Genomic DNA, 72089 nt, shown 5'->3' with positions numbered 1-72089 from the left:
AAATGGGAGTTCATGCTTGACTAATCTCACTGCATTTATTGATGAACTAACAGAGAAGGTTTATGAAGGGAATGCAGTGGATGTTGTTTATATGGATTTTAAGAAATGACACATAAAAGGGTGATTAACAACATTGAGGTTCATGGAATAGGAGGGTCAGTGTCCAATTGGATAGAAAATTGGCTTAAGGACAGAAAACAGCAAGTCGTAATAAATGATTCATTCTCAGACTGGAAGGTTGTCGACAGTGCTGTTCCCCAAGGGTCACTGCTGGAACCACTGCTTTTTACTTGCGACAGATAAATGACTTGGATCTTGGAATATAGAGTAGAATCTCAAAATATGCCGATAACACCAAACTTGGAGAAGTGGCAAACAGTGAGGATGAAATGAACCACCTGCAACAAGACAGTGATAGGCTAGCAGAATGGGCAGACAGGTGCAGATGGATTTTAATAGTGACTAGTGCGAGGTGATGCATTTTAGCAGAAGGAATAGGGAGAGGCAATATATACTTAATGGCACAGTTCTAAAGAGTGTGCAGGAATAGAGGGACCTGTTCACTCAACAATGAACAACGTGAACAATTACTTCTTGTTGTGTGCTCTCAGATTTGTCACCTTCACTGCACTGGAGTGAGGTGACATCTACTGGCAGGAAGCAAGAACTGCAATCAAGCAGCAGAAATTCCATCGTCTGTCAGGGTGAAAGAAACATTGCAATGTGAGGAAATAGTGAATGGGTTTGATTGGGTTGGTGGAGACATGTATCCACTTGTGGTGGAGTCCAAAGCAAAGGCCAGAAATATAAAATTGTCATTATTAAAAGATATGGGGAATTCATGATAAATGTATTTAGGTAGTGAGTGGGTGGAATCTAGATAAAATAGAAAGTGAGATTGGGTGGACAGAAGCAGTGTGAAAGGATGGCTCAAACAAAAGGTAAACGCCCTGAAAGGTGAACTCTGTTTCTCTCTCCACAGATGCTGCCAGAGTTTCTGAACATTTACAACACTTTCTGTTTTTATTTCAGAATTTGCAAGATGTTGCTTTGCTCTGAAAAAAAATGGATGGTCGGCTTTGGCTGCCAGTGAAATTCCACAGGAGCTAAAAGGAAGTTCTGATATCAGTGGCATGTTCATCTAGGGGTATGATCTTTGCTTCGGGTGAGTGATTAATTAATGTGTGAGAGATCCTGGGTTCAAATCCTGGACAAGTCCTTCTTCTTTGGCATTTTTAGTTTAAGGTCATTGATTGGTTTCAGCCTTGCAGAATGCGGAATTGATTTCCATATGGAGCCTGATTGAGGACCAGAGAGCTGGATTCAAAGAGCTTGATTAACTAAATGTACAGATAGCCAAGTGGGAATATAAAGTTGTTGCAGTAATTGTGACCTGACTCCAAAAACAACAGGACTGGGTTCTGGACTGGAATGGAATGGAATTCTTCAGTGTTTCTGTTGTTTGGCTTGCATTGACTCATCGATTTTCTTGTTTTTCACTTTGTCGATGCCTTTGAATAATTGTGGATCCTTCTTCAGATTGTCATCTTTCACCAGGTAGTTCTGACCTCTGATGATGATGATCGTAATGAGCTTCAACTCACTGATAGTTTTGGAACTGAACAGATTTCCTTTGCTTGAGTCTACAACATGGAACTCAGTCTGACATGTGGACCCATGGGAGGATTTGAATGCCACCCCTGCGTTGGAGAATACAGTTGCATCCATCCAATAAGAGACCGAGTAGAAGTGACAGTTCAGTCAGTCAAACATTAAACTTTTAATTTCAGGGTGGTGAGTTTGAGTGCCATTTTGTTTTTCCCTTTTTTAAGGCTTCATTAGCAGAGAGTACAAGGAGTGTTTGAAATGAAATTCAGCAAAAGTATGAGAAAGCCTCACTTTGATTCGGGACTCATCTCTCTGCAGCATCTCGCTGTGAAAGATTGAACTTCATCTCATTTCATTCCCAGCTCGGGGTCAGTGCGGCTCAGTGGGACTTCTGCCTGTCTCCTGCTTCACAATCCATCAGTGCTGAGAAAGCAATGGGGAATATTATTCACGGCTCTGTAACCTGAGGACACCGATTTAAGGTGAATGGCAAAAGAACCAAAGGCAACATGAGGAAAAACTTCTTTTGCACAGCGAGTGGTTAAGATCTGATATGCACTGCTTGAGAGTGTGATGGAGGCTGATTCAACCATGGCTTTCAAAATGGTACAAGATAATTAACTGAAGTGGAAAAATTGCATGTTTTCATGGAATACATGAGTCTGTGGCATGAGATGAGTTGCTCGTGCATAGAAGCAGCACAAGCACAATGAGCTGAATGGCTTCCTTTTGTTCTGTAACTATTCTCTGATCTATGATTCTTTTCAGAGTGAAATCAACACTCACATACAAGAAACTGACAGGTACACTGTAAACTTCGCATTACCAGACAAGAAATTGACAGATACAGTGTGAAACCCACAGTCACGCAGCAGCAGTTGGCAGGTAACGTGTAAAAATCTTTCTTTCATATCCCAACTTCAAGGTACAAAGAAAATTAGGTACAAACCCAGGCTCACACTTCAAAGACTGAGAGATACAAAGCAAAACACATATTCACCTACAAGTACAGAGACGAAGACACACTCAGAGGAGGTGCAGATTAAAGACACATGCATGTAACAGAAACTGATAGGGATAGAATCAAACCCTTTCTCACTTCTCAGAAACTGATAGATAAGGACAAAAGCTGATGCTCACATACAAGTTGTTGAAAGATATGTGGTGAAACTCACAGAGCAATAGCAGAAACAAACAAGTACTGAATAATACCCACAGTCACAGACCAAAAACGGAAATATAGTGAGTTAAACACCACTTTCTCACACCAGAAACTCATGGCTACAAAGTGAAGCTGACTCTATCCTCCCAGGCACTGACAGGTGCAAAAGAAAACACTCACGACGATTCCAGGTCATGAAATGTACGTAATAAAACCTTTCAGCTGAAAGAATAGCATTAATGACAGGTGTGATACCCAGAATGCTCAGCGGCCTAGAATCCGCCCTATCTGTGACAGGAGCAGGGGGCGCAGGCGCGGTAGAGAGCTTTGTCAGCAGCAAGAGCTGCGGGTTCGGAGTTGGAGCGGGATATTCACAAAGTGCGAGAAGACTTTGCGGGCTCACACAGCTGGAGCAGGGCCTCAGGGCCACAATAAGATGGAACAATCCCATCTGTATCCCTGCGGATGGCGGTGGTGAAGCTTTTCCCGGTGAGGCTCCCGAAACGGCGTCTATAAATGGATAAGAATTGGGGACTGGGCAGGGAGCGTCTCTAAATGAATAAAATTTGGGTACTGGTCAGGGAGCGTCTGTAAATGGATAAGAATTGGGGACTGGGCAGGGAGCGTCTGCAAATGGATAAGAATTGGGGGACTGGGCAGGGAGCGTCTCTAAATGAATAAGATTTGGGTACTGGTCAGGAAGCGTCTGTAAATGGATAAGAATTGGGGACTGGGCAGGGAGTGTCGATAATTGAATAAGAGTTGGAGACTGGGCAGGGAGCGTTTCTAAATGAATAAGATTTGGGGACTGGGCAGGGAGAGTCGATAAATGCTTAAGAATTGGGGACTGGTTCGGGAGCGTTTTTTTATTCGTTCGTGGGATGTGGGCGTCGCTGGCTCGATCTCAGCTCGAGTAATGTGTCCCGTTCTGGGCACCAGGCTTTAGAAAGGACATCAAAGCTTCTGAGACAGTTCAGAGGAGATTTACTAGAATGATACCAGAGATGAGGGGTGTCAGTTCTCTGGACAGGCTGGTGAAGCTGGGATTGTTCTCCTCAGAGTAGAGAAGGTTAAGGGAAGATTTAATAGAGGTGTTCAGAATCATGAAGGATTTTCATAGGGTAGAGAGGGAGAAACTATTTCCACTATCCTGGGGGTCAGTAACCAGAGGACACAGATTTAAAATAATTGGCCAAAAATGTCAAGGGGAGGTGAGGAGAGATCTTTTTACCCAGTAACTGATTCGGATTTGGAATGAATTGTCTGACAGGGTGGTGGAAACAGATTCAATTATAACTTTCATAAAGGAATTGGACAAATATTTCAAAGTGAAATTCTCCAGGATTATGGGGAAATAGGCAGGGGGTTGGACTAATTGCATCCTTTTGTCAGAGAGTCAGCAGAGGCACAATGGGGCCGAATGGCCTCCTTCTGTGCTGTATGATTCTGTGAACATAAGAACGAGGAGCCGGAGTCGGCAAGTCAGCCACTCGAGCCTGCTCTGCCATTCAATACAATCATGGCTGATCTCATCACGGCAGTTCTTGTTTCTTGCCAGTAGATGTCACTTCACTCCAATGCAGTGAAGTTTACAAATCTGAGAGAGACACAACAGGAAAGAATTGTTCACATTATCGTGAATGTGTGGGATTTAGAAATACTGGGAGTGGAGACGAGTTATTACTTGTCTACTCGATCCCCATAGCCCTGTAAAATTATTTCCTTCAAGTGCCCATTCAAATTCCTTTTGTAATCCTCGATTGTCTCCATTTCCACCGCCTTCGTGGGCAGCGAGTTACAGATCATCACCAATCAGTGTAAAAAAATTCTTGCGCACATTCCCCCTGTATCTCCTGTCCAAAACCTTCAATCTGTGTCCCCTAGTCCTTGTACCAATAGTTAACGGGAACAATGTTTCCTTGCCAATTTATTTAAAACTGTCATAGCCGAAAACACATCTATCAATTCTCCCCTCACTTTCCTTTGATGCAGGGAGAACTACCCTAGCTTTTCCAAACTAACCTTGTAACTAAAATCCTCCATCCCAGGATCCATTCTGGTGAATTTCCTCTGCATCCTCTCAAGGACGCTCACATTCTTTCTTAAGTGTGGTAAGCAAAACTGGAAGCAACACGCCAACTGGGGCCGAACCAGAGCTTTATAATGGTTCAGCATAACTTCCCTGCTTTGCACTCAATGCCTCTTTTTTTCAAGCACAAGATCCCATATGCTTTGCTAACCACTCTCGCAATATGTCTTGCCACCTTCAAAGATTGATGCACATGAACCCCAAGTCCCTCTATTCCAACACACACTTTAGAACTGTGCCATTAAGTAAATATTGCCTCTCCCTATTCCTTATGCCAAAATACATCACCTCACACTTGTCACTATTAAATTCCATCTGCCACCTGTCTGCCCATTCTGCTAGCCTATCATTGTCCTGTTGCAGGCAGTTCATATCATCCTCACTGTTTGCCACTCCTCCAAGTTTGTTGTCATCGGGATATTTTGAGATTCTACTCAATATTCCAAGATCCAAGTCATTTATCTTTAGCAAAAAAAGCAGTGGTTCTAGCACTGACCCTTGGGGAACACCTCTGTCGACTATCCTCCAGTCTGACAAAGAATCATTTCATAAGACTCCCTGTTTTCTGTCCTTAAACCAATTTTCTATCCAATTGGACACTGACCCTCCTATACCACGAACATCAATTTTGTAAACCCCACTTTTATGTGGTACCTTGTCAAACGCTTCCTTAAAATCCATATAAACAACATCCACTGCATTCCCTTCATCAAGCTGCTCTGTTAGTTCATCAAAAAATGCAGTTAGATTAGTCTAGCATGAACTCCCATTTATAAATCCATTCTCACTCTACTTAATTAACTCAAACCTCTCCAAGTGACTGTTGATTTTTTACCCTGATTATTCTTTCTAAAACCTTACCCACCACTGCTGTTAATCTAACTGGCCTGCAGTTAGCCGGACTGACCTTACACCCTTTCTTGAATAAGGGTGTCGCATTTGCCACTGTTTAATCCTCTGGCACCTCCCCCGTATCCAGGGAAGATTGGAAGATTATGGCAAACTCTTCCATTATCTGCATCCGCATTTCCTTTCGCAACCTGGGATGTGAGCCATCCAGACCAGGTGATTGATCTACCCTAAGCACAGCCAGCCTTTTTAGTACCTCCCTCTCTCAATTTGTACCCTCTCCATTGACTCTACTCTCTTCACTTCGACTGATATTTTGTCAAATTCCACTTCCTTAGTGATCACTGATACAAAGTACTCATTAAGTAGATTAACATTGCCCTGCACCTCTAAGCTTATATTATCCTTTTTGTCCCTAATAGGCCCGACTCAACCTCTTACTACCCACTTATCATTTACATGCTGCTCGAAGATTTTTGGGTTTCCTTTCATGTTGACTGTCAGTCTATTCTCATAGAAATAGAGAATAAGCAAATATAGAAGATGTAAGTATTTCCCATCCTTGATGAGGTGGAACTTTCTTATGTTGTGGGTGGTAATGACTTGGCCCACGAGTGTGGTGGAAGCAGAGACAATCGATGATTTGAAAAGGAAATTAGATGGATACTTGAAGGAAAGAAACTTGCAGGAGGAAAGGGATCGAGCTGGTGAGTGGAACTGACTAGATTGCTCCTGGGAGAGCCAGCATGGACGTGATAGGCCAAACGACCACCTTCTATGCTGTAAATGACTCTGTGTTGTTTCTCAAATTCAATCCACTGGTGCTTGGTAAATAATTTCAAAGTAAATTGTGCAACTGGAAAATCAGAACCAAGGCAAGGGACGCATAATGAAGCAGAATTGCTGAAACCCGGGATTGAACCAGGAACCTTTATATCTTCAGTTCAACGCTCTCCCAACTGAGATATTTCAGCCCTACATTAACAGTGTCTTGTTGTCCTTGTTTTGGAAGAAAATACATACATTCAAGTTTTCCAAAAAATTAAAGAACACAACATGTGAGTAATATTCCCCATTGCTTTCTCAGTCCTGATGGATTGTGAAGCGGGAGACAGCCAGAAGTGCCACTGAGCCGCACAGACCCCGAGCTGAGAATGAAATGAGTTCAAATTCAATCTTTCATAGTGAGATGCTGCTGAGAGGTAAGAGTCCTGAATCAAAGCGAGACTTGCTCATTTCAAACACTCCCTGTACTCTCTGCTCATGAAGCCTTAAAAAAGGGAAAAACAGAATGGCATTCAAACTCACAACCCTGCCATTAAAAGTCTCATATTCGACTGACAGAACTGTCACTTCTACTCGGTCTCTTATTGGATGGATGCAACTCCAACGCAGGGATGGCATTCAAATCCTCCCATGGGTCCACATGTCAGACTGAGTTCCATGTTGCAGACTCAAGCAAAGGAAATCTGCTCAGTTCCAGAACTATCAGCGAATTGAAGCTGATTACGATCAACATCATCAGAGGTCAGAACTACCTGGTGAAAGAAGACACCCTGAAGAAGGATCCACAATTATTCAAAGGGATCGACAAAGTGAAAAACAAGAAAATCGATGAGTCAATGCAAGCCAAACAACAGAAACACTGAAGAATTCCATTCCATTCCAGTCCAGAACCCAGTCCTGTTGTTTTTGGAGTCAGGTCACAATTACAGCAACAACTTTATATTCCCACTTGGCTATCTGTACATTTAGTTAATTACAATTTTGTCGACAAGCTCTTTGAATCCAGTTGTCTGGTCCTCAAGCCAGCTCCGCATGGAAGTCAATTCCACCTTCTGCAAGGCTGAAACCAACAGATAACCTTAATCTAAACATGTCAGCAGGCCAGGGCTCATCTGGGATTAGAAACCTGGATTTCTTACATGTTGATCAACCACATTCCCTAAGCAAGAATCATACCCCTAGTCCAACGAGCCACTGACCAATCAGGTTGCTTTAGCTGCTGTGGAATTTCACTGGAACCCCCCAGCCAATCATCCATTTTTTTTTCATATCAAAGCAACATCCTGCAAATGCTGAAATAAAAACAGAAAGTGCTGGAAATGTTCAGCAGCTCTGGCAGCATCTGTGCTGAGAGAAACACAGTTAACATTTCACGGCACTCACCTTTTGTTTCAGCCATCCTTTCAAACTGCTTCTGTCCATCCAATCTCACTTTCTATTCTATTCACATTCTAACCATTCACTACGTTACTACATTTTTCATGAATTCCTCATTTCTTTTAATAATGGCAATTGTGTATTTCTGGCCTTTGCTTCAGACACCACCACAAGTGGAATCATGTCTCCATCTACCCAATCAAACCACTTCGCTGTATCCTCACATTGCAATGTTTCTTGAACCCTGACAGAGTTTCTGCTGCTTGATTGCAGTTCTTGCTTCCCGCCAGTAGATGTCACCTCACTCCAATACAGTGACGTTTACAAATCTGAGAGAGACACAACAGGAAATAATTGTTCACATTATAGTGAATGTGTGGGATTTAGAAATACTAGGAGTGGAGACGAGTTATTATTGCACTCTGCTATTACATCTTTTATAAAGGACTCCAGCATTTTCCCCACGACTGATGTCAGGCTAACCGGTATATAATTCGCTGTTTTCTTTCTGCCTCTTTTTTTAAATAGTGGAGTTACATTAACTACCGTCCAATCCATTTGAACTGTTCCAGAGTCTACAGAATTTTGAAAAAAGACCAGAAATGCATCTGCTATTTCAAGGGCCACCTCCTTAAGTACTCTGGGATGTAGATTATCAGGCCTTGGGGATTTATCGGCCTTCAATCCCATCAATTTCCCAAACATTCCCTACTAATACAGATTTCATACAGTTCCTCCTTCTCATTAGACCCTATGTTCCCCAACATTTCTGGGAGGTAATTTGTATCCTCCTTTGTGAAGACAGAACCAAAGTATGTATTTAATTGGTCTGCCATTTCTTTGTTCCTCATTATAAATTCCCCCGTTTCTGACTGTAAGGGACCCACATTTGTCTTCACTAATCTTTTTCTCAGCACCTATCTATAGAAGCTTTTACAGTCAGTTTTTATGTTCTCTGCTAGCTTACTCTCATACTCTATTTCCCCCTTCTTAATCAATCCTTTTGTCCGCCTCTGCTAAATTCCAAACTGCTCACAATCTTCAGGTTTGCTGCTTGTTCTGACCATTTTATATTTCTCCTCCTTGTATCTAATTCTTTCCTTAATTTCTTTTGTAAGCCACAGTTGAGCCACCCTTCCTGTTTTACTTTTGCACAGACAGGAATGAACAATTGTTGTAATTCATCCATGCGCTCTTTAAATGCTAGCCATTGCCTATCCACTGTCAACCCTTTAAGTAACGTTCCCCAATCTATCATCGCCAACTCCCGCCTCATACCTTCATAGTTTCCTTTGTTTAGATTCAGGACCCGAGTCTCTGAATCAACTCTCTCACTCTCCATCTTAATGAAGAATTTTATCATATTATGGGCGCACTTCCCCAAGGGACCCCACACAACAAGATTGTTAACTAATCCTTTCTCATTACACAATACCCAGTCCAGGATGGCCTGTTCTCTGGAGGTGTAAAACACCTCTATCAATTCTCCACTCAATCTCCTTTGATATAGGCAGAATAATCCTAGCTTTTCCAACCTAACCTTGTAACTAAAATCTCCCATCCCTGGAACCATTCTGTTAAATCGCCTCTGCATCCTCTCCAGGACCCTCACATTCTTTCTAAAGTCTGCTGAGCAGAACTGGAAGCAACACTCCAATTGGGGCCTAACCAGATTTTTATAATGGTTCAGCATAACTTCCCTGCTTTTGTACTCAATGCCTCTATTTATAAAGCCCAAGATCCCATATGCTTTGCTAACCACTCTCGCAATATGTCTTGCCACCTTCAAAGATTGATGCACATGAACCCCAAGTCCATCTATTCCAGCACACTCTTTATAACTGTGCCATTAAGTATATATTGCCTCTCCCTATTCCTTATGCCAAAATACATCACCTCACACTTGTCACTATTAAATTCCATCTGCCACCTGTCTGCCCATTCTGCTAGCCTATCACTGTCCTGTTGCAGGCAGTTCATATCATCTTCACTGTTGGCCACTTCTCCAAGTTTGGTGTCATCGGCATATTTTGAGATTCTACTCTGTATTCCAAGATCCAAGTCACTTACCTTTACCAAAAAAAGCAGTGGTTCTAGCACTGACCCTTGGGGAACACCACTGTCGACTATCCTCCGGTCTGACCAAGAACCATTTAATATGACTCGCTGTTTTCAGTCTTTAAAACAATTTACTATCCAAATGGACGCTGACCCTCCTAATCCATGAACCCCAATTTTGTAAACCACCCTTTTATGTGGTACTTTATAAAATGCTTTCGTAATATCCATATAAACAACATCCACTGCATTCCCTTCATCAGTATTCTCTGATAGTTTATCAACAAATGCAGTTAGATTCGTCAAGCATGAACTCCCATTGATAAATCCATGCCCACTCTCCTGAATTAACTCAAACCTCTCCAAAGGACTTGATTTTTTTCCCTGACCTGTTGATCTCATGCTGATAGCAAGCTCAGCAAAGAGCATGTATTTGGCAATGTCACGGTCATCCATTTGGCCCAGTCAACAGAGTCACCGCTGACTCAAGAGGGCAAACATGCTGCGGATCCCTGCACGCTGGTGTACTTCCGCATTCGGCACTCTGTCCTGCCAGGAGATGCCCAGTATCCATCTGAGGCAGTGGAGGTGGAAGCTGTTCAGCCGCTTTTTTTGGCTTGTATAAGTTGTTGATGCTTCTCTACTATAAAGGAGGGTGCTGAGAACACAAGCCTGGTACACGTGGAGCTTTGTATTTTCGGTCAGTTTGCTGTCGGTTCACACTTGTCTTCTCAACTTTGACATGACAGCTGCAGCATTGGCAATCCTGGTGCTGATTTCAGCATCAAGGGCCAGATTGCTGGTGATTGTTGATTGAAGGTATGTGAAGCTGTTGACAACCTCCAAAGTGAGGTTGTCGATGTTGATGGAAAGTGGAGTCTCTACGTCCTGGCCCGTAACTTTCATCTTCGTGATGCTGATTGTCAGTCCAAACTCTTTGCAGGCCAGGGAGAACCGATCGACAAGCTGCTGTGACTGAACTTCATTATGGGATGTCAGCACAGCATCATCAGCAAATAGCAACTCACAGACTAGGAATTTACCCACTTTAGTCTTGGCGCACAGTCTTGCCAAGTTGAACAGCTTGTCGTCAGCTCTGATGTGCAGGTGAACACCTATATCTGAGTAATTGAAAGTGTACAATAGCAGCATGGAGAAGAATATGCCAATTATAAAGGATGTGATAACTAGACAGTTCGAAAATGATGACATGATTGGGCAGAGTCAACATAGATTTATGAAAAGGAAAACAGGTTTGAAAAACCTGTTGAGATTTTTGAGGATGTTACCTATAGAACAGATAAAGGAGAACCAGTGGATGTGTGGTATTTGTATTTTCCTTTGGTAAGGTCCCACACAGGAGGTGAGTAAACAAAATTAGAGCACATCGGCTTGGGGATAATATACTGATATGGATTGAGAATTGGTTAACAGACCGAAAACAGAGAGCAGGAATAACGGGTCCTTCTCAGGATGGCAGGCTGTTACTATTGGGGTACTGCAAGGATCAGTGTTGGAGCCACAGCTGTTAACAACCTATATAAATGATTTGGATGTGGGGATTAAATGTAATATTTCCAAGTTTGCAGATGACACAAAGCTCGGTGAAGTGTGAGTTGTGAGGAGGATGCAGAGAGGCTTCCAGGAGACCTGGAGAGGCTAAGTGAATGGGCAAGAACATGGAATATAATGTGAATAAGTGTGAAGGTATTCACTTTGGTAGAATAAACAGAAAGTCAGAGTATTTCTTAAATGGTGAGAGGTTGGGAAGTGTCGATGTCCAAAGGGACCTGGGTGTCCTTGTTCCTGAGACACTAAAAGCTCTTGTGCAGGTGCAGCAATCAATTAGGAAGGCAAATGGTATGTTGTACCCACACGAGGGGTCATGAGTACAGGAGTAAAGATGTCTTGCTGCAATTGTATAGAGCCTTGGTGAATCCGCACTGGAGTATTGTGTACAGTTTAGTCTCCTCATCTTATGAAGGATACACTTGCCATAGAGGGGGTGAAACAGAGGGTCAACAGACTAATCTTTTATTTGCATTTATTTCATTTCATCTCAGTTTGTTCAGTTTGCTTACCTACTGTTTTTTTTCAGGTTTGTACTTCCTGCTGTTCAATATTCAGTCCATTAACACCTAAGCTGTACTAATGCTTTGTCTTTCAACACACCATTAACATATTGTTTGCCTTTGCTGCATGACCTTTTGGTCAGCTATGTGGCCTTGTCCAATCTACACCTTCTCCTTTGTTATCTCTTGCCCCACCCCCACCCCACTTGCTTATAACCTGTGACTTTTCTAATATATGTCAGTTCCGAAGATGGGTCACTGACCTGAAACGTTAACTCTGCTTCTCTTTTCACAGATGCTGCCAGACCTGCTGAGTGGTTCCAGCATTTCTTGTTTTTATGTCACCAGACTAATCCCTGGGATGGTGGGATTGTCTTATGAGGAAACTGGGCCTGTATTCCTTAAAGTTTCGAAGAATGAGAGGTGATCTGATTGAAACTGACAAAATTCTTACAGGGCGTGACAGTGTGGATGGAGACAGGATGTTTGCCCTGGTTGGTGAGTCTAAAACCAAAGGACATCGTCTCAGAATAAGGAGTAGGCCATTTAAAACTGAGATGGGTGGAATTTCTTCACTCAGACGGTGGTGAATCATTGGAATACTGTGCCCCAGAGGGCTGTGGCAGCTCAATCATTGAGCATGTTCAAGACAGAAATTGATAGAAATCTTGATACTCATGACATCAAGGGATATGGGGATAGCATGGGAAAGGGGCTTTGAGGTAGATGATCAGCCATGATCGAATTGAATGACAGAGCAGGCTCGACGGGCTGAATAGCTTACTCCTATGTTCCTCTGTTCCTAAGAGAGTTGGCGCCAGCGCGCAGCCCTGCTTTACCCCACTGCTGATCTTGAAAGCGTCTGATGTTGCTCCATTGTAACTGATGGAACTGTGCATGTTCTCGTAGAAAGAAGAGATGATGCCCAAGAGGTCAGGAGGGCAGCCTATGTTCCATTGCAGTTTGAAGAGGCCGTCTCTGCTGACAAGATCAAAGGCCTTAGTGATGTTACTAAAAATGTGTGAGGCTCTGTGGCGCAATGGATAGCGTGTTGGACTTCTAAATAATGATTGAGACGATATTCAAAGGTTGTGGGTTCAAGTCCCACCAGAGTCAGATTTTTGGACCAGAAACAGAAGATCACAACGGAACAACAAATGAAGAAATGCGCCAAAAGCACAGATTCGGAGACAGAGCGAGAGAGAGAGGAGCAGAGCAGGGGAAAAAAAATCGAGGAGTGACGTCACAATGGAGAGTGAGAGCAGGGAAACGGAGAGCCGCTGGGGTGAGTATACAGGATTTGGTTCTTTCTTCGGTGCAGTGGAAGGAGCTGTTTGGTGAGGATCTGGTAAGCTGTGACATCACAGGCAAGCAGGTAGTTGATTGGTTTGGAAGAACCGACCTGCTTGATGCGCATCTGGTAAGTGATTAAGATCCATTGTGGTCCTCACGTTTAAAATAGTAAACAAACTAGTGGTAAGTTTAATAAAATATGCAATAAAATGAATAATTGAATAAAATATTTAAGTAGTTAATTGAAACACGTTAAGGATGACAGGACAGGTGATGTGTCACAGCTGCAGCATGTGGGAGTTCCTGGATGCCAGTGTGATCCAGGGCAAACAGGTCTGCAGTAAGTGTTTGCGGCTCAAAGAGGGAGAAAAAAGGAATGTAGTGGTAGTAGGGGACAGTATAGTAAGGTGGATTGACTCTGTTCTCTGCAGCAAAAGCAAGAGTCCAGACGGCTGTGTTGCCTGCCGGTGCCAGGATTCAGGACATCTGCTCAGGGCTGGAGCGAAACATACAATGGGAGGGGGAGGATCCAGTCGTCGTGGTCCATGTCGGTACCAAAGACATCGGCAGGACAAGGATAGAGGTTCTGCAAAGTCAGTGTGAGGAACTAGGCACCAAATTAAGAAGCAGAACCTCAAAGTTAATCATCTCTGGGTTATTACCTGAGCCATGTGCAAATTGGCATAGGACAAATACAATTAGAGAAAGTAATGTGCGGCTGAAAGACTGGTGTGGTAGTAGTGGGTTCTGGTTCATGGGGCGTTGGCACCAGTACTGGGAAAAGAGGTGGCTGTACCGTTGGGACGGTCTACACCTGAACCGTGCTGGTGCCGGTGTTCTAGCGAGCCACATAACGAGGGAAGTAGAGACGGTTTTAAACTGAATAGTGGGGGCAAGGGATCAAATTTGGGAAGATATGGTGAATCAAGGAGGAGAGACAAGGCAAGAGAGAAAGGTATAAATATGGGAAATGATAAACAGACTGTGACAGGAAGGGACAGAATGTACAAATCTAAGAGTAAATCGACAGATAAGGCAAGAGGTGACAAAAATAATAAAAGGACAAAACTAAATGCTCTGTATCTGAATGCATGGAGCATTTGAAACAAAACAGATGAACTGGGAGCACAAATAGAATAAATATGTAGGATCTGATAGTCATTACAGAGACATGGCTGCAGGGCGACATAGATTGGGATGTGAATATTGGAGGTGACATGGCATTTTGGAAGGACAGGAAGCTAGGAAAAGGTGACGGGGTAGCTCTGTTAATTAATGATGGTATTAGCGTAATAGAGAGGGATGACCTGAGTTCTGGAGATCAGGATGCAGAAGCAGTTTGAGTACAAATGAGAAATCATAAAGGCAAGAAGTCACTTGTGGGAGTGGTGTACAGCCCACCGAACATTAACCACACTGTCAGATGGGATATAAAGGAAGAAATAATGGCAGCTTGTCAGAAATGTACTGTGATAATTATGGGGGATTTTAATCTACATATAGATTGGAAATTCAGATGGGCAGAGGTAGCCTAGATGAGGAGTACATAGAATGTTTTGGGGATAATTTCTTGGAACAATACATTATGGAGCCAACCAGAGAGCATTCTATACTAGACCTGGCATTGTGCAACGAGATAGGATTAATTAATGACCTCATAGTTAAGGTGCCCCTAGGTAGTAGCGATTATAATATGATTGAATTTTACATTCAGTTTGAGGGAGAGGAGAGTGGGTCCCAGACTAGTATTTTAAATTTAAATAAGGGCAATTATAAGGTCATGAAAGCAGAGCTAGCTAAAGTGAACTGGCAAATTAGGTTAAGGGATAAGTCAATAGAGATGCAGTGGCAGACATTTAAGGGGATATTTCAGAATACACAGAATAGATACATTTCAACGAGAAAGAAAAGTTCCAAAGATGGGACTCACCATCCATGGTTCACGAAAACAGTTAAAGATACTATCAAACTTAAAGAAAAAGCCTATAATTGTGCAAAGGTGGGAGGCAGGTCAGAAGATTGGACAGAATATAAAAAGAACAGCAAAGAATGACTAAAAGATTGATAAGGAAGGTAAAATTAGAGTATGAGAGAAAGCTCGCAAGAAATTTCAAGACAACTAGTAAGAGTTTCGATAGATATTTTGAAAAGAAAAGAGTTAACAAAGCGACTGTTGGTCCAATAGAAAGTGTGTCTGGGGAATTAATAATGGATAATTAAGAGATGGCAGATGAATTGAACAGATACTTTGCATCGGTCTTCACTATTGAGGATACAAATAACATCCCAGTATGAGCCGTATATCAGGAAATTGAAGGGATGGAGGAACTCAAGAAAATTACAATCACCAGGGAAGTGGTACTAAACAAATTGTTGGAGCTGCGGGTTGACAGGTCGCCAGGTCCTGAATTGGCTAGTGAGATAGTTGATGCGCTGGTTTTAATATTCCAAATTTCCCTCGCTTCGGGAAGGTTCTGTTAGATTGGAAAGTAGCGAATGTAATTCATTTATTCAAAAAGGGAGGGAGACAGAAAGCAGGAAACGACAGGCCAGTTAGCTTAACATCTGTCTTAGGGAAAATGTTAGGAGCGATTACTGAAGATGTTATAGCAGGGCATTTAGAAAAAATTAAGGTAGTCAGGCAGAGTCAACATGGTTTTTTGAAAGGGAAATCATGTTTAACCAATTTATTGGAGTTCTTTGAGGGAGTTACATGTGCTGTGGATAAAGGGGAACCAGTGGATGTATTGTATTTCGATTTCCAGAAGGATAAGGTGCCATATCAAAGGTTATTGCAGAAAATAAAAGCTCATGGTGTCGGGGGTAACATATTGGCATGGATAGAAGATTGGCTAGCTGACAGGAAACAGAGAGTCAGCATAAATGGGTCATTTTCTGGTTGGCAAGAAGTAACGAGTGGTGTGCCACAGGGTTCTGTGCTGGGGCCTCAACTTTTTACAATTTATATAAATGACTTAGATGAAGGGACCGAAGGTATTGTTGCTAAATTTGCTGATCACAAAGATAGGTAGGAAAGTAGGTTGTGAAGAGGACATAAGGGGGCTACAAAGGGATATAGATAGGTTAAGTGATTGGGCAAAGACCTGGCAAATGGAGTATAATGTGGGAAAGTCGGAAATTGTCCACTATGGCAGGAAGAATAAAAAAGCATATTATCTAAATGGTGAGAGATTGCAGAGCTCTGAGATGCAGAGGGATCTGGGTGTCCGAGGGCATGAATTGCAAAAGGTTAGTATGCAGGTCCAGCACGTAATTAGGAAAGCTAATAGAATGTTATCATTTATCACCATGGGAATTGAATACAATAGTAGGGAGGTTATGCTTCCGCTATACAGGACATTGGTGAGACCTCTTCTGCAGTACTGAGTACTGTACTGGTCTCCTTATTTGCGGAAGGATGTAAATGCATTGGAGGTAGTACAGAGAAAGTTTACGAGACTAATACATGGAATGGGTGGGCTGTCTTACGAGGAAATATTGGACAAGCTAGGCTTGTCTCCGCCAGAGTTTAGAAGAGAAAGAGGTGACATGATTTGTTATTTAATTTATTAATTAACAAATTAGCTATCCTCCAGTCTTCCGGTACCTCACCCGTGGCGAACGATGATACAAAAATCTCTGCCAGCGCCCCAGCATTCTCATCCCTTGCTTCCCATAGCATCCTAGGATACATCTGATCAGGCCCTGGGGATTTATCCACCTTAATGCGCTTCAAAACCTCCAATACCTCCTCCTTTGTAATGTTGATATGCTGCAGGATATCGCTGTTCCCTCCCTTGAACTCACTAGCTTCCATGACCTTCTCCACGGTAAATACAGACAAGAAATATTCATTTAAGACCTCGCCCATTTCGCGTGGCTTCACACACAGATTGCCACACTGATCCTTAAGGGGACCTACTCTCTCCCTAGCTACCCTTTTACTCTTAATACACTTATAGAATCTTTTGGGATTCTCCTTTATCTTATCTGCCAGGGAAATCTCATGGCCCCTTTTCGCCCTCCTAATTTCCTTCTTAAGTATACTCCTATATCCCCTATACTTCTCGAGGGACTCGCTCGATCCCAGCTGCCTATACCTGACGTATGCCTCCTTCTTTGTCCTGACCAGACCCTCAATATCCCTCGTCAACCAAGGTTCCCTAAACTTGCCAGCCTTGCCCTTCCATCTAACAGGAACATGCTGGCCCTGAACTCTTCCTATCTCACTTTTAAAAGCCTCCCACTTGCCAGACGTCCCTTTACCTGTAAACAGCCTCTCCCATTCAACTTTTGAGAGTTCCTGTCTGATGCCATGGAAATTAGCCTTCCCCCAATTTAGGACTTCAACCTGAGGACCAGTCCTATTCTTTTTCATAACTATCTTGAAGCTAATAGAGTTATGGTCACTGGTCCCAAAGTGCTCCCCCACTGCCATATCAACCACCTGCCCATTCTCATTTCCTAAGAGGAGATCGAGTGTAGCCCCTTCTCTAGTCGGGCCATCCACGTACTGCTTCAGAAAACTATCCTGGACTCACTTAACAAATTCTTCCCCATCTGATCCCTTAGCACTAAGGCAGTCCCAGTCAATATTAGGGAAGTTAAAATCACCTACTATTACAACCCTATAATTCCTATACCTATCTGTGATTTCCCTACATATATGCTCCTCCACTTCCCTCTGACTATTGGGGGGCCTATAGTATAATCCCATCAAAGGGATCACCCTTTTATTATTTCTAAGTTCTACCAGTATGGCCTCACTGGACATTCACCCCGGGATATCCTCTCTAAGTACTGCCGTGATGTCCTCCCTAATCAATAGTGCAACTCCCCCTCCTCTCTTACCTCTACCTCTGTCACGCCGGAAGGATCGGTACCGCGGAACATTGAGCTGCCAGTCCTGCCCATCCCTCAACCACGTTTCCGTAATAGCTACAATACCACAATCCCATGTACCGATCCATGCTCTGAGTTCATCTGCCTTACCTGTAAGGATACTTGCATTAAAGTAAATGCAGTTTAGCCCACCAGACCTTCCACGCTCCCTGTCCTGCCCCTGCCTGGCCTGCCTACTGGACTTGCTTGCTTTAACCTCTCCATTTGCCTCAACTATCTCATCGGAGAGACTACTACTTTGGGTCCCACCCCCGCTGCAAGACTAGTTTAAACCCTCCAGTGTATTACTATAAAATCTCCCTACAAGGATATTGGTCCCCTTCCAGTTCAGATGCAACCCGTCCCTCTTGTACAGGTCACCTCTGCACCAGAAGAGATCCCAATGATCCAAGTACCTGAAGCCCTCCCGCCTTCGCCAGTCTTCAGCAATGCATTCATTTGCCTAATCCTCCTATTCCTACCCGCACTAGCACGTGTCACAGGGAGTAATCCTGAGATTACAACCCTAGAGGTCCTGCTCTTTAACCTTCTGCCTAACTCCCTATATTCACTTTGCAGAACCTCATCTCTCTTCCTGCCTATGTCGTTCGTACCAATATGGACCACGATCTCTGGCTGCACACCCTCCCCTTTCAGAATTTCCGGCAGCTGCTCCGAAACATCCTTGACCCTAGTATTAGCAAGGCAACATACCATCCTGGAGTCTCGTTTGCGGCCACAGAAACGCCTATCTGCACCCCTTATGATAGAATCCCCTATCACAATAGCTCTTCCACCCCTTTTCCTCCCCTGCTGTGCAGCAGAGCCCTCCGTGGTGCCACGGACCGCGCTGTTGCTCTTTTCCCCTGGGAGGTCTTCACCCCAACAGTAACCAAAGCGGTGTATCTGTTTGAGAGGGGGTTGGCCACAGGGGACTCCTGCACTACCTGCCTGCTCCGACTATTCCATCTGGTGGTCACCCATCCCTTTTCTGCCTGTGCATCCATTACCTGCGGTGCGACCACCTCACTAAACATGCTATCCATGACGCCCACAGCTTCGTGGACGCTCCACAGTGAAACCACCCGCAGGTCCAGCTCCATAATGCGAGTAGCCAGTAGCTGCAGCTGGATACACTTCCTGCACACATGGTCGTCATGGAGACTGGGAGGGTTCCTGAATCCCCACATAGCGCAGGAGGAGCATATCACGGGACTGAGCTCTCCTGCCATGACTTACCCTTAGATTAATTAGTTACTCCCTTAATTAAAAAGTACTAATGACACTAGGGGCCTTGTTCTACCCACTACAATCTAAAGTCCTTCATAAGCTACACTGAATAAAAAAAACACTTTAGTAGTACTCATCTTATCAGCAGAGGTTTTTTTTTCAAGTAAAAAAACTTTGCCCTTTTCTTTAAGATATTTAAATACACAAACAGCAGTGACTCACCAACCAATCAACTTTCAGCTCTCCTCTGACATCACAGTTGGCTTCTTTTTTTTCAAAACTCCAGCACACTGTAAGAGCTCCACTCCACTCCTGGAAGGTAAGAGACTGGGCCTCGATCCTCGGATTGGATTTATCGGCTCCACTCTCAACGTTCTCCTTATATCGGTCCATATAGGTCAGCTCCGCTCCGCTCCTCTCCGCTCCCGGAAGGTAATTCACCAGCTTTTGCAGAAAAGTAGGTCTTAAGCTGTTGCAGTACCTGTTAGAAAGATAGTCTAAGCTATTCTGAAGTCATCTTCCAATGTCATCTACATGGAAGCAGGATTTTAGAGATCTTTTAAAAGCACTTCAATCTTGTTAATAAAAAGTCAGATGTAAATTTGAGAACTCTGATCAGGCTATGCTAAAAAGTTACATACAATTAAGAAATAAAATACAACATTTAAAATGTCTGAACTCCCTCTGAAAGTTGACAACTGCTGCTGCCGGTGTCTTCCTGGAATAGTGGAGCTGTTGTGTCAACAGAAAAGTCTTTCCCGAGCAGGCCCTGAGCCTGTTGGTACCGGCTTTAATCCAACCCAGGTAAAAATCAGGGTACATTGTGGGCAATGAGCCCAAATTGCTGAACTACAGGTCCCTGTCACTTTAAAGAGTGGGCTGATGCGATTATGATCAGAGGCTCCTTCCAAGCACATTTCTCACCACCACAACTTCCAGATGCTGGTGTTAGTGTGTGCATGTACCGGCAGTTGCAGTGCTGTTCAGACCCTCAACAGCAGTGAAAGTCTCAGAGTTCACCGCGATTGGGGCTGTAAAATCCAGGCCAATATCTCACAGTCCTGTTAGATTTGCTCTCCCTCTGTACAAAATCAAACTCCACACATTGTCTTTCACTCACTCCTGTTTCCAGCCCTGATGGTGCAGAAATCCCCTCTCAAAGGTACACAATCCAGTTGATTTCTGATCAAATACCTCCTTCCTCATTCAATAGAGGAAACAGAGACATGAACAGGAGTCAGGTGCAAGAAAGTTTCACCAACAGAGCAAAGAAAGGCACCAACAAAAGTCACACCTACTTTCCAAATCATTTCACTGTAATATTCTTTCACTTGTTTTGTAAGATGACTGCAATAAATCTGAAAATGAGCACCATGAGGTTTGTGTTCACTAGTCACTTGTTCTCCTGTGTTTGTCTGTCAGGTTTGTAATACAGTTTGTATTGGATATTGAAGAGAATCTCTTTTAAAGATGATTGCACATCGTACGGTGTTTAAAGCAACCAACTTGGAAAATGGCAGAAAATGAATGTTTCAATACCTGTGTGACCAGATTCTTCCAATGCTTTTCAACAGCTCGATTGATGATGCTTGCAATCTGTATCCTGTGGAGAATGGGAGAGGAGATTAAAAACATGGTGCATGAACAGGACAGACTGTGTAAAATGGGAGCACAGAAATACTGCCACCTCATTGAAAGTTAATGAGATTTATTCGAAGTCAGACACCTGTCCACAATGAACAAGTGAATACATTAATTGTCCACTTTCAATCTAACTGGGACTGAGGTTCCAACAGAGATGTTTTCTGGAAAATACCTGCTGCAGTTTTAAAATTGATGAACTGGAACATCTTACACTAACTTTCAAATAACTGGAGTGATTGTATAGTTCTCATAGTGGAGAGAAGGAGTTGTTTATAAATATAAGCAGAAAAACACATTTGTGGATTGGTGAATGAGCTTTATCTTTCTGAAATGTATTTGTCCATTGGTTGCAGGTCACTAGAAATTCTTTTTTACATTTCAATTGTAGCAGCAGCAGTTAGCAGCAAAATGTCTGATTAATCAGAGTAGTGGGTCTCGGAAACACTTAAACAGCCGAGACCCTGTAAAACAGAACTCCAAGTTATAGTTTAAATAAGGCACTGAACTGACAGAGCGGTAAAGGCCTGCTCAGGTCAGGAAAAAAAACCCGACCCGAACCTGACAGAACCACATTGGACCCGAGCCTGACCCGGCCTGAGTATCTCCATTTATTCCCACGCCCAAACTAACCCGAGCCTTACCCGACCACCGGAATGTTCACTTTATCTACCTCCCGATTCCGAATCGACAGGAAGCTGCAGCATGAGCGCAATGACGTCATAGAGATGCTCACTTGCTCACTGCGCAGACTCAGAGTTTCCCTCCTTAATGACCCGGACTCCCGGCTTTGGTTGGCTTTTCAACTTTTGACACTTATTAAACTTAACTTCCCAGCAAAGTTAAATGTAATACTTACTGTGTGTGTCCGACACGGACTCAGACCAACCTGGACCCAGCCTGACCTGAACCTGACCCAACCTGACCCGAGCCCGAAAGCCAGAACTGGAAGAGCGACCCGACATGACCCGAACCCGACACAGGTCGTCGGGTTCAGATCGGATTGCAGGCCTTTACAGAGTGGAGGTCAGATGAGGATTGAATTAATTTCAATCACTGAATCTAAACAAGAAGTAAATCTGTCAGGAATGGAACCACTTTGCTTTATATGTGAGCTTGTGGCACAACGGTAGCGCGTCTGACTCCAGATCAGAAGGTTGCGTGTTCAAATCACGTCAGGCTCAGTTGCGTTTTACAGCAGCTCAAGTTCCTGGATTTTATTTCAGAAGAGAGTTCGATCAATTGGAATGTTCAGTGAATGGTTGAATTTCAAGATCAACTTCAATAGATTAAAGTCCTGATTTCTGGTTCCGTTCCATTTCCATGCTCAGTTCTTATTTTACACTGTTTTATATCAGAACAATGTTTCCGGGATGTGATGTGTCCATTGTTTGTACAATTGCTCTGTCACCCAGTGTGAGAAATAAAACACAAACCGCCCAGCGTGCGGCTCAAACCCATACCTGGCTCTGTCTATAGGCCGCTTAGTTCAGTTGGTTAGGACGCAGTGTTGATAACAACAAGGCTGTGGATTTGATCCCCATGTGCGCTGTCACATGGTCAGTCAATAATTTGACACATTTTTGTTACGCTTAAAATCCAACTTTTGGATGCAAACAAGTTTACATAAAATGTCAAAGGGAATTTATTTTGAATAACATCCATTGCATCTTTGTCACTGATCTGGAGTAACACAGAATTCTTTCCAATTATCTTCCGTTTGCTGATAAACGTTGAACTCGTGGCCTGTTCTCGTTAATGGTCACGAGCAACAAAAACAGACAGAGCGAGTCTGACCACCCAGAGATGTGGAAAAGGCTTCAGTTTGGGACAAATGCAGCAAATCAAATGTTCACCCGGCCCCGAGAGAGTCAAAAACTGGGGGAAAGGACACAGGGAGATAGAGAATAAGCTAAAGCAGACAATGTAAATATTTCCCATCCTTGATATCTCTCTATTCCAATCCAACCTTCAGAGTTGGGTAAATAATTTCAGTGTAAATTGTGCAGCTCAAGAGTCAAAACCAAAGGGCGATGCAGAATAAATGAGAACTGACAAAACCCCAGATTGAACCAGGGATCTTCAGTCTAACACACTCCCAACTGAGCTATTTCAGTCTCACAGGCTTGGGATGATAAGTGGCAAGTAACATTCGCACCTCACAAGTGCCAGGCAATGAATATCTCCAACAAGAGAGAATCTAACCATCTCCCCTTGACATTCAATAGCATTACAATCACTGAATCCCCCACCATCTACATCATGGAGGTTACCATGGGTAGCCATACAAATAACGTGACTACAAGAGCAGGCCAGAGGCTTGGAATCCTGAGGTGAGTAATTACAGTGCAGCTGTTGGCTCCACCCCAGGGGCTGAATTTGTTCTGTAAACCATGAATCAGCTTCCTCTCAAATCCCAGGTTTATTAATAAATCCTTTTACAAAAGCCCCAAAGTGTGATATATTCCTCTCACTCATCCATGACTCCTGACTCCCCAAAGCCTGTCCACCATCCACAAGGCACAAGTCAAGAGTGTGATGGAATATTCTCCACTTGCCTGGATGGGTGCAATTCCAACTCAAGAATCTCAACACCGCCAGGACAAAGCAGCCCGCTTGATTGGCACCCCATCTGCAAACATTCACTCCCTCCACCATCGACGCACAGTTGCAGAGTGTGTACCGTCTACAAAATCCACTGCAGCAATGCACCACAACTCCTTCGACAGCACCTTCCAAACCAGTGACCTTTAGCACCTAGAAGGGCAAGGGCAGCAAATACAGGGGATACCACCACATGCAAGTTCCCCTCCAAGCCACACACCATCCTGACTTGGAACTATATCGCCGTTCCTTCACTGTCGCTGGGTCAAAATCCTGGAACTCCCCTTCTCACAGCACTGTGGGTGTACCTACCCCACATGGACTGCAATGGTTCAAGAAGGCAGCTCACCACCACCTTCTCATGGGCAATAAATGCTGGCCCAGCCAGCGATGCCCACATCGCATGAATGAATGAATAAAAAAGTGAAGTATCCCTTGTGTCATTGTTTTGGTAGAAAATATAACCCTGGTGGAATTGCCCCTCCCAATCACACCTCACTTCATAGAACATAGAAAATGGAGAAAATTTATGGCACAGACTGAGACCATTTAGCAATCGTGTCTGTGCCAGCTGAAAAAGAGCGATCCAGCCCAATCCCACTTTCCAGGTCTTGGGAATTGGATCTGAACAGATCTCAGAGCTCACATTATGTGAATGTTCTGTTGAAGTGTTGGTGAGCTGATATACCAGGGGAGATTCACACTGTTAGACACAGTGTGAAATACATTCAAGTATTTATAAAACATTACAACATGTGAGTAATATTCCCCATTGATTTCTAAGCACTGATGGATTGTGAAGTGGGAGACAGCCAGAAGTCCCATTGGTCCACACTGACCATGAGCTGAGAATGAAATGAGATAAAGTTCAATCTTCAGCAGCGAGTTGCTGCAGAGAGGTAAGAGTCCTGAATCAAGGAGAGACTTTCTCATACTGCTGTTGAATCTCATTTCAAACACTCCTTGAACTCTCTGCCGAGGAATTCAGAGCTGGAGAATGGCTGTAAAATCAGCCTAAAAAGGAAATAAAAGACACCCACCGTGGGGCTCAAACTCAAAAACTTGAGATTCAGAGTTTCATGCTTTCATCGACTGAGCTCACCAGGCCTGAGACAGTGTCCCCATCCTGTCTGTTATTGGACGGTGCAGCTGTTGGCTCCACCCCAGGGACTGAATTTGTTCTGTAAACCATGAACCAGCTTCCTCTCAAAACCCAGGTTTATCAGTAAATCCTCTTAAAAAGCCCCAGAGTGTGATATATTCCTCTCACTCAACCAGAATAAAAGTTACATATTTTGCTCTTTTTACCTTCCAAACATTGACTTCTATTTTTCTCAGCATTTATTTCTCTCTCTTTTTTATATTGTGCATTTCCTAATAAACATTTCATTTCAATTGTTTATGAGGGATGAAATGAACGGAAGAGATTTTCTGCAATGGTACCAGGGGTGTGGGACAGAGTGAGTGGTTTGGATCTGGAATACACTGCCTGAGAATGTGCTGGAGGCAGATTCAATCGTGGCTTTCAAAAGGGAATTGGATAAACACCTGAATAGAGAAAATTTGCAGGGTTACAATGAAAGGGCAGAGGAGTGTAATTAGCTGATTTGCTCTTGCAAAGAGCTGTCATGGACATGATGGACTGAATGGTCTCCTTCTGTACTGTAACCATTTGATTCCTTGATTCTAACTCTGTCAAAGTTGTTCTGAACTTGCTCTGCTCCAAGGAGAACAACCCCAGCTTTTCCAGTGTCTGCACATAACTGAAGTTATGAGGAACCATGGGGAACCCACTGTAAACCTTCCTCCAGACAGAAATACAACTGTTCACCACCACACTGTGACCCAGCTGTTCACAATATATATCAATGATTCGGAGGTGGGAACCAAATGTCGTATTTCCAAGTTCGCAGATGACACAAAACTAGGTGGGAATGTGTGTTGTGAGGAAGATGCAAAGCAGCTTCAAGGGGATTTGGACAGACTTAGTGAGTGGACAAGAAAGTGGCACATGGAATATAATGTGTAAAAATGTGAGGTTATCCACTTTGGTCGGAGAAACAGATGTGCAGATTATTTGTTAAATGGTAAGAGATTAGAAAGTGTAGATGTACAAAGGGGCCTGGGTGTCCTTGTCAATAAGTGACTGAAAGCTAACATGCAGGTGCAGCAAGCAATTCAGAAGACGAATGATATGTTAGCCTCTATCACAAGGCGATTTGAGTACAGGAGTAGTGAAATCTTGCTTCAATTGTATATAACCTTGATTGGACTGCACTTTGGAATACTGTGTGCCGTTTTGGTCCCCTTACCTTAGGAAGGATATCATTGCCATCGAGGGAGTGCAATGAAGGTTCACCAGACCTGTTCCCGGGATGGCAGGACTGTCCTATGAAGAGTGATTGGGGAAACTGGGACTGTATTCTCTAGAGTTTCAAAGAATGAGAGGTGATCTCATTGAAACTTACAAAATATTTAAAGGGATAGACAGGGTAGATGAAGTTTTTCCTCCGGTTGAGGAATCTAGAACCAGGGGACACAATTTCAACAGAAGGGGAAAGCCACTTAGGACAGAGACGAGGAGAAATTTCTTTACTCAGAGGGTTGTGAATCGTTGGAATTCTCTACACCAGAGAGCTGTGGAAGCTCAGTCATTGAGTATGTTTAAAGCAGAGATTGACAGATTTCTAAATACAAATGACAGAAGGGATATGGAGATAGTGTGGGAAAAAGGCATTGAAGTGGATGATCAGTCATCATCATATTGAATGGTGGGGTGGTCTCGATGGGCTGAATGGCCTACTCCTGCTTCTATGTTCCTATCAGTCTGCAAACTTCATATCCATGCTGTCATTGTCTCTTTTATTCCATGGGCTTCAGTTTTACTGGCAGTCTCGTATGTGACATCATCAAGAAGGTTTTCAATAAGTTAAATAAGGAGAAATTGTTTCCAGTGGCAAAAGGGTCAGTAACCAGAGGATGTATTTATCAGGTAATTGAGAAAAGAACCAGAGGCGAAATGAGGAATGATTTTTTATACAGTGATGTGTTGTGATCTGGAATGCACTGTCTGATCAGGACTTGAAAGCAGATTCAGTCGTAACTTTGAAAAGCAATTGGGATAAATACTGGAAGGAAAAATGTACAGATTACAGGAAAAAGCTGAGCAGCAGTTCTAATTGGATAACATAACCAAAGAGACAGCACTGACACAATGGACCAAATGGTCTCCTTCTTTGGGTATCATTCTATGGTTTTATGAACATAATGTTGATATAATTCGCTGAGTTGGAAGGGAAGTGAACCCAGATTCCGGGTATTCTAAACACCAGACCCAAACCAACTGAACAAGCCTGTTGTTTAATCTCTGTTTTTCACACCAGCATCTCCTCGCTCTTTCTGTGTTTCCTGCCTGGTCTGTTCCTCTGACCTTCATTCCTGACACTCTATTGAGAATGGCCAACTCACTGCACCTCTCACTCACACCATCACTCCACCCCTTCACCCACTTCCAAACCTCTCCGTTGAACAGCACCTCACATCTGCTCCTCTGCTCCATTAATATAACAGGAAAACATTTTCAAACAGACATTTCCAGACAGTGAACGTTCCAGTAAGACAAGGTAAAGAGCAGATTCATTCACTTTAAACACAGAGAGAGCAGCTCTCCCTGTTCAGGCTAAGGAGCAGATGTAGTTTCACTCCCATTAGTCTTAGAGACATGGGCCAGAATTTTAAGGGACCGTTGGAGACGGGAATGGAGGCTGGGGAGGGGGAGCGGGGGTGGATAAAATAGGGATGGAAGACGTCGGACCGGATTTTTCTGTCGGCGGCTGACATGGAGGGCAGACTTCGCACATCCACTCGGCAAGAAGGCATTTAAAGTATTTATGAGTCCAATTATCAGCAATTTTATTCACTGGATCCAATTGAACGAATAGCACACGGGTACCACGGGGCTTCAGAGACTCGCCTGGTTAAAGGAGGTGACTGGGAGGTGGGAGCTGAGTGTTGGCTTCACTGGGAAGCTCTCGGGTGAGGCAGCGTAACTTGGCAGTAAGGGTGGAGGGGGAAAGGGCATCGGGAAACACTGTCAGGAGTGGGGGCCAATGTGCCAGCTCTGCAGGGGGAGCCACACCAGGGTACGATTGGGGCAGTGCCACCTCATTGAGGGTGACAAGTGAGGTAAATGTGGCTGGGTGTTGTTTACTGTGAAGGACTTGCACTCAGGGAGGGGCAACCTGTCATGGGCCTCATTCAAGGCTCACATTGAGGAGGAGGAGGAGTAGAGAGGAAGGGAGGGAGGCGCAGGCACCAGCAGGGGCACCACAGCAGCTTGGGGGCCCACAGGAAGGCCAGCCTCGAACAGGAGGCTGGAGAAGGAGGCAGAGGAACACGTCAGCTGAGGTTCAACTACCTGCAGATGTCCGAGTGACAGTGTCTCCACAGACTGCGCCTCTGCACGGAGGTCGTCACTGATCTCTCTGCCATGATGCAGCTGTGCCCCATGGGACTTGGTGGGCACCTGATACCAGTGTCACTGAAGGTCACTGTGCCACTGAACTTCTGCACCAGCAGATCATTGCAGGGATCCACTGGAGATATGTGTGGAATCTCACAGTCTGTGGTGAATCAGTGCATCAAGGAGGTCACCAATGTCCTGTTCAGGAGGGCCGGTGACTATGTGCACATCGATCCAAACAGTCAAGCTGAGAGGACTATAGGATTCGGGGCCATCACTGGATTCCCCCAGGTGTAGGGTGTCACCCCATGTGACCATCAAGGCTCCTGCAGACCAGCCAGCAGCCTTCAACAGGAAGGGCTTCCACTTGCTCAGTGTGCAATTGGTCTGCAACCACTGCAAATGGATCCCATAGGTGTGTGCACAAATCCCGGGAAGCAGCCACAACGCCTGCATACCAAGGCACTCCCAGGTGCCAGAACCTTTCCGCGGCCCCATCCGCTTTCAGAGATGGATCCTTGGAGACAAGGGCTACCCACTGAGGACATGACTACTGACGTCTGTGAGGAACCCACGCACGGATGCAGAGGAGAGGTACAACACCTGCTGCGGGTCAACCCGAGCGACCATCAAGGAGGCCATTGGTCTCCTGAAGATGAGATTCAGGTGCCTAGATCGATCCAGTGGAGCCCTTCAGTATGTCCCGGCGAGGGTCTCACATATCGTGGTGGTTTGCTGTGCACAGCACAATCTGGCATTACAGAGGGGTGAGGTGTTGACAAGTGAGGATATCGTGGAGTGTGATGTCTCCTCTGATGATGAGGATGTGGAGGAGGATGCTGCCCAAGCAGTGCCAGATGAAGAACCTCACGCACAGCAGGAAAGGGGCCATGAGATACACACAAGGGAGACATGAGACACCCTTATACATTCAAGTTTCCTTTGAGCCTTACCACCTTCTGGAACCACAGCAATAAAGTCTTAGCTTTAAGCAGCCCTGTTGTCACCTGCTTCCTTCTGCACTGCAGCGTCCAGGTACACATCGCAATGTGACAAGACCGAAGCTTTGTGAACTCAGGGCTTGGTCCCTCACTTCCAGCCCCTTGGGAGGAAGGGTTTAAATGAAGTCCCATAGGGCATCAACAATAGGAAGGAGACATAGTGAGAGAACATCATTTCTTTCTTCCGTGTGACATCAAATGCAACCCTATCCATCTGGAATGCACATTCACCATGAACCCAAGTGAATCTAGGTGCTCTTCGGAAATCTTTTCCGCATGCTCCTACGTGGTGCTCCCCCTGCTCTGTCAGCTGAGGTGAAGACAGGCTGCTGACCTTGCTGCCCCATGGCTTGGGATGACATTGGTGGCCGTCCTCTTGCTGCCTGAGGCCTGGAGGGCCCCGGCACACTGAGGGCCTCCTGCACAGGTACAGGGACCCCCCCTCTGTCATCGAGGGTGATGGAGGCAGGCACTGGCATCACTTGTGTCACTGGCAGAGGGGCTTTGGAGCTACTGTCCACACCAGGAGCACCCTGAGAGGAGACCCCAGATGTAGCAGCCAGCTGCTCCTCCCCCTTATAAGACACACTTGTACCTCGCTGCTGACCTGAGAGGGACGTGGACCTGGTGAAGAGTTCAGGTGCCTCGTCCCCCCCTCTCACCTTGTCACCGCTGGATGGAGCTCATGGACAAAGCGATGGAGTGCAGGTCTGCACACATCTCCGGCAGCCACTGATTGGTCGGCTGGATCTGGCTCTCCATCAGAGTCACCAATCTCTCAAGTAAGGAAGCCAGACACACCCCCATCAGAGATAGTACAGCATGCAAGGCCTGGATGGATTCCTCCATCATCCGAGCTTGGGTACACATAACCTCCGGCAACTCTGCCAGATGTTGCCTGACCTCTTGCTGCAGCTGCAGCATTTCCCGAGTTGCTGGTGACACCAGAGGCACGTCATCAGCCTGGGACTCAGCATGGGCCTGGCCTCCCACAGACTTCCAACTGCCAGTGGCCTCGGCTGTCACAGCCTCCGTCAGCTGCCCGGGCCTGTCTGTGACGTGCTCACCAGCTTGTGTGCCCAAATCTAACAGCGAGTGGATACCCACCGAGTGAGGGTTTCTGTGCTGGTGGTGGGTGCAGGGGAATGATGTGACGGTGCACCCTCTGAGGCTCCCTCCTCCTCCTCAGAGGTGTCTGGCTGTCCCCCAGTCTCTCCAGCTCTTCGCTCTTGTCGTTCATCCTAGCCTGCATGTGAAAACAGGGACATTGAAGGGTTAGAGTCTGCCCATCGTGACATTCCAACCACCCCTACTGTGCAGCTCCATTGATGCAGTGGTGAACAGATGAGCAGTGTGGCTCCTTTGCAGCGGATGCACCCTTGTGCCCCAGGAGATGTTCACTCACTCTCTTAGGTAGGTGTCCCTGTCTCTCCTTCAGCTATGGAGCAGCTGCTTTGCTGCCCGGCCTGTTCCATGGCCTCCTCCTCCATCGGGATGAGGACATGGAGATAAGGCATCCACTGCCAGTCTTGACACGCTCTTTCCGATTGTGGGCTGTCTTCTATTGCAGCCACTATGATCAACAAAGTTCGTCTCCCAGCGGGGACAAGCCCAACATCTCTGATGGTGATAATCCAGCAGTCCATGATGTGGACACACATATTCCTCCTGCATGTGGCCCCTCTCGAGGGACTGTGTGAGTTTAGACAATGACTGACGTGCACCTCCCACCGAGATGGAGCCAAGCCTCAGGCAGCGTGTCCTGCTGCCCTTCCCCAATACACATGACTGGGTGGTCACTCCCTTTCCACCAAACACTCCCTCTCACTCTGCCATGCGCAATGTCCAAAGGGTCCAAAGTGTTTTGAGTTTGTGCCTGAGCAGCCTGGATCCGGTCATTGACCCACTTCGTGCACTGGATCCATGTCTTGGGGTTGACCCCATGGCTGCTGACTTCACCTACTATCTCAAAGCAGCTTTGCTTGGTCAGGTGGACAGGTCTCCACCTCCCATCCCTGGGGAAGAGGATCTTCCACCTATCTGTTGTCACCTGGAGGCGAACCTGCAGGAAGGCATCGCCAAACCATTGGACCATGGTCACTGCAGGCTCGCATTCAGCTCCTTACCTATCAGGCAGCAGAGACAGCAGAACGGGTCCTGGGGCATCAGTGACAGCAGAACGGGTCCTGGGGCATCAGTGACAGCAGAACGGGTCCTGGGCAGCAGAGGCAGCAGAACAGGTCCTGGGGCAGCAGATGCAGCAGAACAGGTCCTGGGGCAGCAGATGCAGCAGAACTGATCCTGGGGCAGCAGAGGCAGCAGAACAGGTCCTGGGGCAGCAGATGCAGCAGAACTGGTCCTGGGGCAGCAGAGGCAACAGAACAGGTTCTGGGGCAGCAGAGGCAGCAGAACGGGTCCTGGGGCAGCAGAGGCAGCAGAACGGGTCCTGGGGCAGCAGAGGCAGCAGAACGGGTCCTGGAGCAGCAGAGGCAGCAGAACGGGTCCTGGGGCAGCAGAACGGGTCCTGGGGCATCAGAGGCAGCAGAACGGGTCTTGGGGAAGCATAACGGGTCCTGGAGCAGCAGAGGCAGCAGAACGGGTCCTGGGGCAGCAGAATGGGTCCTGGGGCATCAGAGGCAGCAGAACGGGTCTTGGGGCAGCATAACGGGTCCTGGGGCAGCAGATGCAGCAGAACGGGTCCTGGAGCAGCAGAGGCAGCAGAACGGGTCCTGGGGCAGCAGAACGGGTCCTGGGACAGCAGATGCAGCAGAACGGGTCCTGGAGCAGCAGAGGCAGCAGAACGGGTCTTGGGGCAGCAGAACGGGTCCTGGGACAGCAGAGGCAGCAGAACGGATCCTGGGACAGCAGAGGCAGCAGAACAGGTCCTGGGGCAGTAGAGGGCTCTCAGGAAGACACTCCTTTAAACCAGGCAGCAGTGAATGCAGGTCTGGCAGTCCTTTCAATATGGTGCCAGCACCTGCCGTTGTGTCAGATGTCGGTGCCATCGGTGCCTCGTTCCCTACCTCTGGTCCTTGTTTACATGGGCCCCACGCCTCCCCTTCATTAATTGGTCGGCTGCTCCGTGATCGGGGTCGGCCGGCCACATTTCACTCGTGTGGTGACGACACCCGCTTCCGGTGCCTCTGCCGAGAGCCGCACCGTTAGTTTAAAATTCAGCCCATGGGGTCAAGAGTGGAAAATCTCCCCTCTGATTCTCTCTACTTAAACTGATGGAGACACCAAATTAAAACTGATGAAACCAGGGATTGTATCCTGGTTCTTCAATCTAGTTTTCTCCCAACTGAGCTATTCCATCCTCACTGTGAACTCATCTTCATTGGAGACAAATATAACTCCAGGTGGAATTTCCCCACCCGTTCATTCCTCACTTCAGGGGAATGGGACCCGACCAGATCGCGGAACTCAGATTATGTTAATGTTCTGCTCTTGATATCTTCATATTATCTTGCGTTTGAGACACTTTTAATCAGGTTCACGGACAAATTCTTCCATCATCCCTTCTCCCACATTCTCTCTCTCTCATTCATTCTTTATTCCTCACAGTCCAGAAAGGGTTAGGAATCAGAGCTCACCCCCAAACCCTCTGCACACAGACCTCTGTCTGTTACCCTGTTTGATCCAAGAGACCAGTCAATAAATTACACTCTTTATAAACACAGTAAGCTGCCTCACAGTGTTGGACAGAGATAAATACACTGAAGTCTTTTGAAAAAAGTTCATCTTACGGGTTGTTACTGAGCCCACAGAGCAGGACGGGCCCAGGCTCCAGCCCCAGCCTGTGCTGTGTTAGCTGATGCCACCTGGTGTGATACTGAGCCACACGGAGCAGGAAAGGGCCTGGTTGTATTCATGGCCTGTGTTGAGTTAACTGATCCCACTCAGTGTGGTAGGAGCCACACAGAACAGAATGGGCCCAGGCTCCTTCCTCAGCCTGAGGGATGATAGTTCTTCTCACACGTTGTTGTACAGAGCCCCACACAGAACAGGGAAATCTCAGGCTCCATCCCCGGCCTGTGGTATTTTACTTCATCGCACCTGGTATGGTACGGAGTCCCAAGAGCAGGAAAGGTCCAGCTTCCATCTCCGGCCTGTGCTGAATTAGCTGATCTGACCTGGTTGGCACTGAACCACAATCGGGGAAGGATGGGCCGAGGCTCCATGGCCTGTGGTGTGTTAGTTATTCTCATTTGGTGAGGTACTGAGCACCATATAGAGCAGGATGGGCCTGTGCTCAGTGAGCTGATCTCACCTTGTGTGGTCCTGAGACCCACACACAAAGCAGGACAGGCCTAGGCCTCATCCCCGGCCTGTGTTCAATTAGCAGATCTCAGCCAAAAGATTTTGATAAGGTTCCACACAAGACGCTTCTCTATAAGATTAAAGTTCCTGGTATCAGTGGTAATATATTGATCTGGATTGGGAACTGACTGGCAGATGTAGGCAGAAAGTAGTTCCAGATGGATCTGGATCTGTTTGGAGACCAGTTACCAGTGGTGTCCCACAGGGATCGGTGTTGGGTCTGTTGCTCTTTACTATTTTTATTAATGATCTGGATGTAGGTGTAGGGCGCACCATCTGTAAATTTACAGATGATTTGAAGATCTGTGAGAGTGTTTAGACTGCAGACGATGCTCGACTGTTTCAGGCTGATCTTAATGTGTTGGGAGATTGGCTTCATCACTGGTAAATAATGTTTAATTTGGGTAAGTGCAGTGTTATTCATGTGGACAGGGCGAATGCTCAACATTCATACACCCTTCAGGGAAAAACATTAAAGTAGGTGGAAAAAAGAAAATAATTTTGAGCAGAGATCTGGATGTTCTAGTGCACAGATCTCTAAAGTTACAGCAGCAATGCTGTGAAGTGATAGTTGGAGCAAATAGAGGGTTGGGCTGCATTCAGAGGACAATTGAGTATAAAATGAGGCATATTCTTTCATGGGATGTGAGCGACACTGGCAAGGCCAGAATTTGTTACCCATCCCTAATTGTCCTTGACAAGGTGGCGGTGAGCTCCCTTCTTGAATTGCTGCACTCCATGTGGTGTAGGTACACCCACAGTGCTGTTAGGAAGGGAGATCCAGGATTTTGACCCAACATCAGTGAATGAACAGCGATATATTTGCAGATCAGATGGTGTGTGACTTGGAGGGGAGCTTGCACATGGTGGTTTTTCCATGCATCTGCAGCCCTTGTCCTTCAAGGTGGTGGAGGTCTTCGGTTTGGAAGGTGCTGTCTGCGGAGCCTTGGTGAGTTGCAGCAGTGCATCTGGCAGATGGTACACACTACTGCCACTGTGCGTCAGTGGTGAAGGGAGTGAATGTTTAAGGTGGTGAATGGGGTGACAATCAAGGCGGCTGCTTTGTCCTGAACAGTGTCGAGTTTCTAGAGTATTGTTGGTGCTGCACTCATCCTGGTTTGTGCCTTGTAGATGGTTGACAAGTTTTGGAGAGTCAAAAATCACAAAATTATTACAGTGCAGAAGGAGGCCATTCGGCCCATTGTGTCTGCATAGAATCATAGAACATAGAAAGTTTACAGCACAGGCAGGCCAAAAAACGAGCCACCCAGCTGAATCCCATTGACCAGCATTTGGACCGCAGCCCTGCAGGTTCAGGTACTTGAGGTGCACATCCAGACTCCTTTTAAATGAGTTGAGGGTTTCTGCCTCAGCTACCCTTACAGGCAGTAAGTTCCAGACTCCCACAGCCCTCTGGGTGAAAAAACCTTTCCTCATCTCCCCTCTAATTGTTCAACACATCACTTTAAATCTATGCCCTCTAGTCACTGACCTCCCTACTAAGGTAAATAGACCCTTCCCATCCATTCTATCCAGACCCCTCACAATTTTGTACATTTCAATCAAATCTTCCCTCAGCCTCTTCTATTCCAAGGAGAACAACCCCAGTCTATCCAATCTTTCCTCATAGCTGCATTTTTCCAGTCCTGGCAACATCCTTGTAAATCTCCTCTGTAACCTCTCTAGTGCAATTACATCCTTTCTGGAATGAGGTGACCAGAACTGCACACAGAAATCAAGTTGTGGCCTAACTAATGATTTCTACAGTTCCAGCATAACCTCCCTGCTCTTATATTCTATACATCGGCTAATAAAGGAAAGGGTTCCATAAGCCTTCTCAACCAACTTATCAACCTATCCTGCTACTTTCAGGGATTTGTGGACATTCACTTCAAGGTACCTCACTTCCTCTACACCTCTCAGCATTCACCCATTAATTGTGTCTTCCTTTGCTGTGTTTGACCTCACCAAAGGCATAACCTCACACTTCTCCAAGTTGAATTCCATTTGCCACTTTTCTGCCCACCTGACCAGTCCATTTCTCCAGCTCTCCTAATGAGCATTTCACCACGTGCCTTGAGCTGAGTTACTCATCACAGAATTCCCACTATCTGATTTACTCTTGTAGCCAGAGTATGTATATGAATGGCCCAGTTAAGCTTTTGTCAATGCTAAACCCCAGGATGTTGATGGTGGGGGGATTCAGCGATGGTAATGCTGTTGAACGTCAAAGGGAGATGGTTACACTCTCTCTTGTTGGAGATGGTCATTGCCTGGTACTTATGTGGTGTGAATGTTACTTGCCACTTAGCAGCCCAAGTCTGAATGTTGTCCAGGTCTTGCTGCTTCTGGACACGGACTCCTTCAGTATCTGAGATGTCCCGAATTTGTCCTTTTATGAAACCTTGGTCAGGACTCACTTGGAATATTGTATCCAGTCTTGGTCTCCTCACATGATGGGTGATATTGAGGCTTTGGAAAGGGTACAGAGGAGAGACATTCGACGAATTCCCAGTATAAGACATCTTGGTTATCAAGTTAGACTAAAAGAGTTGGGACCCTACACCTTACAGAAACCTAGACTGAGGGGTGATCCGATTGAGGTTCATAAATAATGAAGGGTCCAATTCAGCATGGGAGAGGAGTCATAACTTGATATTGTCAAAGGCCATATGGCACCCGGATCACATTAAATTTCATTTTCAGTGGCTGGTTAATGTACCAGGATGGCTGAGTGGTTAAGGTGTTGGGCTTAAGATCCACTAAACATGAGTCTGCGTGGGTTCAAACCCCAGTCCTGGTATCTGTGCTTACAAAATGTTACTTATTCTTTCCCTGACTTTTGCCTTGCACCATCATCTTTTCTGTCATTTAATCACTCTTGCCTTCCATCTGAGCACAGCTTCCTATTATTTGATCTGCCCCAGCACCGTTCCTTGGCTCTGCGCTTGCTTACAAACTGGTAAATCTTTAACTTAATCTCCTCTGTACCCTGACAATGACCTTCTCATCCTTCCTGGATTGTGGTTCCTCACAGGATCCGCTGCCTCTCCGACTCCCCTCCAGGTAACTGAAGGCCCTGAGCCTTGGTCTCGCTTTATACGCTAGCTGGTAGTTGATTCCTTGCAGGTCTGCCACCGCTCAGGAGAAGCTCAAGACCCAGATCAAGCAAAGTATCAAGAGGAATGTGAACAAAGGCTCCCTGGTGCAGAGCAAGGGACAGGGCGCCTCCGGCTCCTTCAAAATCAGCAAGAAGGAAAACCCAGGGAAAAGTGGGAAAGAAGGTGAAGAAACCAGCAGCCAAGAAATCTTTAGTGAAGAAACCAGCAGACAAGAAATCTTCAGTGAAGAAACCAGCAGACAAGAAATCTTTAGTGAAGAAACCAGCAGACAAGAAAGTGACAACAAAGAAAGTAACAGCCAAGAAAACGAGCAGCAAGGCGGCGGCAACGCCAAATAAGGCGGTGAAGAAAGCAGCGCTTCAGAAAAAGTCTCCTGCGAAGAAGGTCAAAAAAGGCAAGAGTGCGGCGGGCGGAAAGGCGCTGAAGAAAGTGCAGACATGGAAGAGCAAGGTCAAGCCGAAAGCAGCGAAGTCTCAGAAAGCAGGGTCTGGAAAGAAGTGAAAGCGCGGGAAACTTGTAGACATCTGAACACAAAGGCTCTTCTCAGAGCCACCCACATCTCTCAGGAAAGAGCTGATCCCCTGATCAAATGATCCCTGTCCAGGCCCCGCCTGCAGATTCCACATGGAAATGATTTGGAGTAAATCCAGGATCCCTGGTGACTCCCCTCCACCCAGCCCTTTCCCCACTCTCTGTCATAAAACAGAGGGATGTCCGGCCCTCACTCTAACTGGGGATGTGTTCGGTGCAGTCTCAGTTCACAAATTCAGGGGGAGAGTTTGTAAGACAGTAACACTGGCGGAGAAACCCCACCTCACAACTCAAACCCCAACACATGAGTTTCTCCAATTCAGCTGGAGTCGGGTGAAAACAGGAGCTGGGATAGGCTGTGATCGTTAATGTTAGGAATGGATATGTTCAGGGAGGAATGTACCTGGAATCTCCGAATATAATAGTTCCTTATTTCCCCAGATGACACATTCTGCAGTGAGAGTGAAAAGTCTCTTCACTGCTTCACATTTATTAATTGTTTGGTTCGAGATGAATAATGAGTCAGAGAGTAATGACAGGATCTGAAGCTTCTCTCACATCAGCCCTTGAATGACTCAGTGTGAAGTGTCCAATGTGTGAAGCTACTGCCAGGGTTTGTCAATCTGAACAGTTTCAGCTCAGTTACTGGGGGCCTGGAATCCCCGCAGTTTGACTCTGTCTCTGATTGGTCACCCGCTTCTCAATCCAATTCTTAACCAATAGGAGAATCACATATAAGTAAATAGAAGTTCTCATTGGCTCAGATTTTCCAATTGGAAAAAGCCTGGCAATTCCAGAGCAGGAAGGAATTGAAGTGATGGAAAATTTCAATTTTCAGGCAACAATTTTAAAACCTCTCATTTTATGTTCTGTTTTACTGTATTTACCGTCACAAAATCCTGACACGATTTTAGGAATCGTTTTCATTTGTCAATCTGTTAACTGTAAGCGGCGGGAGAAAGGTCCGGTTCAGCAATTTAAAACGGGACAAATATCAGCTTCCACTCTGTAAAAGGAACAAATTAGCGACTAACCGCCTCTCACAGGCTTCTCGGGGACTGACAGAAACGAGCGGTTTCTGATCTTTTCTCCTGAAAGAGGCGGATAATGCTGCAGGGAGCAATGAACTGCCCTTCACTTTCTGGCTGCTAATACATCCCTGACTTTAAACAGTTCAAACAGCGACTGATGCTTCTGCCGGAAAATTAGCAGATTCACCAGAATGATCCCGGTCCATCATGGCCAAAGACATCCAGCTGGCCCGCCGCATCCGCGGGGAACGCACCTAAAACCCAGCTTCAGTAACAAGTGTAACAAGGGCTCTTTTCAGAGCCACCAAATCAGCAAAGGAAAGAGCTGCCATCTCTGTTCATCATCAAACCCATTAGATTGGAGGGGCGGCCACATGGTTTCTGTTTTGTCACATCACTTTCCCGAAAGGCCTGTCGGACTGAGAGCTGATCTGGAATTTAGAAAGCAGCATTACCGGAGACTCATTGCTGCTCAGCACAATCTCAACCCCGCTCCTGGGATCCGTTAGCTGGCATTTGGGGAAAAGAAATGGATCCCAGTTTTATATGGAAGGCATTAATGGAGCCGGGTCCGTTCACATGAGGGTTATTTACAAACATTACCCAATGAGTTCGCTAATATTTGAATCCATTGGAGATCAGTACCCAGGATATGTAAGGCAGCTCGGTCACTCTGACTGAAACCGCCAGTTCCCCGGGGTTGCAGACCCTGACACTGCGGGGAGAGAATCCCCGACTCTATCCCGCCGCCGGGGGAAACAGACAGCTCTGTGTCCGCAGAATAGGGAGGGCCGGGGGGAAGGCACACCTGAAAGCGCTGCAATGGACTCAGCTCCTGTGTGTGCACAACTCTCACTGATTCCGTCCTCTGGGAACAGTGCGGTCTAAACAGATCAGGTTAGGAGAGAAACACACAGCCCGAGAATGGCCTCTTCCTTCCTGCATTTACTCTGTTCCGGGAGCAGATTCCCATTGAGAAGCGGCGCTCAGATCACCGGAGAGAAAAAAAAGCACAATTCAAACTGTCCAAATGAAAAACAGAGAATTAACCCGGACACTTCCATTATTAAATTAATTCATCAGCTCCGAACCAGTTCCCGTTAATGTACCGGGATAATCTCGGGATTTATAAAATCGAAGGCAGCGGGATTTATTAAATTGTTGATTCTGACACCCTGTAGTTCACTTCTTCACTTAACTAGAGGGGGAGATGTGTGAGCAGAGAAACAGAGCGAAATCCAGAGAGGGAACTGAAAACACACCTGGACAGATGTGAAACAGGTCAATCCACTGTTACAATAACTCCATCAGTGACTCCCTCCTGACAGTAACCAGTCCTTTCACAGAGACTGTGGGTGGCTCTGAAAAGAGCCTTTGGTTTATTTGATGACATTTTGGCCGCTTTACCTTTTCTGGGAGCTCTGAGCGCTGGTTTTCTTGGGCTGCAGCACGGCCTGGATATTAGGCAGCACCCTGCCCTGAGCGATAGTCCCTCCTCCCAGCAGCTTGTTGAGCTCCTCGTCGTTGCGGACGGCCAGCTGCAGGTGTCTGAGGATGTTGCGGGTCTTCTTGTCGTCCCGGGCTGCGTTCCCGGCCAGCTCGAGGATTTCAGCGGTCAGATACTCGAGCACAGCAGCCAGATAGACCGGGGCTCCGGCACCCACAAGCTCAGCATAGTTACCCTTTCTCAGGAGCCTGTGAACACGGCCCACCGGGAACTGCAACCCAGCCCGGGAGGAGCGAGACTTGGCCTTGGCTCGAGCTTTCCCGCTCGTCTTTCCTCTTCCAGACATTTCCACAATCTCACAAATACTTTCACAAAGAATGAATAATTTCCTTAGCATTGATAGCATGTCGCAGGTAGTCAGGATGGCCGAGCGGTCTAACGCGCTGCGTTCAGGTCGCAGTCTCCATTGGAGGCGTGGGTTCGAATCCCACTTCTGACACCTTGTGTTTTGACTGCACTGGAGGCGTTTGGGAGCAGCGGTGAAAAGCAAAGAGAAAGCAGGCAAGAACATGGACAAACAAAGGAACAATGGACCCAAAGATGTTGCAACATAACATGAGTATAAGAGGCAACGAAGCAAACAGCAGGGCACATAAAAGACCAAAAATGTAACCTTTGTATCGGGGTGGAAGATGTTGCCAATATCCTTAATGAATACTTTACTGTTTTCCCGAATGAGAGGGTGATGCAGATATTGTTATGAAGGAGGAGGAGTGTGAAGTATTGGACATGATAACTTAAGGAGAGAGGAAGTATAAATGGGATGAGCATCCTTGAATGTGGAAAAATCACCAGGACCAGATGAAATGTACCCCAGGCTGTTGAAAGAAGCCAGGGAAGAAATAGTGGAAGGTCTGACCATCATTTTCCAATCCCTCACTGGATACAGGTGTGGTGCCAGAGGATTGGAGGTCTTGTAACGTTGCAATAAAAGCAAAATACGAGGCAGATCAAGCATGGCTGATCCTTTCGAGTAGAGAAACAGGGCTGAATTCCCTGAACCAGTGCTACAGCTTTCAGAATAGAAGGAGCCTACACACACCTGATGGGTTCCACTTAAACAAAAGAGCTGGAGGTGTTGACGGTCAGAACAGATAAAATGTGGAGGAGTGTTTGAAGCAGATGCTGTGTGGTTACTGTAGTTGTACTATGGAGTTATTTCAAGGAGGTGATTCTGAATGTAATGGATCAACGTGGACCCGTCCAAGGCAAAGGTTCTAAACTTCCCTGTGGTCCAGCCTGGTTGAATGAAACTGAAGAAAACAAATCACCCAGAAGTGGAAAAGAAATATAAGGCCATGAAAGCACAGAATTCAGATGGATGCAATACCAGATGGTATGGCAAGAGTGTAAAACAGCAACAGACTTGTGAATAAAACTTTCCCATTGAATGAGACAAGAGAAAAGAAGGGTAATAATAGTGTCAGGTGAGTTGTGACACGATTCACATTCCACCTTGATCTGAATAGGACTGTTGAAGGGAGTGATTGAGAAGAATAGAGGAGAAATGAAAAGAAAGGAGAAATAAACAAAAGGTCTTTTGATTTTAGAATGCTTGTTTTTGGAAATGACAGACTGTAAAGTGTGTGTGTCAGAAGATATAGAGCGAAGTTGGGTGTGACAAGATCACAGGAAAGTTGTGCCCTGAGACAAGGTGTGTGTTGACAGGAAAGCTGCTTTCTTTTGCACAATATGTATTTTATTCGTATAATTTGTGCAATTACATTGCAAAGCAGTTCAAATTTAATATTACATAAGGTACAATTCAGATCAGTTTCCTTCAATAATGTACATGATGTATCTCACTATCCCTGCCTGCACAGGTTATATTTACAGTATTTACATTACACATCAAACATTCTCTGGTGCAAACAGCCCGAGGGGTTTTACACGGGTTCCAGCCCCTCACTGTACTGTGGCCTACGAGGGCCTTCGACTGCAGCCTTTCCCCATTGAGTCTCCATGGTGGCTTCCCCAAGCTTTAATGCCGTCCCACAGCACATAGTCTTGGACGTTGCAATGTGCCAGTCCGCAACACTCGGTCATGGACAGCTCTTTGCACTGGAATACCTGTCCCACGGCCGGGCTCGTGCTCAATAGAGATAATTTCAAATGAACATTTCGTAAATCCGTGCTGTCTCTCTCACAATAAAGAGAACAGGATGTCTGGCAGATTCAGTGTGAGACAATAACACTGCCGGGTAAAGGCCGCTTTGCAACTCCAATCGTAACACAGGAGATTCACCAAACAGCTGCAGTAAGATGCTGTAAACTGCTGGAAGCGGATGTGTGTGGAAATGGTGATGTTACTGAGGAGGTTTCTTAGTATAGAATGGACTATGTTTTGGTGGGAATATTACTGAGTGTTAATTGCATCGGGACCATATTTAAAAGCTCCGGCTTTCTGGAAAGCCTTGACTATGAAGGCCGAGTCTGGAAGGGTTTGTGTGGAGAGCTGGGTTTCGGTTCTACTGTTAATAAAGGGTTTGAAATTGGCAGCCCGGAGGAAACTGGAGGTGGAGCTGAAAGATGAGGGGCCGTTCTCTCTCTGTCTGTCACTCTGGGTGTCTCCTCCATCGAGCTCTCTGTTTAATCTTCACTCTTGTCTCTTCCCCTCCCTGCTCTCACTCTGCCTTTCTCAGCCAGGTCCAGGTGGCCTGTATAAAAAGGAGCCTGACAGAATCAGTCTCTTTTATTGTGCACTGATTTGAGGAAAGAATCAACATGTCTGCCAGTAAACAAGAGTATGCTCCAGGCTGGCAGCATGTTAGAATCCATGAGGAAAGGCATCATCACCCTCATTGACAAGCAGAAGGGGGAGAGGACAGAAATCAGAAATTGGTGGCCCAATTTCTGCTTAATGCTGACTACAAGATTCTGTCAAAAGACATAGCCAGTCGATTCAAGTCTGCTCTGGACTGGTGATTCACCCTGATCAGACCTATACTATACCAGGCAGGACAATCTCTGATAGCTTTGCGCTACTCAGGGATATGATCACCTATGTACGGGACAGGAGGGTGGACACCTGCCTCATCAGCCTGGACCAGGAGAAGGCTTTTGACAGGATATCGCACACTTACATGATGGATGTGCATTCCAAAATGGGGTTTGCGGAGGGAATCTGCAATTGGATCAAACTAGTCTACACAAACATCAGTAGTGCAGTCTCAATCAATGGGTGGGAATCAGAAAGTTTCCCGATCCACTCTGGAGTCAGACAGGGCTGTCCTCTCTCCCCTGTCTTGTTTGTTTGCTGTATTGAACCCTTTGCTGAGTCTATTAGGAAGAATGCCAGCATCAGAGGGGTGACAATCCCAGGCAGCGGAGGCACTCAGGTGAAAACCTCCCTGTACATGGATGACGTCGCCGTTTTATGCTCGGATCCACTGTCTGTGCGCAGAGTGATGAGCATCTGCGACCAGCTCGAAATGGCCTTGGGAGCCAATGTTAAACACGGCAAGAGCGAGGCCATGTTCTTTGGGAACTCGGCTGACCGATCCTTTGTCCCCTTCACCGTTAGGTCAGACTACCTGAAGGTGCTGGGAATATGGTTTGGTAGGGCTGGGACGTGCACCAAAACCTGGAAGGAGCGAGTAGCCAGGGTCCAACATAAGCTGAGCATGTGGGAGCAGCGATCTCTCTCCATTATGGGTAAGAACCTGGTCATCAGGTGCGAGGCGCTCACATTGCTGTCCGTGGTGCTGGTCTGGCCCATACCGCATTCCTGCGCTGTGGCGATCACCTGAGCCATTTTCCGCTTCATCTGGGGATCCAAAATGATCCGAGTCCGGAGGGACACGATGTTCAAACCTCTGGATAAGGGCGGGAAAAATGTACCCAACGTCGCCTTCATCCTTATGGCTACCTTTGTGTGCGGCTGCATCAAGCTGTGTGTAGATCCCCAGTTTGCAAACTTCAAGTGTCACTACGTGCTGAGGTTCTATCTGTCCCCAGTGTTGCAAAGGATGGGCCTGGTCATATTGCCGCGGAATGCTCCATCAAGTTGGACTGTGCCGTACTGCCTATCCTTCATGGAAAAGTTTCTGTGGAAAAACACCTTTGACCACCAATCCATCAGGCAGTGGTCTGCACGGAATATCCTCAAGACCCTACGGGAAAAGGAGATGGTGGATCCTGTCAGATGGTCCCCTGAGCAGAGGTCCAAAGTCATTTGTCAGAATGACTCATCACCAGAACTTTCAAACAAGCACCAAGATGTAGCCTGGCTGATGGTGAGAAGAGCCCTCCCTGTCAGGTCCTTCCTGCACACCCGAAGTCTCGCCCCCTCCGCACAGTGCCCCCGCATTGGCTGTGGTGGGGAAGAGACGGTCGCCCACCTCCTCCTGGAATGTGTCTTTGCAAAGCAGGTGTGGAAGAGATGCAGTGGTTTTTGTCGAGGTTCATCCCAAGCAGCTCTGTAGCACAGGAATCTGTGCTCTATGGGCTGTTCCCAGGGACGCACACCGAGATAAACATCAACTGCTGCTGGAGGACTATCAATTCATTGAAAGACGCTCTTTGGTCTGCCCGAAACTTCCTGGTCTTCCAGCGCAAAGAGTTGTCCATGACCGAATGTTGCAGACTGGCACATTCCAAGGTCCAGGACTACGTGCTGAGGGACGCACTAAAACTTGGGGCAGCCGCAGCAAAGGCTCAATGGGGAAAGACCACAGTGTAAGCTCCCCTCACCACGCTGAACTGAGGAGCTGGATCCATGGGAACCACTCGAACTATAACCAGAAAATATTTGTTTGCTGTAAAATGGACATGGCATGACAATGAAATGGAAGGGTTGTGAGGCAACTCACTCCTGTATTGAAGGAAACTGATCTCCTTTGCACTCTTTGTATTGTTTGACTTGGTGCTTTTTGGAACTGTTTTGTAATGTATTTTTTTTTTACAGATTTTTATGAATAAAGTATATTTTGGAAATTAATAAAAGAAAGTCTGGCAGAGGTAAAGGAGGGAAAGGACGGGGCAAAGACGGAGCAAAGCGGCACCGCAAAGTGCTTCGTGATAATATCCAGGGCATCACCAAACCAGCAATCCGCCGCCTGGCTCGCCGTGGCGGGGTCAAGCGGACCTCGGGTTTGATCTATGAGGAGACTGGCGGGGTGTTGAAGGTTTTCCTGGAGAATGTGATCAGGGATGCGGTCACCTACACTGAACACGCCAAGCGCAAGACGGTCACTGCCATGGATGTGGTGTACGCTCTGAAACGGCAGGGCCGCACTCTCTACGGATTCAGCGGCTGAACAACTCGACCCTTTCCTGCAAACACAACAAAGGCTCTTCGAAGAGCCACCCACCGCCTCACAGAGAGAGCAGTTACCTAGAAACGGGAGCTGGGATAGGCTGTTTAGAACTGTCTGGAATAAATCTGTGCTGTGTTCGAGATACAAAACTAGAATCCCCAAATTTGACATTTCATTTGCAGCAAGGATGTGCAGTGGATTTGATTTTCTAAACGGGCTGTGTAAACAGTGCCCGAGGCTCTACACTTCGTTATTTCCCCAGTCGACACATGCCCTCAGTGAAAAGCCACATCACTCCTCCAGAATCACTCATTGTTTTCCTAGAATTTCAAAATGATTTCGCTGCAATGAGGGAATCCGGGAGTTTTGCAGCAGCCGTTAAATCGGTCACTGTAACCAGACCCACTTGTGATGTTATTTCCCCCGAGACGGTGTTTCCTGCACTGAAACTGACAGGGTTTGTGAAACTGATCAGTTTCAGCTCATTCATTCAGGGACCTGGAATTCCCGCAGTTTGAGCCCGCGCTATCCAGAGCCCACTTTTGATTGGTCACCCTCTTCCCATTCGCATGTCTTAACCAATTGCCGAGCCTCGAATTAGAAAATACAGCAAATCATTGGCTTAAATTGTCGTCCTGGCAGAAAGGTTGAATTCAAAAAAGCCGCCAATTTCAGTGTTGGGCAGAATCGAATTACTCAATGAATCTCAATAACGAATTGGCAGCACATTCTCTACATTCCCCGATTTTCCTTTCCATCAATTAGGGTGCTAATTCACTCGGGTGCGTTTGCTAATACTAACTGTCATCCTCAGATCCATTGAACATTTCAGTAATCCTATTAAATACAAAAGGAATTTTATGATTGAATTTCCATTGGAAGATAGTGAATTAGCACCCCGATCGATGGAAAGGAAAATCGGGCAGAGGATAAAATGTGCTGCCAATTCGTTATTGTGATTTGTTTATATAACTGACCAGGATTGACTTCACCCGAACGCAGCTACTAGCTCCCACCCCACTGACCGCTCTCCCCCTCTCTGCAACTCGCTTTCTCCCCCTCCTCCCTACTGGTGAAATTCCGCACTCTGGCTTTTTGCTGTCCGCACCCCCACCCCCCACCCTGTCCCTGCCCAGCCCACAGCTGCTAGCTCTGGCCGTGACACTCGCTCCCACATTTCTTCACCAGGCGCCACCTGTAGAAGCAGGAGGGCTGCAAGGAGTGACAGGGCGACGTAGGAGTGAGTGGCTGAGAGGAGGGAAGCGGCACGGCCTGGAGCGAGTGGCCAGAGAGTGGGGTGGTGCGAAGCGAGGAACAACTGGCCAGGGGAGTGGGGGGGGGGGGGTGGGGGAGCAGCGAGGTCTGGAGCGAGCGGCTGAGGGGGGGAATCGTCGAGGCCTGGAGTGAGTTGCCGAGGGGGGAGAGCTACAGCTTCAAAATCTCCCATTCAGCCACTTCCTCCAGCCAAGTGGTGGGGGGATGGGGTGGCTAGATACCCAATGATGCTTTATCACGCATGCACGAAGATGGATTTGTTGCGGAAATGTGATGATGTTGGCGCTGCAAAATGCTCGAGTATCTGACCGCTGAAATCCTCGAGCTGGCCGGTAACGCGGCCCGGGACAACATGAAGACCCGCATCATCCCCAGACACCTGCAGCTGGCCGTCCGCAACAACGAGGAGCTCATCAAGCTGCTGGGAGACGTGACCATCGCTCAGGGCGGGGTGCTGCCTAATATCCAGGCCTTGCTGCTGCCCAAGAAAACCAGCGCTCAGAGCTCCCAGAAAAAGTAATGCGGCCAAAATGTCATCTAATAAACCAAAGGCTCTTTTCAGAGCCACCCACAGTCTCTGTGAAAGGGCTGGTTACTGTCAGGAGGGAGTCAGTGATGGAGTTATTGTAACAGTGGATTGACCTGTTGCACATCTGTCCAGCTGTGTTTTTTAATTTGCTCTGTTTTTCTGCTCACACATCTCCCCCTCTAGTTAAGTGAAGAACTGAACTACAGGGTGTAGAATCAACAATTCCCAGGATCGGGGGTGAGATTGTGCTGAGCAGCAATGAGCCTCCAGTAATGCTGCTTTCTAAATTCCAGATCAGCTCTCAGTCCAACAGGCCTTTCGTATTTTAAATATCACAACAGAGCTGAGCGGGAGTGAGCGCAGCCTCAGCTGCACCGAGTCTCAGGGGCTCTCACGACCCCAATCAGAGCCGCCAGGCCTGGCGGACGTGCAGCAAGGACACCGGGGGAGGGAGGGTGCACCATTAAAGTGATGGTGCAGCACCTCCCCCATCTTCGCCGCCACTTCCCGGTTTCTTCTCCCGTTTATCTCAACATTAAGAAGACGCTTTTGCTCTGGACTACACTGGTTATAAAGTAAGACCCAACTTTGTCTCTGAAAGTGATGAATAGCAGCAACAACAGCAGAATCCAACCCCTGCAGTTACATGTGAACTTGCTGATGTTGCAGGAGATTGAATGACTGAGTGAATCCCTTCCCACACACATGGCAGGGGAACGGCCTCTCCCCAGAGTGAATGTGTTGGTGTTTCAGCAGATCATTACTGCTTTTCAAGCTCTTCTCACAGTCAGGACATTGAAAAGGTCTCTGAACAGTCTGAACAAGTTGATGTTCAGTGAGGTTGGATGACTGAGTGAACCCCTTCCCACACACGGAGCAGGTGAATGATCTCTCCCCAGTGTGAACTCACTGGTGTTTCAGCAGGTTGACTCTGGCTGGGTTCAGTTCTACACTCACTGGTTCCTCTCTCTCTCCTCCCCTGAAGGTGCTGATTCTGACTGTATGTACATGCTCTCTCCCCCTCCGATCCTCCCTGTCCAATGTAGTATCCCCCAGTTTTGGTGATGTGCTCTCCCTGACCTGTCTCCATTGCTCCTTCTTATACAGACTTGCCCTGACTGTCACTATTTCATAGAATCATACAGCACAGAAGGAGGCCAATCGGTCTTTTGTGCCAGTGCTGAATCTGTGAAAAAAATGATGCAATTAGTCCAACCCCCTGCCTATTTCCCCATAGTCCTGGAGAAATTCACTTTGAAATATTTGTCCAATTCCTTTATGAAAGATATAATTGAATCTGTTTCCACCACCCTGTCAGACAATTCATTCCAAATCCGAATCAGTTACTGGGTAAAAAGATCTCTCCTCACCTCCCCTTGACATTTTTGGCCAACAATCCCAGCTTCACCACCCTGTCCAGAGAACTGAAACCCCTCATCTCTGGTATCATTCTCGTAAATCTCCTCCGAACTGTCTCAAAAGCTTTGGTGTCCTTTCTGAAACCTGGTGCCCGGAACTGGACACATTACTGTAGCTGAGATCGAGCCAGCGACGCCCACATCCCACGAACGGATAAAAAAACGCTCCCTGCCAAATCCCCAATTCTTATCCATTTACAGACGCTCCTTGCCCAGTCCCCAAATCTTATTCATTTAGAGACGCTCCCTGCTCAATCCACAAATCCTATCCATTTACAGACGCTCTCTGACCAGTTGACCTTGCTGGCGGGCAGTTTCGGGAAGCCTCACAGGGAAAAGCTTCACCGCCACCCGCAGGGACACAAACGGGATTGTTCCATCCTATTGTGGCCTTGACGCCCTGCTCCAGCTGTGTGCACCCGCTACGGGCGCGGTCTCCCTGCACTTTGTGAATATTCCGCTCCAGCTGCAGATGGAGCTCAGCCACTACCGCGCCTGCTCCTTATCAGAAACAAGGCAAATTCTGGAGTGCAGAGCATTCTGGGTACCACAACTGTCATTAATGCCAATCTCTGACATGATAATCAGGTTTTATTTCCTACATTTCATTTCCTGGTATGTTAGTGCGTGTTTTCTTTTGTACCTGTCAGTGCCTGGGAGGAGAGAGTCAGCTTCACTTTGTAGCCGTGAATTTCTGGTGTGAGAATGTGGGTTTTTACTCTGTATGTTTCAGTTTTTGGTTTGTGACTGTTTCTGCTATTGCTATGTGAGTTAACTTTGTGGAAAGAGATGCAGTGGTTTTTGTTGATCTTCATCCCAAGCAGCTCGGTAACACAGGAGTCTGTGCTCTACGGGCTATTCCCAGGGACGCACACCGAGACAAACATCAACTGCTGCTGGAGGACTATCAATTCGGTGAAAGACGCCCTTTGGTCTGCCTGAAACTTGCTGGTCTTCCAGCGAAAAGAGTTGTCCACCACCGAATGTTGCAGACTGGCACATTCCAAGGTCCAGGACTACGTGCTGAGGGACGCACCAAGGCTTGGGGCAGCCGCAGCAAAGGCTCAATGGGGAAAGACCACAGTGTAAGGTCCCCCCACCAAGCTGAACTGAGGGGCTGGATCCATGGGAAATCTCTCGAACTGTATCGGAGAAATTTTGTGCGCTGTAAATGTAAAAATGTATATGGCACTGTTTGTATTTTTTGACTTGATGCTGTTTTAAACTGTTTGGGAATGTAATTTTTACAGATTTTAATGAATAAAGTATATTTTGGAAATAAAAAAAAAATGTGAGTTTCACCACATATCTTTCAACAACTTGTATGTGAACATCAGCTTTTGTCCAGATCTATCAGTTTCTGATATAGAGTCATAGAGTTATACAGTACAGAAACAGGCCCTTCAGCCCACTGTGTCTGTGCTGGCCATCAAGCACCTAACTACTCTAATCCCATTTTCCAGTATTTGGCCCGTAGCCTTGTATGCTATAGCATTTCAAGTGCTCATGTAAATACTTCTTAAATGTTGTGAGGGTTCCGGCTTCTACCACCTCTTCAGGGAGTGCGTTCCAGATTCCAACCACCCTCTGGGTAAAATTTTTTTCCTCAAATCCCATCTAAACCTCCTGCCCCTTACCTTAAATCTATGCCACCTGGTTATTGACCCCTCCGCTAAGGTAAAATGTTTCTTCCTATCTAACCCATCAATGCCCCTCATAATTTTGTAAACCTCAATCTTATCTCCCCTCAGCCTTCTCTGCTCTAAGGAAAACAATGCTAGCCTTTTCAGTCTCTCTTCATAGCTGAAATGCTCCAGCCCAGGCAACATCCTGGTGACTCTCTTCTGTACCCTCTCCAGTGCAATCACATCCTTCCTATAGTGTGGTGCCCAGAACAGTACACAGTACTCCAGCTGTGGCCTAACTAGCATTTTATACAGCTCCGTCATAACCTCCCTGCTCTTATATTCTCTGCCTCGGACGATCTATATTGGCCTGTAATCTAAGGCTTTCCTCCTCACTATTTACGACACCACCAATTTTCGTGTCATGTGTGAGAAAGGGTTTGATTCTATCCCTATCAGTATCCGTTACATGCATGTGTTTCTAATCTGCACCCCCTCTATTTTATTCTCTGTACTTGTCAGCCTCTTGTCGGTGAGTCTGTGTTTTGCTCTTTATCTCTCAGTCTTTGAAGTATGAGCCTGGGTTTGTACCTAATTTTCTTTGTACCTTGCAGGATGGATATTGAAGAGAGGTTTTTACACATTAACTGCCAAATCCTGATAAGTGCTTTTTGGGTTTCACACAGTATCTGTCAGTTTCTTGTCTAGGACTGTTGGTTTTACTCTGTCCCTGGCATTTGCTGGTTTGTTAGTGTGGGGTTTACACTGTACCTGTCAGTTTCTCATATGTGAGTGTTGGTTTCACTTTGTATAGAATCATAGATCACAGAATACTTACAGCACAAAAGGAGGGATTCAGCTCATCGTGCTTGTGCTGCCTCTCTGCACAAGCAACTCAGCTCATGCCACATCCTCATGTATTCCATGAAAAGCTGATTTTTTTTCCCTTCAGATAATTATCATATATCCTTTTGAAAGCTATGGTTGAATCTTCCTCCGTCACACTCTCAGGCAGTACATATCAGATCTTAACCATTTGCTGCATAAAAAAGGTTTTTCCTCATGTTGCCTTTGGTTCTTTTCCCATTCACCTTAAATCGGTGTCCTCTGCTTACTCAGCCATGCGTAATATTTCCCATTGCTTTCTCAGCACTGATGGATTGTGAGGTGGGAGACAGCCAGAAGTCCCACTGAGCCGCACTGATTCCCAGCTGAAAAAGAAATGAGATAAAGTTCAATCTTTCACAGCGAGATGCTGCAGAGAGTTAAGAGTCCCGAATGAAAGAGAGCGTTTCTCATACTGTTGTTGAATTTCATTTCAAACACTCCTTGTACTCTCTGCTAATGAACCCTAAAAAATGGAAAAACTAAATGGCGCTCAAACTCACAACCCTGAGATTGAAAGCCCCATGATCGACAGACTGAACTGAATATGTCACTTCTACTGTACCTCTGTTTGGATGGATGCAACTGTATGCTCCAATGCAAGGGCAGCTTTCAAATCCTCCCATGGGTCCACACGTCAGACTAAGTTCCATGTTGTAAACTCAAGCAAAGGAAATCTGCTCACTTCCAAAACTATCAGCAAATTGAAGCTGATTACGATCAACATCATCAGAGGTCAGAACTACCTGGTGAAAGAAGACACCCTGAAGAAGGATCCACAATTATTCAAAGGCATCGACAAAGTGAAAAACAAGAAAATCGATGAGTCAAGCCAAGCTAAACAGAAACACTGAAGAATTCCATTCCAGACCAGAACACAATTAGAGGCATTTTTTGTATTCAAAGCTGGGCATTAGTATTTAATAGTTGATATATAATTTTGAATATATTTGAATTTCTTGATTCATTTGGCACTGCTGAACATGAAGCAGTCTTAAATCATTAAATTTTTTTTGTAAAATCTGACTTACCAGATTAAAATATTAGATCAAGGGAGAAATTTCAAAGATTACTGGACCAGTAATCCAGAGGCCTGGACTCAAGATCCAGTGACAGCCAGGACGTCAAGGCGGGAAACAATCCGCACTAGTCTGCAGTGAGCGATTCCATCGAAGGTAGAGCACAATCTCTTTAATATAAGAATGTATATTTTATAATAATTAATCACTCAAGACCTTCCTGGTCTCTGCATCTCAGCTGCTCTCTGGATAAACTTGCAGAAAGTATTTCAACCTGTAAAGCAGGAGTCTAGGGAATGTATAATGATATTTTCTAGCCTTCGGGCAATATTTTAATCAATACAGTGTGGGACAACCTGTCTGGGCACAACTCCATGACTTTCTCTTTAACTAGTGACCTCACAATCACTAACTTCTATGGTAACAATCTTCAGCTCATCACCTCCGGTACGTAGCTCTGATCTTAATGCACATTTAAACAACCTTTCAAGTCCAGTTACAGTTTTTGTTGCCTTACCTGCACAAGCTTAAAAAGTGAAAAACGGAAGCAAGTTTAACTGAACATTCTGGTGGTCAGTTCGGGCACGGGAAAAAAATGAAAGGACTCGGACCAGGTCGGATGCGGTGCTGTCAGGCTTGGGTCGGGTTTCATTTGCTGACCCGAGCAAGCCTTTAGTTACTGTTGCAACCTTATATTCCCACTTGACAATCTGTATATTTTGTTCATTTCAATTTTGTCGACAAGCTCTTTGAATCCAGTTCCCCGGTCCTCAAGCAGGCTCAGTTTGGAAATCGATTCCGCTTTCTGGAAGGCTGAAAGCAATCGATGACCTTAAACTAAAAATGGCAACAGAGAAGGACTCGTCTGGGATTTGAACCCAGGACCTCTCACATAATAATCACTTATATACCCAAAGCGAGAATCATACCCCTAGATCAACGAGCCACCGTTGGCATGGTTTTTCTTCGCTCCTGTGGAATTTCACTGGCACCCACAGCCGATCATGCATTTTTTTCAGATCAAAACAATATCCTACAAAGCTGAAATAAAAACAGAAAGTGCTGGAAATACTCAGCACCTCTGACAGCATCTGTGGAGAGAGAAACAGAGTTAACATTTCAGGGTTTTCACCTTTTGTTTGAGCCATCTTTTCAGACTGCTTCTGTCCATCCAATCTCACTTTTTACTCTATCCACATTCTAAGGGTGGTGCAGTGGTGAGCACTGTAGCTTCACAACTTCAATGACCCCGATTCAGTTCTGTATACTGTCTGTGTGGAGTTTGCAAGTTGTTTATGTGGGCTTCCACAAGGTACTCTGGTTTCCTCCCACAACGAAAGACTTGTGGGTTGATAGATAAATTGACTGTTGTAAATTGGCCCCAGGGTAGGTGATAGGAGAAATGTGGGGATGTGGTAGGGAATTCTGGGTTAACATAGGATTAGTATAAATGGGTGGTTGATGGTCAGTGCAGACTCAGTGGGCCAAAGGGCCTATATCAGTGCTGTATATCTCGAAAACCATTCTCTAAGCAAATGCATTTTTCATGAATTCCTCATTTCTTTTATTAATGACAATTTTATATTTCCGGCCCTTGCTTCATACGATACCACAAGTGGAATCATGTTTCCATCAACCCGATCAAACTCCTTCACTATTTCCTCATATTGCAATGTTTCTTTAACCCTGACAGACTGTGGAGTTTCTGCTGCTTGATTGCAGTTCTTGCTTCCCGCCAGTAGATGTCACCTCACTCCAATATCGTGAAGTTTACAAATGTGAGAGAGACACAACAGGAAATAATTGTTGACATTATAGTGAATGTGTGGGATTTAGAAATACTAGGTGTGGAGACGAGTTATTATTGAATTTGTCAAACCAAACATATGTGATAATGTTGTGTTAAATCTGTCACTCTGTTGTCTTGATTCTGAGAGTGACATAGACTCATCGAGTCATTGGGTCATTTGTGGTATAGAAGGAGGCCATTCGCCCCATCAAGTACAGGCCAGCTCTCCATGGAGCGATCCAGTCAGTCCCACTCGTCTGCTCGATCCCCCCAGCCCTGTAAATTTATTTCCTTCAAATGCCCATCGAAATTCCTTTTGTAACCAACGATTGTCTCCACTTCCTCCGCCCTCGGGGGCAGCGAGTTACAGATCATTACCAATCACTGTGTAAAAAAGCTCTTCCGCACATTCCCCCTGCGTCTCTTGTCCAAAACCTTCAATCTGAATCCCCTAGTCCTTGTACCAATAGTTAATGGGAACAATTTTTCCTTGCCAACTTATCTAAAACTGTCATAGCCTTCGACACCTCTATCAATTCTCCCCTCAATCTCCTTTGATACAGGCAGAAAAAACCCTGTTTTTCTAACCTAACCTTGAAACTAAAACCCTCCATCCCTGGAACTATTCTGGTAAATCTCCTCTGCACCCTCTCAAGAATCCGCACATCCTTTCTAAAGATTGGTGAGCAGATCTGGATGCAACACTCCAATTGGGGCCTAACCAGAGTTCAGCATAACAACCCTGCTTTTGTACTCAATGTCTCTATTTATAAAGCCCAAGATCCCACATGCTTTGCTAACCACTCTCGCAATATGTCTTGCCAACTTCAAAGAATGATGGACATGTACTCCAGGTCCCTCTATTCCAGCACACTCTTCAGAACTGTAGCATTGAGTATATATTGCCTCTCCCTATTTCTTCTGCTAAAATGCATCACCTCACACTTGTCACTATTAAATTCCATCTGCCACCTGTCTGCCCATCCTACTAGCCGATAACTATCCTGTTTCAGGCAGTTCATATCATCCTCACTGTTTGCCACTCCTCCAAGTTTGGTGTCATCGGCATATTTTGAGACTCTACTCGATATTCCAAGATCCAAGTCATTAATCTGTAGCAAAAAAAAGCAATGGTTCTAGCACTGACCCTTGGGGAACACCACTGTCGACTATCCTCCGGTCTGACCAAGAACCATTTCATATGACTCGCTGTTTTCTGTCCTTAAACCAATTTCCTATCCAAATGGACACGGACCCTCCTAATCCATGAACCTCAATTTTGTTAACCACCCTTTTATGTGGTACTTTATAAAATGCTTTTGTAAAATCCATATAAACAACATCCACTGCATTCCCTTCATCAACTTTCTCAGATAGTTTATCAAAAAATGCAGTTAGATTCATCAAGCATGAACTTCCATTTATAAATCCATGCCCACTCTCCTTAATTAACTCAAACCTCTCCAAATGACTTGATTTTTTCCCTGACCTGTTGGTCTTGTGCTTATAGCAAGCTCACCACAGAGCATGTATTTGGCAATGTGACTGTCATTCATTTGGCCCAGTCAAAAGAGCCGCCTCTGACTCAAAAGGGCAAACATGCTGCCGATCCCTGCACGCTGGTGTACTTCCTCATTCGGCACTCTGTCCTGCCAGGAGATGCCCAATATCCATCTGAGGCAGTGGAGGTGGAAGCTGCTCAGCTGCTTTTCTCGGCTTGTATAAGTTGTTGATGCTTCTCTACTATAAAGGAGGGTGCTGAGAACACAAGCCTGGTACACATGGAGTTTTGTATTTTCGGTCAGTTTGCTGTCGGTTCACACCCGTCTTCTCAACTTTGACATGACAGCTGCAGCATAGGCAACCCTGGTGCTGATTTCAGCATCAAGGGACAGATTGCTGGTGATTGTTGATCCAAGGTATGTGAACTCTTGACAACCTCCAAAGTGAGGTTGTCAATGTTGATGGAAAGTGGAGTCTCTACGTCCAAGTCTCTACGTCCAAGTGGAGTCTTGCCAAGATGAACAGCTTGTCGTCAGCTCTGATATACAGGTGAACACCCCCATCTGTGTACAATAGCAGCATGGAGAAGAATACACCAATTATAAAGGATGTGATAACTAGACAGTTAGAAAATAATGATATGATTGGGCAGAGTCAACATAGATTTATGAAAAGGAAAACAGGCTTGAAAAAGCCCATTGAGTTTTTTGAGGATGTTACCTGTAGAACAGATAAAGGAGAACCAGTGGATGCTTTGGTAATGTCCCACACAGGCGGTGAGTAAACAAAATTAGAGCACATAGGATTGGGGATAATATACTGGTGTGGATTGAGAATTGGTTAACAGACCGAAAACAGAGAGCAGGAATAACGGGTCCTCCTCAGGATGGCAGGCTGTTACTATTGGGGTACTGCAAGGATCAGTGTTGGAGCCACAGCTGTTAACAACCGAAATAAATGATTTGGATGTGGGGATTAAATGTAATATTTCCAAGTTTGCAGATGACATAAAGCTAGGTGAAGTGTGAGCTGTGAGAAGGATGCAGAGAGGCTTCCAGGGAACCTGGAGAGGCTAAGTGAATGGGAAAGAACATGGCAGATGGAATATAATGTGAATAAGTGTGAAGTTCTTCACTTTGGTGGAATAAACAGAAAGACAGAGTATTTCTTAAATGGTGAGAGGTTGGGAAGTGTTGATGCCCAAAGGGACCTGGGTGTCCTTGTTCATGAGACACTAAAAGCTCTTGTGCAGGTGCAGCAATCAATTAGGAAGGCAAATGGTATGTTGGCCTTCACACGAGGGGTCTTGAGTACGGGAGTAAAGATGTCTTGTTGCAATTGTATAGGGCCTTGGTGAAACCGCGCTGGAGTATTGTGTATAGTTTGGTCTCCTCATCTAAGGAAGGATATACTTGCCATAGAGGGAGTGAAACAGAGGGTCACCAGACTAATCCCTGGGATGGTCGGACTGAAACTGGGCCTGTATTCCTAAAAGTTTCGAAGAATGAGAGGTGATCTCATTGAAACTGATAAAATTCTTACAGGGTGTGACAGTGTGGATGTAGATAGGATGTTTGCCCTGGTTGGTGAGTCTAAAATCAGGGGACCAAGTCTCAGAATAAGGAGTAGGCCATTTAAAACTGAGATAGAGTTGAATTTCTACACTCAGACGGTGGTGAATCACTGGAATTCTCTACCCCAGAGAGCTGTGGCAGTTCAATCATTGAGCATGTTCAAGACAGAAATTGTTAGAAATCTTGATACTCAGGACATCAAGGGATATGGGGATAGCACGGGAAAGGGGCAGATAGAGGTCGATGATCAGCCATGATCGAATTGAATGGCAGAACAGGCTCGACGGGCTGAATGGCCTACTCCTATGTTCCTCTGTTCCTAAGAGAGTTGGCGCCAGCGCGCAGCCCTGCTTTACCCCACTGCTGATCTTGAAAGTGTCTGATGTTGCTCCATTGTAACTGATGGAACTGTGCATGTTCTCGTGGAAAGAAGAGATGATGCCCAAGAGTTCAGGAGGGCAGCCTGTGTTCCATCGCAGTTTGAAGAGTCCGTCTCTGCTGACAAGATCAAAGGCCTTGGTGATATCATTCAAATTAAGTGCGGCTCTGTGGCGCAATGGATAGCGTGTTGGATTTCTAAATAATGATAAAGAAGGCATTTAAAGGTTGTGGGTTCAAATCCAACCAGAGTCAGATTTTGGACCAGAGACAGAAGAGCACAACGGAACAGTGAGTTAACAAGTGTGTCAAAAGCACCGACTCAGAAACAGAGCGAGAGAGAGAGGAGCACGGCAGGAGCCGAGCAGGGGTAAAAAAATCAAGGAGTGACATCACAATGGAGAGTGAGAGCAGGGAAACAGAGAGCCGCTGGGGTGAGTTTACAGGATTTGGTTCTTGCTTCGGTGCAGTGGAAGGAGCTGTTTGGTGAGGATCTGGTAAGCTGTGACATCACAGGCAAGCAGGCAGTTGATTGGTTTGGAAAAAGCTGCATGTTTGATGAGTATCTGGGAAGTGATTAAGGTCCATTTTAGTCCTAATGTTTAAAATAGTAAACAAACTAGTAGTAAGCTGAATAAAATAAACAATTGAATAAAATAATTAAGTAGTTAATTGAAACACGTTAAGGATGACAGGACAGGTGATGTGTCACAGCTGCAGCATGTGGGAGCTCCTGGATGCCAGTGTGATCCAGAGCAAACACATCTGCAGCAAGTGTAGTATCTGTTCTTATCAGTGCTTATTTGATTGAGAAAAGACCATGATCATTGCCTTTTGATCCTGGGGGAACTTTGAGTAAAATGGCTATTTCGCGTTTCGGGCCAGGGAGTGCGCAACACTGTTCGGGTGGTCGTGAAGGACAAGGAAGGAGATGCACCGGTCCATCGCACCTTCTTCATCAAGAAAATTCTCTTCGATTGCTGCGGATTTCAAGCGACGGACGTCTTCTGCCTGCAGGAATTCCCCAGCAGTGGATACTTCGACGTGACGTTCCGGAACGTGGCGGGATGCATCAAGTTTCTGAAGGCGTTCAAGGAGAAAGGGGACCGGGCGCCACTGTCGATCCTCACAGCGGAGCCGCTCTTCACGCTTCCGTCACAACGGGACCGTGTGGTGACGATTCACCTCTACAACCCCCATGTTCCGGTGGTGGATGTACTCACCTTTCTCGCCAGGTACGTCGAGGTGGCCGGCAGCAGCACTGATGTCAAGGACCCCTTTGGGATCTGGACCAGCAAGCGGCAGGTCAAGGTGACCTTGAAGGTAGATCCCAGTGGAGCCATCATCCACCCTCCCTCCAGCTTCGCTATCGGGGGAAGTCGAGGCTTCTTGGTCTACGCTGGGCAGCCCAGAGTTTGCCGCACCTGTGGCAAATCTGGTCACATGGCAGCCAACTGCAGCACGGTTGTTTGCAAGAACTGCAAGGAGGAAGGCCATCAGACCAAGGACTGTAAGCAGACTAAGTGTTGCAACTTGTGCGGTGCGGCAGGCCATCTCTACAAGACCTGCCCCAAACGTTGCCTCAGCTATGCTCAGGCGGCAAGGTCCAAGGAAAGGCCGGGAGAAGGTTCGACGAAGGCGTCCGCTGTTCGAAAGGAGACCAGCAACCTTCTCCGCAGCGAGGAACTTCAACTTGAGAAGGAAGGGGAGGCAGCTGAAACCAACGACCCAGCACCTATCCAGCGCCCGGAAACCCCTCCTCCACAGACAGAATCAATGGAGGAGGAGGCAGCAGATGGACAAACAGGTCAGTGGCAAGTGGTCCAGAGGAAAACCACAAAGAAAAAACATCCCAAAGCCACCACCCAAACCAGTGGCAAGAGGAGGCTCTCTTCTGAATCAGACTGCAACAACTCCTCTTCACTGGACGGGGAAATGCTGGAGCGACAGCCCCTTCAAAAGAGGCGGCAGAACTCCGAGATGGATGATGGAGCATCCCAGCCCCCGGGCACTGGAAGCTGTGATGCGCCCGGCGTGCCCCAACCCCAATGCCCCACGCGTAACGACGTGGCCAACGCATCTCAGCTCCGGGACACCGGGAGCAAAGACACGTCTGGCGCACCTGAGCTCCTGGAGACCGGGAACTGTGATGTTTTCGAGGAGGAACAGATGGAAGCAGCTGAGGACAACCCAATCCTCTCTGCCTACAAGACCCCCCCGATGTCACCCGAGCGGCACAAACCCTGCATGAAAAATCAGGAGGGATTTCTGAGCCCAACCAACGTGAAACTGCTTGCGCATACGATGGGTATGCAGGAACATCCCGAAGGGGAAGGACTGGGACTAGCGAGGACAAATGGTATGGGAAGCAACAACTAATTTTTAGTAAAAAATGGGTGTAAGAATTGCTTCCATTAATGTGCGTAGCATTAAATCTACTACGCGATCATAGATCATAGATCATAGATCATAGAACATACAGCACAGAACAGGCCCTTCGGCCCACAATGTTGTGCCGATCCTTTGTCCTCTGTCAAGGACAATTTAATCTATACCCCATCATTCTCCTTTATCCATATACCTATCCAAAAGCCTTTTGAAAGTCCCTAAAGTTTCTGACTCAACAACTTCCCCGGGCAAGGCATTCCATGCCTCGACCACTCTCTGGGTAAAGAACCTTCCCCTGACATCCCCCTTATATCTCCCACCCTTCACCTTAAATTTATGACCCCTTGTAACGCTTTGCTCCACCCGGGGAAAAAGTTTCTGACTGTCTACCCTATCTATTCCCCTGATCATCTTATAAACCTCTATCATGTCACCCCTCATCCTTCTCCTTTCTAATGAGAAGAGGCCTAGAATGTTCAGCCTTTCCTCGTAAGACTTATTCTCCATTCCAGGCAACATCCTGGTAAATCTCCTCTGCACCCTCTCCAAGGCTTCCACATCCTTCCTAAAATGAGGCGACCAGAACTGCACACAGTACTCCAAATGAGGCCTTACCAAGGTCCTGTACAGCTGCATCATCACCTCACGGCTCTTAAATTCAATCCCTCTGCTAATGAACGCTAACACCCCATATGCCTTCTTCACAGCCCTATCCACTTGAGTTGCAACTTTCAATGATCTATGCACATAGACCCCAAGGTCTCTCTGCTCCTCCACATGCCCAAGAACCCTACCGTTAACCCAGTATTTTGCATTCATGTTTGTCCTTCCAAAATGGACGACCTCACACTTTTCAGGGTTAAACTCCATCTGCCACTTTTCAGCCCAGCACTGCAACCTATCCAAGTCCCTTTGCAGACGACAATAGCCCTCCTCGGTATCCACAACTCCACCAACCTTTGTATCATCTGCAAATTTACTGACCCACCCTTCGACTTCCTCATCCAAGTCGTTAATAAAAATCACAAACAGGAGAGGACCCAGAACTGATCCCTGCGGCACGCCACTGGTAACTGGGCTCCAGGCTGAGTATTTACCATCTAAGACCACTCTCTGCCTTCTATCAGTTAGCCAATTCTTAATCCAACTGGCCACATTCCCCACTATCCCATGCCTCCTGACTTTCTCCATAAGTCTACCATGGGGGACCTTATCAAATGCCTTACTAAAATCCATGTACACCACATCCACTGGTTTACCCTCATCCACTTGCTTGGTCACCTGCTCAAAGAATTCAATCAGGCTTGTGAGGCAAGACCTACCCCTCACAAAACCGTGCTGACAGTCCCGAATCAAGCAGTGTCTTTCCAGATGCTCAGAAATCCTATCCCTCAGCACCTTTTCCATCAACTTGCCTACCACCGAAGTAAGACTAACTGGCCTGTAATTCCCAGGGTTGTTCCTATTCCCTTTCTTGAACAGGGGCACAACATTTGCCACCCTCCAATCACCTGGTACCACCCCCGTCAGCAGAGAAGATGAAAAGATCATTGCCAGCGGCTCTGCAATTTCATCCCTTGCTTCTCATAACCTTGGATTACCTTGCCAAGGTCAAAGCTGACCTACTGTTTCTGCAGGAGTGTGGAATACCACACCTCAGCACCTACAGGCAGTGGTCGCGATGGTGGTCCCACGGGCCATCGATCTGGTCGGGGGATCATGACTGCCGTTCCTCCGGCCTGGGTATTCTGCTGCGGGGAGGTAACTTCACCATCTCCGAAGTTAAGGAGTTGGTGGGCGGCCGCCTCCTCGTAGCAGACGTGATGTTCAACAAAGCTCCGCTCCGGTTGATCAACGTGTACGCCCCGGTACAACGCAGCGAGCGGCTGACCGTCTTCCAGCAGCTCCCACTGCTGCTGGCGACGTCCAGGCCGGTCATCCTAGGCGGTGACTTCAACTGCATCATCGATGCGGCTGGACGATCCGGCAGTGACGACAGCAAACTGGACGCTACGTCCAGATTCCTAATAGAAACAGTTAAAGATGCCAAACTGCACGACGTCTTCAGCAAACCTGCAGACGGAGCGCAGCGCAGATACACATGGTCAAGATCGGACGGGTCTGCCCGTTCCAGGATTGACTTCCTGTTTGTGTCCCGTGCTGTCACGGTCGGATCCACCGACGTCAAGCCGGTGTTCTTCTCCGACCACTGCCTCTTACTGGCCGACTGTCACTTACAGGACGACCAGCGGGTTGGCAGAGGGACGTGGAAGCTCAATGCGACACTGCTGACCCCAGAGAACGTTGAGGAACTCAAAAGGGATTACAATGGTTGGAGGACCGTGAAACCCCTCTTTGAGTCTCCAGTTCACTGGTGGGAAGCGATTAAGGACAACATCAAGAGGTTCTTCATCCACAAAGGTGTTCAGAAGGCGAGAGAGAGACAGAGGGAAGTGTCCCGATTCCAGAAAATTATGCAAAATCTACTCCGGTTGCAGTCAATGGGGGTCGAGGTCAAGGAGGACCTCCAAGAGGTGAAGAGCCAGCAGGCCTCGATCTTTGCCAAGGAGGCCTCCAAGATCATCTTCCGGTCCAGAGTCCGCTCCATCGAGCAGGATGAGACGTGCTCGCGTTACTTCTTCCAAAAGGTACACAGAGAGAGCTCTGTTATCAGCAGCCTGAAGGAAGAAAATGGCTCGGTAACGTCTTCGCAGTCCGACATACTAAGGATCAGCAAATCCTTTTATGCTGGGCTGTATGACGCGAAGCCCACAGAGAGCAGAGCCTCCCAGTCCTTCCTGTCATCTATCACAGAGGTCTTAGATGACAGCAGGAGGGAGAGACTGGACAAGCCGCTAACTCTGGACGAGCTGACAAAGGCCGTCCAGTCTTTCGAGACGAGTAAAACTCCCGGGAGCGACGGCTTACCGGTCGAGTTGTACTCGGCCCTGTGGGACTGGGTCGGCCCGGACCTGCTGAAAGTATACGAGAGTATGCTCCTGGCCGGCAGCATGTCCGAATCCATGAGAAAAGGCATCATCACCCTCATTTACAAGCAGAAAGGGGAGAGGGCAGAAATCAGAAATTGGCGGCCCATCTCACTGCATAATGTTGATTACAAGATTCTGTCCAAAGTCATAGCCAGTCGAGTCAAGTCTGCTCTGGAGTTGGTGATTCACCCCGATCAGACCTGTACTGTACCCGGCAGGAAGATCTCTGATAGTCTCGCGCTACTCAGGGATACGATCGCCTACGTACGGGACAGGAGGGTGGACACCTGCCTCATCAGCCTGGACCAGGAGAAGGCTTTTGACAGGATATCGCACACCTACATGATGGACGTGCTTTCCAAAATGGGGTTTGGGGAGGGAATCTGCAATTGGATCCAACTGCTCTTCACAAACATCAGTAGCGCAGTCTCAATCAACAGGTGGGAATCTGAAAGTTTCCCGATCAAATCTGGAGTCAGACAGGGCTGCCCTCTGTCCCCGGTCTTGTTTGTTTGCTGTATTGAACCCTTTGCTGAGTATATTAGGAATGATGCGAGCATAAGAGGGGTGACAATCCCAGGCAGCGGAGGCACTCAGGTCAAAACCTCCCTGCACATGGATGACGTCGCCGTTTTCTGCTCGGATCCGCTGTCCGTGCGCAGACTGATGAGCATCTGCGACCAGTTCGAACTGGCCTCGGGAGCCAAAGTTAACCACGGCAAGAGCGAGGCCATGTTCTTTGGCAACTGGGCTGACCGATACTTTGTCCCCTTCACCGTCAGGTCAGACTACCTGAAGGTGCTGGGGATATGGTTCGGAAGGGCCGGGGCGTGCACCAAAACATGGGAGGAGCGAGTAGCCAAGGTACGACAAAAGTTGGGCATGTGGGGGCAGCGATCTCTCTCCATTATGGGTACGAACCTGGTCATCGGGTGCGAGGCGCTCATGTTGTTGCTCTACGTGGCGCAGGTCTGGCCCACACCCCACTCCTGCGCCGTGGCAGTCACCCGAGCCATTTTCCGCTTCGTCTGGGGATCTAAAATGGACCGGGTCCGGAGGGACACGATGTTCAAATCTCTGGACATGGGGGGGAAAAATGTACCCAACGTGGCCCTCATCCTGATGACCACCTTCGTGTGCAGCTGCATCAAGCTATGTGTAGATCCCCAGTACGCAAACCCCAAGTGTCACTACGTGCTGAGGTTCTATCTGTCCCCGGTGTTGCGAAGGATGGGCCTGGTCACATTGCCGCGGAACGCTCCATGCAGTTGGGCGGTGCCGTACCACCTATCCTTCGTGGAGCAGTTTCTGCGGGAAAACAGCTTTGACCACCGGTCCATCAGGCAGTGGTCTGCACGGAATGTCCTCAAGGCCATACGGGAAAAGGAAACGGTGGATCCTGTTGGATGGTTCCCCGAGCAGACGGTCAAAGTCATTTGGCGGAATGCCTCATCACCAGAACTTTCAAACAAGCACCAAGACGTAGCTTGGCTGGTGGTGAGAAGGGCCCTCCCCGTCAGATCCTTCATGCACACCCGAAGTCTCGCCCCCTCCGCACAGTGCCCCCGCATTGGCTGTGGTGGGGAAGAGACGGTCGCCCACCTCCTCCTGGAATGTGCCTTTGCAAAGCAGGTGTGGAAAGAGATGCAGTGGTTTTTGTCAAGGTTCATCCCAAGCAGCTCTGTAACACAGGAGTCTGTGCTCTACGGGCTGTTCCCAGGGACGCACACCGAGACAAACATCAACTGCTGCTGGAGGACTATCAATTCGGTGAAAGACGCCCTTTGGTCTGCCCGAAACTTGCTGGTCTTCCAGCGCAAAGCGTTGTCCACCACCGAATGTTGCAGACTGGCACATTCCAAGGTCCAGGACTACGTGCTGAGGGACGCACTAAAGCTTGGGGCAGCCGCAGCAAAGGCTCAATGGGGAAAGACCACAGTGTAAGGTTCCCCCACCAAGCTGGACTGAGGGGCTGGATCCATGGGAAACCCCTCGAACTGTATCGTTAATATTCTCAATTGCTGTAAATGTAAAACTGCAATAAACATGACAATTGTGAAACGGAAGGGTTGGGAAGAAACTCATGACAGTATTGAAGGAAACTGATCTCCCTTGCAATGTTTGTATTTTTTGGTGCTGTTTGGAAACTGTTTGGCAATGTAATTTTTACAGATTTTTATGAATAAAGTATATTTTGGAAATAAAAAAAAAGTTTGCGGCTCACCAGAACTTTCAAACAAGCACCAAGACGTAGCTTGGCTGGTGGTGAGAAGGGCCCTCCCCGTCAGATCCTTCATGCACACCCGAATTCTCGCCCCCTCCGCACAGTGCCCCCGCGTTGGCTGTGGTGGGGAAGAGACGGTCGCCCACCTCCTCCTGGAATGTGCCTTTGCAAAGCAGGTGTGGAAAGAGATGCAGTGGTTTTTGTCAAGGTTCATCCCAAGCAGCTCTGTAACACAGGAGTCTGTGCTCTACGGGCTGTTCCCAGGGACGCACACCGAGACAAACATCAACTGCTGCTGGAGGACTATCAATTCGGTGAAAGACGCCCTTTGGTCTGCCCGAAACTTGCTGGTCTTCCAGCGCAAAGAGTTGTCCACCACCGAATGTTGCAGACTGGCACATTCCAAGGTCCAGGACTATGTGCTGAGGGACGCACTAAAGCTTGGGGCAGCCGCAGCAAAGGCTCAATGGGGAAAGACCACAGTGTAATGTTCCCACACCAAGCTGGACTGAGGGGCTGGATCCATGGGAAAACCCTCGAACTGTATCGTTAATATTCTCAATTGCTGTAAATGTAAAACTGCAATTGACATGACAATTGTGAAACGGAAGGGTTGGGAAGAAACTCGTGACAGTATTGAAGGAAACTGATCTCCCTTGAAATGTTTGTATTTTTTGATGCTGTTTTAAACTGTTTGGCAATATAATTGTTACAGGTTTTTATGAATAAAGTATATTTTGGAAATAAAAAAAAGGTTTGCGGCTCAAAGAGTGAGAAAAAAGGAATGTAGTGGTAGTAGGGGACAGTATCGTCAGGTGGATTGACTCTGTTCTCTGCAGCAAAGAGCAAGAGTCCAGACAGCTGTGTTGCCTGCCGGTGCCAGGATTCAGGACGTCTGCTCAGGGCTGGAGAGAAACATACAATGGGAGGGGGAGGATCCAGTCGTCGTGGTCCATGTCGGTACCAATGACATGGACAGGACAAGGTTAGAGGTTCTGCAAAATCAGTATGAGGAACTAGGCAGCAAATTAAGTAGCAGAACCTCAAAGGTAATCATCTCTGGATTATTACCTGAGCCATGTGCAAATTGGCATAGGACAAATAAGATTAGAGAAATTAATGCGTGGCTCAAAGACTGGAGTGGTAGGAGTGGGTTCTGGTTCGTGGGACATTGGCACCAGTACGGGGGAAAGTGGTGGCTGTACCGTTGGGACGGTCTACACCTGAACCGTGCTGGTGCCGATGTTCTAGCGAGCCACATAACGAGGGAAGTAGAGACAGTTTTCAACTGAATAGTGGGGGCAAGGGATCAAATTTGGGAAGATATGGTGAATCAAGGAGGAGAGACAAGGCAAGAGAGAAAGGTATAAATATGGGAAATGATAAACAGACTGTGACAGGAAGGGACAGAGCAGACAAATCTAAGAGTAAATCAACAGATAAGGCGAGAGGTTACAAAAATAATAAAAGGACAAAACTAAATGCTCTGTATCTGAATGCATGGAGCATTCGAAACAAAACAGATGAACTGAGAGCACAAATAGAATAAATAAGTACGATCTGATAGTCATTACAGAGATCTGGCTGCAGGGCGACATAGATTGGGATGTGAATATTGGAGGTTTTTTTAGATTAGATTAGAGATACAGCACTGAAACAGGCCCTTCGGCCCACCGAGTCTGTGCCGAACATCAACCACCCATTTATACTAATCCTACACTAATCCCATATTCCTACCAAACATCCCCACCGTCCCTATATTTCCCTACCACCTACCTATACTAGTGACAATTTATAATGGCCAATTTACCTATCAACCTGCAAGTCTTTTGGCTTGTGGGAGGAAACCGGAGCACCCGGAGAAAACCCACGCAGACACAGGGAGAACTTGCAAACTCCACACAGGCAGTACCCGGAATCGAACCCGGGTCCCTGGAGCTGTGAGGCTGCGGTGCTAACCACTGCGCCACTGTGCCGCCCAAGTTACATGGCATTTAGGAAGGACAGGAAGCTTGGAAAAGGTGGTGGGGTAGCTCTGTTAATTAATGATGGTATTAGCGCAATAGAGAGGGATGACCTAAGTTCAGGAGATCACGATGTTGAAGCAGTTTGAGTTGAGATGAGAAATAATACAGGCAAGAAGTCACTTGTGGGAGTGGTGTACAGGCCACCTAACATTAACCACACTGCAGGATGGGGTATAAAAAAAGAAATAATGGCAGCTTGTCAGAAAGGTACAGCAATAATTATGGTGGATTTTGATATCCATATAGACTGGAAAATTCTGATGGGCAGAGGTAGCCTAGATGAGGAGTCCACAGAATGTTTTTGGGATAATTTCTTGGAAAAATAAGTTCTGGAGCCAACCTGAGAGCACACTATACTAGACCTGGCATTGTGCAATGAGATAGGATTAATTAATGACCTCACAGTTAAGGTGCCCCTAGGTAGTAGCGATCATAATATGATTGAATTTTACATTCAGTTTGAGGGAGAGAAGAGTGGGTCCCAGACTAGTATTTTAAACTTAAATAAGGGCAATTATAAGGGCATGAAAGCAGAGCTAGCTAAAGTGAACTGGCAAATTAGGTTAAGGGATAAGTCAATAGCGATGCAGTGGCAGACATTTAAGGAAAATTTCAGAATACACAGAATAGATACATTTCAACGAGAAAGAAAAATTCCAAAGGTGGGACTCACCATCCATATTTAATGAAAACAGTTAAAGATACTATCAAACTTAAAGGAAAAGCCTATAATTGTGCAAAGGTGGGAGGCAGGTCAGAAAATTGGACAGAATATAAAAAAAACAGCAAAGAATTACTAAAAGATTGATAAGGAAGGTAAAATTAGAGTACGAGAGAAAGCTAGCAAGAAATATAAAGACAACTAGTCAGAGTTTGGATAGATATTTTAAAAAGAAAAGAGTTAACAAAGTGAGTGTTGGTCCAATGGAAAGTGTGTCTGGGGAATTAATAATGGATAATTAAGAGATGGCAGATGAATTGAACAGATACTTTGGATTGGTCTTCACTATTGAGGATACAAATAACATCCCAGTATGAGCTGTAAGTCAGGAAATGGAAGGGAGGGAGGAACTCAAGAAAATTACAATCACCAGGGAAGTGGTACTAAACAAATTGTTGGAGCTGCGGGCTGACAAGTCGCCAGGTCCTGAAGTGGCTAGTGAGATAGTTGATGCGCTGGTTTTAATTTTCCAAAATTCCCTCGCTTCGGGAAGGTTCTGTTAGATTGGAAAGTAGCGAATGTAATTCATTTATTCAAAAAGGGAGGGAGACAGAAAGCAGGAAACGACAGGCCGGTTAGCTTAACATCTGTCTTAGGGAAAATGTTAGGAGCGATTACTGAAGATGTTATAGCAGGGCATTTAGAAAACATTAAGGTAACCAGGCAGAGTCAAAATGGTTTTGTGAAAGGGAAATCATGTTCAACCAATTTATTGGAGTTCTTTGAGGGAGTTACATGTGCTGTGGATAAAGGGGAACCGGTGGATGTATTGTACTTCGATTTCCAGAAGGATAAGGTGACATATCAAAGGTTATTGCAGAAAATAAAAGCTCATGGTGTCAGGGGTAACATATTGGCATGGATAGAAGATTGGCTAGCGAACAGGAAACAGAGAGTCAGCGTAAATGGGTCATTTTCTGGTTGGCAAGAAGTAACGAGTGGTCCACAGGGATCTGTGCTGGGGCCTCAACCTTCTACAATTCTCGAAATGACTTTGATGAAGGGACCAAAAGTATGGTTGCTAAATTTGCTGATGACAAAGATAGGTCGGAAAGTAGGTTGTGAAGAGGACATAAGGGGGCTACAAAGGGATATAGATAGGTGATGTGACTGGGCAAAGACCTGGCAAATGGAGTATAATGTGGGAAAGTGGGAAATTGTCCACTTTGGCAGGAAGAATAAAAAATCATATTATCTAAATGGTGAGAGATTGCAGAGATCTGAGATGCAGAGGGACCTGGGTGTCCTAGTGCACGAATCGCAAAAGGTTAGTCTGCAGGTACAGCACGTAATTAGGAAAGCTAATAGAATGTTATCATTTATCGCCAGGGGAATTGAATACAACAGTCGGGAGGTTATGCTTCAGCTATATAGGGCATTGGTGAGACCTCTTCTGCAATACTGAGTACAGTACTGGTCTCCTTATTTATGGAAGGATGTAAATACATTGGAGGTAGTACAGAGAAGGTTTACTCGACTAATACATGGAATGGGTGGGCTGTCTTACGAGGAAAGATTGGACAGGCTAGGTTCGTATCCACTAGAGTTTAGAAGAGAAAGAGGCGACATGATTGAAACATACAAGATCCTGAGGGGTTTTGACAGGGTGGATGTGGAAAGGTTGTTTCCCCTTGTGGGAGAATCTAGAGCGAGGGGTCACTGTTTAAACATAAGGGGTCACCGATTTAAGACAGAGATGAGGAGCAATTTTCCCCCTCAGAGGGTCGTGAGTCTTTGGAATTTTCTTCCTCAAAAGGCGGTGGAAGCAGAGTCTTTGAATATTTTTATGGGAGAGATGGATGGATTCTTTATCTGCAAGGGGGTGAAAGGTTATCGGAGGTAGATGGAAATGTGGAGTAATCAGTTCAGCCATGAGCTTATTGAATGGTGAAGCAGGCTCGAAGGGACGAGTGGCCCACTCCTGCTCCTAATTCGTATGTTCATATGTAAAGACAATGTAGAGTGGTCTGTACTGTTCACAGTACTTCTCCTGCAACTGCCGAAGTGAGACAATCATGTCGACTGTCGATCTACCAGCTCTGAAGCTGCACTGAGACTCAGGATAGATGTCTAATGCCAGGGTCTGCAATCTGGTCAGAGCAATTCGAGCAAAGACCTTCCCCACAATACTTAGCAAGGAGATGCCTCGCTCATTGCTGCAGTCACTGCGATTCCCCCTTATTGTTGTACAAGGTGACAATGTTTGCATCACGCATGTTTTGAGGTGCAGATCTTTCCTTCCAACAGAGACACCGAAGTTCATGGAGATGCTGCAGTAGAGCCGCTTTTCCACTTTTGATGATTCCAGGTGGAATACCATCATTTCCCGGGGCTTTACCACTGGCAAGATGGTCAATGGCTTTGTTGAGCTCCACTATGGTGGGGTCACTGTCCAGCTCCTCCATGACAGGGAAGTCTGGAATGGCACTGAGAGCCACTTCAATGACAATATTCTCCGTTATGTAGAGTTTAAAGTAATGCTCCACTCACATTTCCATCTGCTTGTTAACAGATGATTCCACTTTGACACTGCACTGAGACCTTGAGCATTGTTGTCTGAAAGAGCCTGATCGAGGATGTTGAGGAACTCCTGGGTCCTTTCTGGATCAGTGGTTCTTCAACTGTTGATCTGAGGACGACGTTCTTCTTGGATGGATGAAGCTTCCTTGGCTGAAGCCTGACCTTGTTACACACCAGGGAGTGCTCAGTGTCACAGTCAGCGCTGTGATAGCTGTGAGTGATGAGGACACTGCTGAGGGTGGTATGTCTGGTGATGATAAGGTCTAGCTGGTGCCAGTGGTGTGATCTCAGATGTCTCCAGGACACCCTGTGGCACAGCTTGACCTGGAAGTAGCTGTTCATCACACAGAATCCATGGTAACAGCATAGCTCCAGCAACCTCTGTCCATTTTCATTCATCTTGCCAATCCCCTGGTGCTCTATGCTCGTTGGCCAAGCTGTAGTCAGTACCCAAGCTTGCGTTGAAGTCTCCTAGAAGGTACAGTCCCTCAGTGCTGGGAATTCTACTGATGGCAGTATCAAGTGTCACATAGAATTGATCCTTGACATCTGGGGTGGAGGTGAGTGTCGGGACATAGATGCACATGAGATTACCTGGGCCCACGCTTGTTGACAAGTGAAGAGTAAGAAGTCTCTCTGAGCCTACTGTGGCTGGTTCACTCATCTCAAGTGGCGTGTTTTTTACTGTGAAAACCACTCCATGCTCACGAGTTGCCTCTTGGGCTTTCCCCTGCCAGAAGAAGGTGTAGTGTTTCTCTTTGAGGGATCCACTTTGGACGAGTCTAGTTTCTTGCAGCACAGCAATGTCCACATTGAGCCTTGTGAGTTCTTTGTCCATCAAAGCTGTCTTGTGTGTGTCATCAACCTGCAGAAGGGTGTCAGTAAGGCCAGGACACATGGTCCTCACATTCCAGCTTGTGATGCGAAGGACTGGTGTCTTCTTTGTTGAGCTTGTTTTTCTTGGTGCATTGATTATCGATCCGCCTGTTGAGAGATGACTCTCGAAGCTCCAAGCACCCATTGAAGCAAGCAGGTCGTGGCAGGACAGCACCTAACTGATTGGGGGCTGCCCAGCTTGGAGTGTGTGGCAGCTATCCAATGAGATGCGATGATCTCTTCAACTGTCAGAAGTAACCCCTGACGCTCATACTCTGCACCAATTGATTGAGAGCTTATAATCGGTAACCGTTTCTTCCCGTGTTGTGCTAATGTTTAAGCACAAATAGTGTACTCGACACGGCACGTTTGTACTGAACACAAAATGGCTCCTTTGGTCATGTGTTAATTATAAAATGGCTTTCTTGACCATGTTAGTTATTACAATGGATACATTATAAAAATGGTCAAATTAAAGTAAGATCGAACTACCCAAGCTTACCTGCGTCCTCCAGTCCTCTGGCAACATTCCCATATTTAAGGAGGATTGAAAGATTGTGGTTCGAATCTCTGATATTTCCACCCTTACTTCCCTCAGCAAACCAGGATGCAGCCCATTCAAACTGGGTGACTTTTCCACTGTGAGAGCTGCCAACCTTGTAATTGTCTCCACTTTATCTATTTTCATCCTGTCCAATTTCTTCACTTCCTCCTCCTTTACTGTGACATTTGCAGCATCCGCTTATTTTGTGATATTTAATTAGTCCCTCAGCCACACCCTCTGCCTCCACAGGATCTCCTAATTGACCCACCCTTTCATTGACTATCCATATGTTGGTAAAAGACTTCAGTGTTCCCAGTTATGTGACCTGCTAATCTTTACTCATGCATTCTCTTGCTGATCTCATTTCCTTTTTCAGCTCTCCTCTGTACTTTCTGTATTCTGCTTGTTTCTCCTGCATATAAATCCTCACATGATTTCGATATTAATGATTTTTGAACTATTTTGTTGAAGGATTGAGTTTTGTAAATTTCTCCCTAGCTCCCCTCATGATCAGGCAGAAAGTTTAACTGCTGTGTTTTCAAACAGCAACAGCTTTATTTGAAAAGCCATTGGGACAGGATTCCGGGTTTTAATCCAGTCACAAATCTGGTTCTGATGTCTTGTGGCTCCAGCTGTCACATGACCTGTCAGAGGATGACCTCATAATTGACCCAGTCATGGAGCTGTGGGTTGATGTTTAAATTGTTTCAAAATAATTTTCCAGAAGGACAATCAAAATGAATCGATATATAAAAGGTAGATTTTGTGAATTTGTGCTCCCAGTGGAAATCCCTGCAGAGTCTGCTGGTTTTCATCTCCCCAATTCCCCACAGGAAGCTCAGTGCTCGGAATCTGTATTCATTACATTAACATTATACAGAATCATTTCATGGGAGACGCCAGTGTGAATTGTAAACAGGTG

The 72089-nt window shown here is 46.3% G+C and overlaps 3 non-coding genes across 3 annotated transcripts; all 3 read left to right on the top strand.

Annotated features, from left to right (window-relative positions):
* The first annotated feature begins 13026 nt into the window (after window positions 1-13026).
* On the top strand, window positions 13027-13117 carry trnar-ucu (transfer RNA arginine (anticodon UCU)). Its single transcript is given in 2 exon segments — window positions 13027-13063; window positions 13082-13117. It is a non-coding gene; the product is annotated as a tRNA-Arg (tRNA).
* Window positions 13118-22158: 9041 nt separating this feature from the next.
* Window positions 22159-22230, top strand: trnaw-cca (transfer RNA tryptophan (anticodon CCA)). Its single transcript has one exon. It is a non-coding gene; the product is annotated as a tRNA-Trp (tRNA).
* A 17750-nt stretch (window positions 22231-39980) lies between these two features.
* Window positions 39981-40063, top strand: trnal-cag (transfer RNA leucine (anticodon CAG)). Its single transcript has one exon. It is a non-coding gene; the product is annotated as a tRNA-Leu (tRNA).
* The last annotated feature ends 32026 nt before the right edge of the window (window positions 40064-72089 follow it).

This window comes from Heterodontus francisci, unplaced genomic scaffold (assembly GCF_036365525.1).
Source record: "Heterodontus francisci isolate sHetFra1 unplaced genomic scaffold, sHetFra1.hap1 HAP1_SCAFFOLD_167, whole genome shotgun sequence".
Classification (NCBI taxonomy): domain Eukaryota; kingdom Metazoa; phylum Chordata; class Chondrichthyes; order Heterodontiformes; family Heterodontidae; genus Heterodontus; species Heterodontus francisci.
Note: the sequence above shows the minus strand (reverse complement) of the source record. Positions and strands in the feature narration are given on the sequence as shown.